The sequence below is a fragment of the Apium graveolens genome, chromosome 10 (genome assembly GCF_009905375.1).
Source record: "Apium graveolens cultivar Ventura chromosome 10, ASM990537v1, whole genome shotgun sequence".
NCBI lineage: Eukaryota > Viridiplantae > Streptophyta > Magnoliopsida > Apiales > Apiaceae > Apium > Apium graveolens.
Genome location: NC_133656.1, coordinates 236,117,155 through 236,189,243, shown reverse-complemented (window position 1 = coordinate 236,189,243; position 72,089 = coordinate 236,117,155). Strand labels below are relative to the sequence as shown.

The 72,089-nt window shown below is 36.4% G+C and overlaps 6 protein-coding genes and 1 pseudogene across 7 annotated transcripts in view; 2 read left to right on the top strand and 5 right to left on the bottom strand.

The window, feature by feature from the left end:
• Positions 1–2,076, top strand: part of LOC141693535 (branched-chain-amino-acid aminotransferase 2, chloroplastic-like) — a 5,207-nt gene extending 3,131 nt beyond the window's left edge. The window contains exon 11 of the transcript XR_012563140.1: positions 1,934–2,076. The gene's annotated coding sequence lies outside the window, so the exon portion shown is untranslated. The remainder of the gene's footprint in view (positions 1–1,933) is intronic.
• Positions 2,077–21,298: 19,222 nt separating this feature from the next.
• On the bottom strand, positions 21,299–29,423 carry LOC141690033 (CSC1-like protein RXW8). 2 transcript variants are annotated; one of them, XM_074494608.1, is made up of 12 exons: positions 29,154–29,423; positions 27,514–27,825; positions 26,912–27,058; positions 26,706–26,769; positions 26,251–26,451; positions 25,258–25,434; positions 24,296–24,597; positions 23,726–24,002; positions 22,899–23,177; positions 22,064–22,297; positions 21,761–21,996; positions 21,299–21,683 (listed from the first exon to the last, which is right to left on the bottom strand). In XM_074494608.1, the coding sequence occupies exons 2-12, from the start codon at positions 27,792–27,794 to the stop codon at positions 21,653–21,655; spliced, it is 2,229 nt and encodes a 742-aa protein (XP_074350709.1). In that variant the 5' UTR covers positions 27,795–27,825; positions 29,154–29,423; the 3' UTR covers positions 21,299–21,652. The 2 variants fall into 2 exon arrangements, with proteins under 2 accessions (XP_074350709.1, XP_074350710.1); XM_074494609.1 differs by having other exon boundaries at positions 21,299–21,680; positions 29,154–29,420.
• A 1,483-nt stretch (positions 29,424–30,906) lies between these two features.
• Positions 30,907–33,152, top strand: LOC141693642 (uncharacterized). The gene is made up of 3 exons (XM_074498797.1): positions 30,907–31,079; positions 31,920–32,433; positions 32,565–33,152. The coding sequence occupies exons 1-3, from the start codon at positions 30,975–30,977 to the stop codon at positions 32,621–32,623; spliced, it is 678 nt and encodes a 225-aa protein (XP_074354898.1). The 5' UTR covers positions 30,907–30,974; the 3' UTR covers positions 32,624–33,152.
• A 158-nt stretch (positions 33,153–33,310) lies between these two features.
• On the bottom strand, positions 33,311–37,453 carry LOC141692562 (1-aminocyclopropane-1-carboxylate synthase 8-like). Its single transcript, XM_074497442.1, has 4 exons — positions 35,232–37,453; positions 34,867–35,022; positions 34,569–34,729; positions 33,311–34,461 (listed from the first exon to the last, which is right to left on the bottom strand). The coding sequence occupies exons 1-4, from the start codon at positions 35,379–35,381 to the stop codon at positions 33,477–33,479; spliced, it is 1,452 nt and encodes a 483-aa protein (XP_074353543.1). The 5' UTR covers positions 35,382–37,453; the 3' UTR covers positions 33,311–33,476.
• A 17,944-nt stretch (positions 37,454–55,397) lies between these two features.
• LOC141692433 (polyubiquitin-like) lies at positions 55,398–57,378 on the bottom strand (annotated as a pseudogene).
• Positions 57,379–61,651: 4,273 nt separating this feature from the next.
• LOC141693641 (putative xyloglucan glycosyltransferase 12) lies at positions 61,652–64,526 on the bottom strand. The gene is made up of 5 exons (XM_074498796.1): positions 63,603–64,526; positions 63,203–63,511; positions 62,826–63,116; positions 62,621–62,734; positions 61,652–62,525 (listed from the first exon to the last, which is right to left on the bottom strand). The coding sequence occupies exons 1-5, from the start codon at positions 64,311–64,313 to the stop codon at positions 61,911–61,913; spliced, it is 2,040 nt and encodes a 679-aa protein (XP_074354897.1). The 5' UTR covers positions 64,314–64,526; the 3' UTR covers positions 61,652–61,910.
• Positions 64,527–69,520: 4,994 nt separating this feature from the next.
• Positions 69,521–72,089, bottom strand: part of LOC141692576 (uncharacterized) — a 3,130-nt gene continuing 561 nt past the window's right edge. The window contains exons 2-4 of the mRNA XM_074497458.1: positions 71,103–71,298; positions 70,918–71,004; positions 69,521–69,914 (exon numbers count right to left, since the gene is read on the bottom strand). Of these exons, the coding sequence (XP_074353559.1) occupies positions 69,762–69,914; positions 70,918–71,004; positions 71,103–71,298 (436 nt within the window). The 3' untranslated portion in view covers positions 69,521–69,761. The remainder of the gene's footprint in view (positions 69,915–70,917; positions 71,005–71,102; positions 71,299–72,089) is intronic.

Genomic DNA, 72,089 nt, shown 5'->3' with positions numbered 1-72,089 from the left:
TCTCTCGAATACCACCTAGTTGTGTGTGTGTTTATCAATAAAAGAATTCGTTTCTTTATATATATATATATACAAATATAAGGACTGGACAGGTTCTAATAATGTTAGGAAACATAATAAATAGAATAAATATTAAATCAGTTACGAATCTGAATAATTAGTGTGTGCATCAGTTATGGATTTCAAATGGAGGATTTGGTGGGAATAATAATATTTTAGCTTTAATCTAGGGATTGTGAGTTGAGATTGGGGTTATAAATAGGGAAGCCATTTATATGTTTGAGTGAGGAAGAAATAAGATTGACTTATGAGTGTTTGTGGAGAGTGGGTGGTCTCTCGAATACCACCTACTTGTGTGTGTGTTTATCGATAAAAGAATTCGTTTCTTTATATATATATATATATACAAATATAAGGACTGGACAGGTTCTAATAATGTTAGGAAACATAATAAATAGAATAAATATTAAATCAGTTACGAATCTGAATAATTAGTGTGTGCATCAGTTATGGATTTCAAATGGAGGATTTGGTGGGAATAATAATATTTTAGCTTTAATCTAGGGATTGTGAGTTGAGATTGGGGTTATAAATAGGGAAGCCATTTATATGTTTGAGTGAGGAAGAAATAAGATTGACTTATGAGTGTTTGTGGAGAGTGGGTGGTCTCTCGAATACCACCTACTTGTGTGTGTGTTTATCGATAAAAGAATTCGTTTCTTTATATATATATATATCCAACGAGCGGGCCTGGACGGGTCCTAACAGTGGTATCAGAGCACGTCTGTTCTTGGGGCAACGACAAGTGCAAAACTAGTTGAAAATCGAATCGACGACTTCCAGGGGATTTTTTTTTTTGAAAAGATGCAAGCAAAATTTTTGAAGTTGAATATTGAAAAGTTTCAAAAAGACATTTTTTTCCTCAAAGAAGGTATGGTTGCCATACTTGCAAAAATGGACAACTATAGTCGCAAGACTACTGGACCATTTTCGTCTGCTCGTGAGGATTCGCAAGGCTTGGAACAAGCCAAGAAGTCGGTCTACGAAACTGAGGAGAAGCTGAAGGGAGTAAAAGCGAATGATAGAGAGCTTAAATCAGATTTTCAAAAAAATGATTTTGGAAAACTTCAAGAAGATGAAAGGTCTCATCAGCAACCACCAGTATCGGAGGTTTTTGGGCAGACTCCATTAAATTCTAATAGTTGCAACAACAAACAAGAGACTTGTTTGTTTGATGTCTCATCGCCTCCAAACTCATCCATGGACTCTTTATCACAAAGACTTGATATATTCGAAGGCTTAAAACTTGAAGGTGGGTCGTTGAAGGCTGAAAGTTATTTTGACAGTTATTTTGAATTAGTAAACCTCTCAACGCCAACTAAGAAGGTATGGTCGGTTATAGTATACTTGAGAAATGATCTTTTGTTCTTGGACTATTGCGGGGAATGTCAGCGGCCTTCTTGTAACTGGGAGGAATTTAGAAAATTATTGGCGGAGAGGCAGGGGTTCTGGATTAGAAAGAAAAGGAAAAAGAAAGAATGAAACAATTTTCTCATTTGAACCTTGAGGACAAGGTTCAAGTTTGGGCGGCGGGTAATGTTAGGAAACATAATAAATAGAATAAATATTAAATCAGTTACGAATCTGAATAATTAGTGTGTGCATCAGTTATGGATTTCAAATGGAGGATTTGGTGGGAATAATAATATTTTAGCTTTAATCTAGGGATTGTGAGTTGAGATTGGGGTTATAAATAGGGAAGCCATTTATATGTTTGAGTGAGGAAGAAATAAGATTGACTTATGAGTGTTTGTGGAGAGTGGGTGGTCTCTCGAATACCACCTACTTGTGTGTGTGTTTATCGATAAAAGAATTCGTTTCTTTATATATATATATATCCAACGAGCGGGCCTGGACGGGTCCTAACATTATACTTTATCAAAAATCTCACTATATACAAGCACTTGTTTTCAGTATCTGAATACACAAGGGGATTAACTAGCCATATAGTTTTTGATTCTTACGACTATCATGATTGTGAATGAAGATACTACCAGCTCAACTTGAGGATCTCTGTCATAAACAGATGATTTAGCAAACGATAAACTGAATGTCTGAATGTGTTTATGTTACTGTCTGCTATTGATCAGTCCCTTCTCATATAATTCGGTATTAGCTGAAAGGCTTCAACTATCAACTTGAACTGCAGGATCCAGGTGTTTTATATAGTTTTAACATGTGAACTGCAGGATCCAGGTGTTTTAAATATAGTTTTAACATGTAGACTACAGTTATTGTTTGTAAGAGTTCCCAGCCAGTTATATGAGATTGAATAACAGACCTGAATAACTATCCAGGGGACTGTACAAACGTGATCACGCAGATAATTATACTTGGTTAGCCTTGGGGACTAATAAGCACACATGAAGAATTCACATTTACTGATCTCCATGTATGATATGCTCTCGACTTCTGCAAGGTAAGGTTGTTATTGCTTGCAAATTGTTATATCCTTGAAAATATCGTATTTGCTAGTTTGCAAAAACTTCGTGAAATTAACTAATATTCATAAGGGTGTTGTTACTCAAAACCAACTCCAAATTCAACTGAATGAATACTTACCACCAGTTTTCTGATATAAACATTGTGCCCTATCTGTTTCCTTCAATACCAGAACACTAGTTCAGTTACATACTATGCAACAAATTATGCTGATCCTATGGACAAAACTAGAAAAGAACTTAAATTATGTTTCTTCAGAGAACTAGTGAAATCCCCATTACTCCCCTAGCAATAACATATAATGAATAGAACTGCTTTTTCCTATGATCAAACAGTTTATCAAACAATATCTCAAAACTTAAGCAACAAAAAAATATGAAAAATATATTCAGTAAAAGCGCCAAACTAGTTGCATTATCTCGTGCATTGTATTAATGTCAGAGCCTGCTAAGAGTAAGATTTATGCAAACAAATAACTTCACGGAGTACAATAAAAATCATAAAAAATCTTACTAACAAAATTTCCTATATATTCATCTCCAGGCTCCAGCTGCTAATTAGAATTATCAAGACACATCTTCTTAGACTGGTTCAAGTCCTCCTCAGATTCACATTTTCTTTTAAGCTGACGGCTACTACTGTCTAGAGTTGGCTCCTCTCTGGGATCAGAACCCATAGATTTGTTGATCCAATCGATTTCCCAGTCACTTAAGCTAATCTCACCAGATTCAGCAAAACTGACACTCCCACCTAGATCATCAAAATTAGGAACCTCACAAAAATCACTGACAGCCCCACCTAGATCATTATAATTGAGACCCTCCCAAAAATCACCCAAATCTAGACCATCATCGCTAAATTGAGCAACAGCAGACCCTTCAGCAATAGGCCCAACACCACACTCTAACACATTCAAATTTTCTGTTATTACGCTCCTACTTCCCTCCACATTATTGAAGCCAACAAGTCCAACATCACTCTCTAACACACTCAAATTTTCTGTTAATACACTGCTAGTTCCCTCCACATTATCGTATCCAACAGATCCAGCACCACTCTCCTCCAACACACTCAAATTCACGCTGCTAGTACCCTGCACATTATTGTTGCTGTTTTCTAGATCATCAAAATTGAGACCCTCACAAAAATCATTGACACCCCCACCCAGATCATCAAAATTGAGACCCTCACAAAAATCACCCAAATCTAGACCATCATCGCTAAATTGAGCAAAAGCAGACCCTTCAGCAACAGGTCCAATACCACACTCTAACACACTCAAATTTTCTGCAGGTACGCTGCAAGTACCCTCCACATTGTTGTAGCCAACAGGTCCAACTCCCTCTCTAACAAACACAAATTGCTGCTAGTTCCCTCCACATTATCGTAGCCAACAGGTCCAGCACCACTCTCCAACACACTCAAATTACCCTCCACATTATTGCTGCTGTTTTCACCCTTCTCCTGGACAGGTTCACTGCAACTTCTCGAAACTTGACAACCAAGTTTAGCACCGGACTTAACATTAATCTGGCACTCCTTAGAATGATCATATATAATTTTGCAAAGAACAGTAGTACCACCAGAATTCATGATCAAACCAGAATTAAGCCCACTCAAGCTGTACTCATACATCTTATACTGCCCAACTTTGCTGACATCAAAACCAGCTTCATCAACATCATTAATTTCAAACACCAGGTACCTCTTCTCACCAATCACATTCCCATCACAATCAACAATCTCATCCTGCTTTCCCTTCCCAGCCCAAGTCCCACAACCAGCCCTTTTCGACGTATTTTTCCACGTACCACTCTTTGATCTTGACAATTTCGATAACTTGGCAAACACGAAAACACACATCTCAGTTTTCTTAAGGCCAGGAGAGCGAAACCAATCGTCGGAATCGAAAACGGACCAGGGATTCGAACACGGGCCATAGACTTGTCTGTGTTTGATAAAATTGCATGGGAGTTGTTGTTGAGTTGCCATAATCTCAGGCTTAAGATAAAAATCAATAAGCTCTTCATCAAAAGGGTTAAATCTGAACCCCACAGCTTCCATCATCATCTACTTAATTACTGATCAAAACCCTTAAAAGCCTTCTTGAAATAAAAATAAAAACAGAGTAAAGATAAAATAATAGATTGAAATTATAATGTTGAACGAGAGTAGAATTTTTGAAGGGTTGGTGTCTATATATAGGTTACTAGTAATGCTGAATCTAAATCTAAATTAGAATTGGAAATTGATTTTATTAATTCTGAATCTGAATCAAAATTGGAAATTAATTAATGTGTTATTACAGTGTATCATGTTTTACAGCTGTAAGATCCGTACTAACCCGTTGATGCACAATGTAACAAAATTTCTAAAATGTAAAATTATTCAAATATTTTTAGATATTCAAATATTTTTTTTTAAATTAAAAAAATTACCAGATAGACATTATCAACGAGAGTATGTATCACAAATTCACAATTGGTACTTAATAGACATTAGACATATATTTATTAGCTTAATTTGGGTGACAACGAGTTAAATATGTGTAAATACCAGTGTTCTAAAAAACACAAATCGGTACTAAGCGGCGGGTAGACCTTCTAGCGCTTAAGCGGTTAAACGAATGCGTAATCAAAATTTAAAGCGGGTCTATAAGTGGACAAATAATATTCATTTAAAATTTAAAATATAATAATAATATGTTTTACTAAAATAATGAAAATAAATAAAGTATCAAGAATATAAACATAGATTTTTCTTAAAAAGTTATTTATTTTTAATTTTTTAATCAAGATCATTGTTTTATTAAAATAAATATTAATATTTACAAATAAAAATTTGACAAGTCAAAATTGGTTTGACCGCTTAATGGTCGTTTAATCCGTTTAATAACCGCTTAATCTGTTTACAAGACCGCTTAATTTTTAAAAACACTTAATCATCCGATATATATAAAATCGAAATATTTTATGTTCCGATTCCGCTTAAACGACCGCTTAATGCGCTTTTTAGAACACTGAGCATTATCAGATTCGATTCGAATTTATAAATATTTGTTTGGTCAGTTCGGATTAAATATTTCACATTTTGCACATATTCAACTTGAATTTCAATATATTTGTATCTGATTTAATTTGACTCGATTGAGTATTACTCATTTTTGTATATTCAGGTTTGAATTTGTTCATGAGAATATTAAAAAAGTAAGAATACTCAATTAATTATTTACAAAACTAAAATATGGTCATTCTCTAAAATATTATTTCTACACATATGTATTATTAATACTAGTCTAAAATATGTGTGATCCGATTGTTTTAAATGTTTATTATTTTATTATTTTATTATTTTAATTTTAATTATAGTCGTTAAAAAAATAAGTAATATGTTATTTTTTAGCGCGATATCATTATGTCGATCAAAGAATTATTTTTTAGTCTAATTTTTTTTTATCTCGGTTCAATAGTATAATTGTTTTGACACCGTCGGTAGTATTCATTATTTTATTTTAGCCCGAAGATTGTCTATATGTACTCAAATACCGTCTCATACTCGCCTATTGTATATATTTTTTTTTCTTATATATTTTTTTAATGATAATATTAAATGAGAGGTTATATATAACTTTATTTTAGGGGTTTCATAATTTTTAACGATAATATTATATAAGATAATTATGTCAAAATAATAAATTAATTAAGTGAGGGCATTTAAGTAATTTTAGCAAGTAGCGACCGACTATTAAACTTTTAATGTTTAGTCTAGATTTCGTGCGATGCACGATTATTCTAAATAATTGTCATTTTAATATTAAAATTTTATTAATTATATTTGTTAAAAATGTAAGTGTTATGGATAAAAAATTAAGGTTGTTATTTGCTGTATTTATTACTAAGATTAGGGAGTTCAAGGCCTTTAATGGCTGCTCTCGTGTTTCGTAGCTCAACTCTGCCTTTACGAGATGCCTACGTATCTCTGTGAATTAGAGAATCAAGCCAAAAAACGTAGTTCTGATTTGTGGGGTGAGGCCCATTATATAGATGTTGGGATTCCTTGAATTGGACTTGGTATATGAGACTTGGTGGGCAAGTCTCATAATTAGAATGGACTTTGGAGTCCTAGGTAGTAGGAAACTGATTCCTTATCCTTTTAGATGGCCTTGAGGCTAATCTATAAGGATTTATATCCTTATCGGGACTCTTCTCAATAGCTGATTTTTCCCTTATTAATTAATTACGAAATTAATTAATAATCAGGGCTTTTGGGCCTTCTTTATTCCATCAGGCCTGATATGGTCCATCAGGCTTAACCTTTCTGGTCTGAGTATCATATATCTTTTTATTGGGCCTAGCAGCCCACACCTTGCAGTATTTAATTATACTATCATAATTTATTTATCCCTATCATTTGCCCCCCAACTTTTGGGAAACATTGATTAGGTTTCGCAGAAGTTAAGTCTGTTTATTCCCTTACAGGGTTTCGTTTTCGCGTAAAGTGTGGAGCGACCTACACATTTACAATGAATTTTCCTTTTATTCAGGAATTATCTTAATTTTCAGGAATTTTTCCCTTATTTCTGGGATTTTTCCCTAATTTCCAGGATTTTTCCCTAATTTTCTGGATTTTTCCCTAATTTTCTGGGATTTTTCCTTAATTTCTGGATTTTCCTTAATTTTCTGGGATTTTTCCTTTAATTTCTGGATTTTTCCCTAATTTTCTGGGATTTTTCCTTAATTTTCTGGATTTTTCCCTAATTTTCTGAGATTTTTCCTTAATTTTCCAGGATTTATCCTTAATTTTCTGGATTTTTCCCTCATTTTCCGGGATTTATCCTTAATTTTCTGGATTTTTCCCTAATTTCTGGGATTTATCCCTATTTTTCTGGATTTTTCCCTTAATTTCTGGGATTTATCCTTATTTTTCTGGCTTAAAATCGATCAGGATGTATACAAAATCGATCAGGATGTATACAAAATCGATCAGGATTCCTGACCGATTTCGATCAGGATCCTGATCGAATTAGCTCAGGAACTTACATTATGGTCGACAGGATTCCTGATCGATTTCGATCAGGACTCTGATCGAATTGGCCTTCAAAGTGACACCCTAGTCGACTGATACATGGGCTTAATCGATCAGGATTCCTGATCGATTTCGATCAGGATTCTGATCGAATTAAGTGGCTTTCTACCATTCTGATCGAATAGAATATCGATCAGGATTCTCTTCTGTGTCGATCAGGACTCTGATCGATCTTAGGGGATTTCTTCCCTCCTGTTCGAATGAGATATCGATCAGGATCCTTTTTTGCGTCGATCAGGACTCTGATCGAACTTAAGGTATTTCTTCCCTCCTGTTCGAATGAGATATCGATCAGGACTCTCTTCTGCGTCGATCAGGACTCTGATCGAACTTAGGGGATTTCTTCCCTCCCGTTCGAATGAGATATCGATCAGGACTCTCTTCTGCGTCGATCAGGACTCTGATCGAACCAATTTTAAAACTCTGGTCGATTTTTGACCTTTCAAATTCCACAGGAGTTTCTAGATTATTCCTGATATTTCTGGTTGATGGGCTTTTAGGTTGGGCCTGGCTAAATGGGCCTAGAAACGCCTCGTATCCCGAGCTTTTCGCCTATATAAGTGTAGTGTGAAGTGAGAATCCTCATTTCACCTCACATCTCTCATTTTCTCTCATAAACCTCTCTAGAGTTCTCTCCCTTTGAGAAGGCGATTTCCGGCGACCTCAGCCACAGCAGCTCCACATTTCTCAGGTTTTTCTGGGTTTCAAGCCTTCAACCGAAGCATATCAATGGCGGATCGTGACTTGGCTCGTTTGCAGAAGATGAATGTCTCTAAGAGAGGTACAAACATTCAAATTCAATCTCCATATACTTCCCTACTTGATATGATTAACTCGAGGGGTGATGAATATCCCTGTCTATCTGAGTTAGATTCGTATAATCATGGTAACACCTTTCATGAGTTAGATGGTAGGATAGAGTCTATGAACACCCTGTACAGACTTCCACCCCACCTTAGGATTACTCCAGCCGCCCCTGGGGATAGGACTTGTAATTGGGAGGGGGATACTTTGTTTATCTATCGAGGAGCCCTGACCGCGGGTCTCAGGTTCCCATTCCATGAATTTATTCCTCGCTTACTTGCAGATGTACAAATTAACCCTTGTCAACTCCCTCCTAACGCTTGGAGGAACATTATCTGTTTTATGGTCCTTTGTCTTAGAAACAATTTTCCTCTTTCCGTAGCTGTCTTTAGGAAAGTTTTCCAATTCTACAATAGCGCCATGAGTCAACCAGGTTGGGTTTTAATTCGTCAACGGCCCAAAATCCCTCATATCTTCGATAGTAATTCCATAGTTGAGAATAACCCTAAATGGAGGGACGAGTTTGTGAGGCTGACCTGGGCTGGGGGTGATTGGGCCACACTCTTCCGTAGGCCCTTTTGCAAAGTGTCAGATGGGAGTCCAGGTAACATCAGATTATCTGATGAGGAGGAGGTGGCCTACCAAGCCTTAATTTCGGATGATGGGAAAACAGACACCTGGACCCTTTTAGAGGAGTTTTCCTTGAAGAAAGTTGGTCTCTCTCAGGCCAGTGATAAGGGTAAATTTATAACTGGATAACCATTTTTCCTTCCCTTTAATTGTAACATTTTATCTCTCCTGCAATTTAATATTCTTTCTATCTTTCTTTTTCAGCTTGCAAGGCCATCAATAATGTCAACAGGCCCAAGGAAGGGGAGTCAGGCCGCCAGAAGAGGGCCAAGCTAAACAAGGACCCCAGGAGCAAACCTGACGGTCCTTCTTTTCTTAAGCCCCACGTCCCGGTGGTCGAGTTGGGGGACGATGTGGATCCTCCACTTAAGGCACATTCCTTCAGGCCTAACTGGGGCTTCAGGAGGAGCGATACGGTGGTTGGATCCACCAAACATGCTAAGGATTGGTCGTACCATTCCATCACTCCCCATGACTTTACTGACATTGTTACGGGGAGTGATATCGAGACTATTGAGCTTCTGGGTTCTCAAGCCCAAGCTGCGGTAACTTTCTTTTTTCTCTTTTTCTTTGAATCCCAACTTTCTCGTATTTCAACGAACTTGTGCTAACTCATACATATTTCTTTGCAGAGTAATACCTACTTCCAGGCGGCCCTCCACCAGGCTAGGTCCTGGAAGGGTAACTCAGATGGGTTTGAGAAGGAGATGAAGAAATGGGAAGAGAGAGCCAAGGTCCTGGAGAAGAAGCTGGACACGAAGAAAGAGGAGCTGGCTAAGGCTCATTCCGAGCTGGTGAAACTTAGGAGCGATAAGGATAAGCTCATTGATGACTACATGGATTCTGACAAGTTTAAGAATCTCATGGAGATTCATGATGAGGGTCTTTATTCCCTACAGTTTACTCAGGGATGGGATGCGGCCGTAAAGGCGGTTTTTGAGAAGCACATGGGCTTAGTCGACCCTAAGGACTTTATAAGTCCTGAGCAGGCTGAGTCGGAGGACAGCATAGACGCCCTCTTCAACTCCCCTCAGCCAGATGATCGCATCTTGGATCCTAACACTGCTTCTCCTCCCGCTTCTCCTGCGAAGGATGCTGAAGGCGCTGATAAGGAGCAAGAGAATGAAGGCTCCCGCATGGAGGAGTAGTTTTTCTATTCTGTAATTTTATCCTTAACTTATGTCTGGACTTTTGTTTGTATTAAAACTTATTACCCTCCGGGGCTATTTTATATGCTACTTTCCTTATTGCATTCTCTCCTTTATTTTTCCGATACTTTAATATTCAAACTTGGCTTAATGGGCCACACAAGTATTATCACAACTCAAACATCCATAGGTTGAAATAATTTCGAACTCTTCAATTTCAAGTCTGGTTTTCCAAAACCTTACATAATATGGGTTCGACCCTGATCTATAATAGCTAAAAAATAAAAATCCTATGCAAACAAAGCTTCAAGGTGCTTTTAAACCTACTTGTCACAATGACAAGTGAGAATCGTACTTCGACCATCTTACACGTAGTAAACCTTCAGGTTTTGTGCGTGCCAGGTTCTCGGGACTTCAAAACCATCTGTAGTCTCCAGCTTGTAGGTTCCTCTACCCTGAACGCTCTTGACTTTATACGGCCCTTCCCAATTTGGGGCAAGCTTTCCTTTCTGTCCGACACCAGAAGCCTCTATTTTTCTCAAGACTAGGTCACCTTGTTTGAAAAACCTCTATTTAACCCTTAGGTTATAGTAGAATGAAGCCTTTTTCTGATATTCTACTATCTTTGCATGTGCTTTATCTCGCACTTCATCGATTAAATCCAGGGCTAACCTCTGCCCTTCCTCATTTTCTTCTGCATTGAAAGCCTGAATCCTTGGAGAGGAATGTGATATCTCTACTGGAACTACTGCTTCTGCCCCATATGCCAGCATGAAGGGAGTTGCTCCTGTCGTGACTCTACAGGTACTCCTGTAGGCCCATAATATTGGGAGTATTTCATCCACCCAATTATTTCTTGACTTCTCGATCCTCTTCTTTAGTCCATCCAGGATTATCCGATTTGCTACCTCTGCTTGCCAATTGGCTTGCGGGTGAGCCACAGAGGTGAATCGTAACTCAATTTCATTTTCTTCACAATACTTCTTGAATTCCTCATTGTTGAATTGTGTTCCATTGTCAGTGACGAGGATACGGGGAATTCCATATCGGCACATAATGTTTTCCCACAGGAATTGTGCAACCTGCTTAGTTGTGATTTTGGCCAAGGGTTTGGCTTCGATCCACTTGGTGAAATAATCAATGGCTACAATCAGAAACTTCCTTTGTGTCGTGGCCATAGGAAAAGGCCCTAGAATATCCATCCCCCACATAGCAAAGGGAATAGGCGAGTTGATAGAGGTCAGCATCTCGGGGGGTTGTCTAACAACTGGTGCATGCTTCTGACAGCGATCACACTTCTTCACATATTCTTTGGCATCAGCCATCATTTCTGGCCAATAGAAGCCTAAACGGGTTATCTTATGAGCCAAGGCCCTGCCCCCCAAGTGTTGCCCACAAATACCTTCATGCACTTCCTCAAGAGCCAAGCGTGCCTCGTCGGGCCTGAGACACCTCAAGTAAGGAACCACGAAAGATCTCTTATACAGAATTCCATCTATCAAGGAGTACCTTAGTGCTCGAATAGTTAACTTCCGTGCCTCAGTTGCATCGCTTGGCAACCAACCGGTCTGAATGTGAGCCTTGATGGGATCAATCCATGATGTCCCCAAGCCTATGGGAGCCACAAGCTTAACATCTATGCTTCGTGTCTTCAAAACACGGAAGTACACACTTCCTGAACTTTCTTCAATCTCAGATGAAGCAAACTTTGATAGCACATCTGCTTTAGCATTTTCTTCCCTTGGAATGTGTTCAACATGGCATTCATTAAATTGGGTCATCACAGCCCTTACTAGGCGAACATACTTAGCCATTGTATCATCCCTTGCCTCAAATTCTCCCTTTACCTGGGATATGATCAGCTTCGAGTCTCCACGGACCTTTAAGTTTTTGACTCTAAGTGTCCCAGCTAGACCAAGGCCAGCAATCAGGGCTTCATACTCTGCCTCATTATTTGTGGTTGGGAAGTCTAGCTTCATAGCATACTCAATTAAGAATCCATCAGGGCTTTGCAAAACCAACCCTGCTCCACTGGAATTTGTTTTTGATGCTTCATCAAAATAGAGAATCCAATATTCTTTCTCCTTATCATCCTTCTCCCTGTCCCCATTGTCGACTCCCTTGTCTTGAGGTATGGTATCTTCCTGCCCCCCGACTTCTTGGTTGGGTATGGTACATTCCACCACGAAGTCAGCTAGTGTCTGGGCTTTTATGGCCGTACGTGGCTTATACTTGAGATCGAACTCTCCCAACTCTATTGCCCACTTAATCAGTCTCCCACTTGCCTTGGGACTGTGAATGATATTTCTCAGTGGCTGATTTGTTAGCACTTCAATCTGGTGAGCTTGAAAATAAGGATGCAGCTTTCTTGAAGCCATTACCAAGGCTAAAGCGAATTTCTCAATAGTTGAATAATTCAACTCAGCACCATACAAAATTTTGCTGACATAGTATACGGGTTTCTGGACTTTCAGTTCCTCCTTAACCAACACCGCGCTCAAGGCGCTCTCTGAAACAGCCAAGTACAAGAATAAAATTTCACTCAGAACTGGCTTGGCCAACAACGGGGCCTGGTCCATATACTTCTTTAACTCTTCAAATGCCTTCTGGTTTTCCTCACTCCATACAAAGTCTTTGATGCTCTTTAGCGACTTGAAGAATGACAAACACTTGTCCCCCGACTTGGAGATGAATCGTCCTAGCGCAGCAACCCTTCCTGTAAGCTTCTGAACATCCTTAACAGTTTTTGGTGGTTCCATGTCCAGGATCGCCTTTATTTTATCCGGATTAGCCTCAATTCCCCTCTTTGAGACCATCAGTCCCAAGAATTTTCCAGATCCTACTCCGAAAGCACACTTCGTAGGATTCAACATCATCTTGTGGTACCTCAGGACCTCAAAAGCTTCCCTTAAATGGGCTATATGATCAGTCTTTACTAGACTCTTCACTAACATGTCATCAACATAGACTTCCATAGTCTTACCAATAAGATCCTTAAAAATTCTATTCACCAACCTTTGATAGGTGGCTCCTGCATTCTTGAGACCAAACGCCATAACAAGATAACAATAAACACCAAAGTCAGTGATAAATGATACCTTTGGAATGTCATCCTTATGCATTTTGATCTGGTTGTATCCGCTAAATCCATCCATGAAACTCAGCATCTCATGTTCAGCAGTGGCATCAATCAAAGTATCAATTCTAGGCAGCGGAAAACAGTCTTTGGGGCATGCATCATTCAGATCAGTGAAGTCTATACACATCCTCCACTTTCCATTAGCCTTCTTCACCATTACAGGGTTTGCTAACCACTCCGGAAATTGAATCTCCTCAATGAAACCAGCCTCTAAGAGCTTTTCTACTTCCTGTTTTATAGCCTCTTGTCTTTCCGGGGCAAAATTTCTTTTCTTTTGTTTCACTGTCTTCCGACTTGGATCCACGTTTAGCTTGTGAGTAATTAACTCCGGGTCTATGCCTGGCATATCAGCTGCTGACCATGCAAACACATCACTATTTTCTTGCAAAAATTTCACTAACTTCCCTCTAAGGGGCTCCTCTAATGTGGCTCCAATGAAAGTCATCCTCTCAGGATTCTCGGGGTCTAAAGGAACCGAAACCAATTCTTCTGCCGGCCTTCCTCTATTCTCATCATTTTCTCGAACATCCATATCTTCAATAGGAAGAACCTGCCCCCCGACTCCATCTGCCCTCAAAGAGGCCACATAACAGCTTCTAGCCATTTTTTGATCTCCTCTCTCTTCTCCAATCCCGTTTCGGGTGGGAAACTTCATGACTAAATGGTAGGAAGAGGGGACTGCCTTGAAGGCATGTATCTCTGTTCTCCCCATGATAGCATTATAAGTTGAACTAGCCTTTACCACCACGAAATCCAGCATCTGCGTTGCTTGCCTTGGTTCCGTACCTATGGTGGTCGGCAATTTGATTATCCCTTCCACAGGACATTCTACTCCAGCAAATCCATATATCGGCATGTCGGTTGGTGTCAACTGGGAGTCGTTATACCCCATTCTTAGAAAGGTGTCGTGGAGCAAGATATCCACAGAAGCACCATTATCCACAAGGACCCTCTTAATCGGGCTATTTCCTATTATCGGTGTTATGACCAGCGAGTCGTCATGGGAAAACTTCACACCCTCTAGGTCAGAATCATCAAAAGCCAATGTTACTTCTGTCCTGGCCCTCTTCGGGGCTTCTCCAACAATATGCATAACCTCCCTAGTATATGCCTTTCTGGAATTTTTGGACAATCCAGCAGCAGTTGGACCTCCAAAGATCGTGTTTATCACAGGTCCTCGAGGGCTTCGCGGTCCTCCAAAAATTGCATTTATAACCGGCCCTCTAGGTTGGGGATTCCGCCCCTGATCGTCTTGGTCCCTCCTACGATCTTCAAAGTTCTTCCTTCCATTATTATTTCTGTCCCCTCCATCTCCAGTATACTTGTTCAATCTTCCTTTTCGAATCAAAAACTCAATTTCATCTTTCAATTGCCTACACTCATCGGTGTCATGGCCAACATCTTTGTGAAACCTGCAATACTTGCCCTTATCTAGCTTGGCGGGATCAGCCTTCAAGGGCTTAGGCCAGCGAATATCTTTGTCTTTCTCAATCTCCATCAAAATCTGACTTCTAGGAGCATTCAGCTTAGCGTATTCAGTGAACTTTTGCCCAGGTCCTCCCCTCTTGGGGGTTGAATCAGGGTTTTGTTCGGTTCTAGGATATTTATCCTTTGCAATATATTCTAAATCAGTTTTCCGCTTCTTGCCTCCAGTGGGCTCATTACTTACTACGGTCTTCCTCATACTTTCTTCAACCTTGATATACTTCCCTGCCCTCTCTTGGAGCTGCAACATGCTTTCAGGGGGACGTTTGGCCAAGGACATCTTAAAAAACTCGTCCCTAGTTCCTTGTTGCAGTGCTATCATGGCTACCTTATCATCAAGGTCCGGGACTTTTAAAGCCTCCTTTGTGAAACGATTCAGATAATCTCTCAAGGATTCCTTAGCTCCCTGCACAAGACTCATAAGAGATGCTGAACTTTTCTCATGGACTCTTCCACTGATGAATTGCTTAATAAAAGCCTGACTTAATTCTCTGAACGATCCAATAAAATTTGGGGGCAGGCGACTGTACCATCTTTGAGCCATACCCGACAGGGTTTGAGGGAAGGCCCGACACTTTATAGCGTCATTCACGGGTTGCAGCAGCAGTGCATTAGAGAATGTCCTGACATGGTTAGCGGGGTCTCCGGTGCCATCATAGGCCTTGATAGTGGGCATCTTGAATTTCCTTGAGATATGGGCATTCATTATTTCTTCTGTGAATGGTGGAGTTGGATCATCAGGGTCTCCAAGGGGAAGGAGATTGCTTGGATCAGTTCTTGGAAAGACAACCCTTCTTCGTACTGGACCATCCAGGTCTATGACAGGAGGAGGATTTCTCCCCCTAGGAGGCATCTGGGGTCTGGTGGCCTGGTGAGCTTCCAAGTCACGCCTCAGCCTTTGGATATCAGCCTCATGAGCCCTTATCCTTTCCTGCACTTCCTGGGGATTCGCCCCTTGGGTGCTTCGAGGGCGTTGCCTTCCATCGGCCATCGGCTCCTTGCCTGGACGTCTCCTTCTTGGGGCCACTTCATCATCCGCAGATTCGGAATCTCTCTCAGTGTAAGGACCGGAAAATTCCCGATCCTCGGGGATAGGAGCTAAACCTCGTATATAAGGGGGTGATTGCCCCCGTGCTTCACTTCGCCCAGCATATCCACTTTCTCCAACCTCGGGGTAAAGGGACATCCCATAAGGGGGGTTAGTGGTAACAACAGTTGAATATTCATACCCGACGGGTCGAGAATTCACAGGTATATGTACTTGTTGAACTTGAGGATTCGTATCTTGAATAGTCGGGGGAGTCGTCCCTTGTGGCTGAGATTGAGTTGCCCCTATCTGGGTTTCCGCTTGAGTAGATGCATAAGTTGAGTGGAGAGGAATCTCTACGGTTGACGAAATCACCTGAGTTGTCCCTGATGGTGTTCCCTCCTCCAGAGCGCTAGTTGTTCTCCGTGTTCTCGCCATGGTTGTTGTTCGTTTCCCACAGACGGCGCCAAATATTATGGATAAAAAATTAAGGTTGTTATTTGCTGTATTTATTACTAAGATTAGGGAGCTCAAGGCCTTTAATGGCTGCTCTCGTGTTTCGTAGCTCAACTCTGCCTTTACGAGATGCCTACGTATCTCTGTGAATTAGAGAATCAAGCCAAAAAACGTAGTTCTGATTTGTGGGGTGAGGCCCCTTATATAGATGTTGGGAGTCCTTGAATTGGACTTGGTATAGGAGACTTGGTGGGCAAGTCTCATAATTAGAATGGACTTTGGAGTCCTAGATAGTAGGAAACTGATTCCTTATCCTTTTAGGTGGCCTTGAGGCTAATCTATAAGGATTTATATCCTTATCGGGACTCTTCTCAATAGCTGATTTTTCCCTTATTAATTAATTACGAAATTAATTAATAATCAGGGCTTTTGGGCCTTCTTTATTCCATCATGCCTGATCTGGTCCATGAGGCTTAACCTTTCTGGTCTGAGTATCATATATCTTTTTATTGGGCCTAGCAGCCCACACCTTGCAGTATTTAATTATACTATCATAATTTATTTATCCCTATCAGTAAGTATGTCAGAATAAGTAAGGGAGAATATATCTTTTATTATATTGTAATAAATATTTTATAATAATTAAGTTTTAAAAAAAATATAATTTAATAAACTCGCTCAAAAATATAGGTTTAATTTCAATTAGTAACAATTTCCTAGCAATATAGGCAAAATTTGCTTAGTTCAATATTCATTGTTGATTTGATTTATGATCATTAGTTTGAGAGTCGTGAACAAGAATCTTATCTAATTCACGATAAAATTCTCCTTTTCCCGTCCATTCTTTTGTAATATTATAGGAGATGATTATTTGAAAATAACAAATTAATTAAGTTGGGTAATTATGTAATTTCAGCGAATAATGACTCACTACAAAATTTTTAATATTTCATCTATTATAATATAGTATAGATTGATAGATAGATAAACAATATATATTAAAAAGAATTGTTCATAATATTTTTAAAGAAATATATGTTTTATTTGGAAAAAATAAAAGAGGCAATATCTTTTACTTAAAAAAGGTATAGATTAAAAAGAATTGTCTAAAATATGTGTAGAGAAAGAGTTGTTTTAGTTGGTAAAAATAAAAAATACAATGTATTTTAGTTATATATAGATTGATAGATAGATAATCAGTATATATTAAAAAGAATTGTACATAATATTTGTTGAGAAAGATTTATTTTATTTGGAGAAAATAAAAAAGATAACATGTTTAACTTAAGTAAAAGTATATATTAAAAAGAATTGTCTAAAATATTTATAGAGAAAGAGTTGTTTTACTCCATCATCATCTACTTAATTACTGATCAAAACCCTTAAAAAGCTTCTTGAAATAAAAAATAATAAAAACAGAGTAAAGATGAAATAAAATAGATTGAAAGAATAATGTTGAACGAGATGGATTTTTAGAAGGGTTGGTGTATATATATAGGTTACTAGTAATGCTGAATCTAAATCTTAATTAGAATTGGAAATTGATTTTATTACATTGTTCATGCTTTTATTACAGATGTCAAGACCCGTTAGATGCTTGAAATCTTAAAAATATGTACCCTAAATTAAATTAAAAATATGTACCCTAAATTAAATTAAAAATATGTCTAATACTATAACTTGATACGGAACGGCGAAGTGATTTACTTTTTTTTCTTTTTTTCTTTTTTTTATTAAAAAAATCTGGGAATCTAATAAAATAAAGACTGTAAAACAAATTAAATTTAGGGAATTTGACAAATATAACAATTTTGGATATTTATTTGCAACTCTACTATTTTCCTTAAAATCTTGCAAATTTACTATCCTTTTTAAACATACAAACAATTAAATTGCAAAAATACTATCTTCATCTTCCATTCCTTTTTTTAACTTCTCTCTCATTCTCTCTCTCACTTTCCTTGCCTCTCTCTCCTTCCCTGCTCTCTCATGCCATACTCTTTCTCCCCCTCCCCCCTTTCTCATCCCTCTCCGCTCCTTCGCTTTCTCCTCCGCCGAAGAAGCCGTCGCCGCAAACGTCGTCTTCGCATCAAAACCCCTCTCCACGCCCTTATTGTAATTATCTTTATTTCATTCATCACTCTGCCTCCTACTGTGTGTATGTGCGTCTGTATACATAATTTTATGTCTCTCTCTCGCCTCTTGTGATGAAACTTCAATTGACTATATATATATATATATACACGTGTGTGCGTGTGTGAATTTGAGAATTTTAGGTGGAATATGTGTGATTTTGTTTGACAATCAACTATGTTGAGCTGAGTTTGTTGTGTGAGTGATTTTCTCAAGCTGTTATCGCTTAAAGCTTGCATCCGATACCTTTACTATTTTTTACCAATATGTGTGCATATTTTAATTGTTCTTTATTTTAGTTTTGGTCGCGCAAAGATACTCATTTTTCATTAGTTGCAACTACTTGGGCAACTTATTTTGTAACTAAATGTAATTTTAAACAGATTTTTTCAAATTTGCATTTGTGATTGCATATATGGTTGCTAGCAGTTGCAGATATGGTTACAAATGTAACCTTCGTATTTTTACAAATATTTTTTGAAAGATAGTATTTTTGCAATTTATTTTAAAAAATGACAGTACTTTCACCAAAAAATTGTAAAATTTGGGTATTTATGAAAAAAGCCCATAAATTTATCCCATTCATTATAGTTCCTTCCATTTTTCTAAATAAGTAACTTTGTTTTGTATCAGGCGTTACACATTCACCGTAAATTTAAGATATTTGTAATTGGTTTTGTTATAAAAATTGGCCGATAATTTAAAAATAGTCAAGAAATTGATTACAAATATTTTAAAGATTTAATATATCGCGGATAAATTACCGATAAGATTTTCCAAAAATTAACAATAAATCACAAATTGGTAAGATAATCAATTGGTTACCATTTTCTAAATGTGTAATTATGGTAATTGGTGACAAATGACTGGAATATTTTTTAATTTATATATCAAAATTTTTACTTTTCATGAAATAAAAAATTATTATGCGGCGTAACTGTATTATTCTTTACCAAAAAATTTGAAATTAAGTTCCGAGATTCTCATAAACCTGAGTTACCTTTTATTTTTCTTTTGTTACATCGGGTCATCGTCTTATCAGTGTGGACTGTGGTTTACCATTTTCTTTTTATTTTGTATTTTTTAATGTTTTTAAAATTTTAAATCTGAATACTACATATGCTAGAAGTGGTCAATTTAGGAAGAATTCTCGGTTTCGAGATTTCCACCTCTTTATTTGAGTATTCGAGTATTCTCACCGTCATTTATTTAAATTTTCAATTTACTATTTCATCAGTCTATTTTTAGTTGTTACATTTGCAAAAAGAAAAATTGTACCTAAATAATTGTCCAACTCTTATTCCAGTAACATTATTTTATCAAGTATTTGCATAACTACCCCTATATTATATTCTTGTTTCCAATGTTTGATTTTTATAATTAATACATACATCGAACTAGACCTGTCAAATCGGATAATCGGATCGGATCTATTTCGGATCGGTTCCACGTTCGAATTATGATATAACTGAAGGCCATTCGGATCGGATCGGATGTGGTTCGGTTCGAGTTTAATTCGGATCAAAAGCGGATGAAATCTGGATAAAAATCGGACAAAATTCGGTACGGATAAAATTCGGTTCGGATATTTCAGATCATTATTTATTTATTTTTTCATGTTTTGAGACTTAAAAAAATATCTTTTTATTAAATGTAGTACTTTTAATATAATATAATGTACTTTTACATTAATTTATATTTAAATAATTAAATTATCACGAATATAAGATACATTTAAGTATGAATTTTGTTTATTTCGAATTATATTCGGTTTGGATATTATATGAATCAGTTTTGTTTGGTTCCAATTTATAATCGGATCTAGTGTTTCAGATCATTTTCGGTTCGGGTAATTTTCGGATATGTTTAATTTGGTTTTCGGATTATATATTTCAGATCTCGGATCGGATCTCGGATCCATAGATTTCGGTTCGGTTCTTCGGATCCAGACCCAATTTGCCAGGTCTACATCGAACGTATACAACTCGTATATAATGTATAAATGAAAATAATGGGTTAAAATGACAGTTAGATCACTCAACTCACGAGTACAATTTCTTTTCATCCGTGTATTTTGCAGTTATGGAATTCTAAAGTACAGGTCATCAAACTCATCAACAGGACCACTAAATAAATTCTTCAAATCATCGAATACTAAACTTCTCCAAATCAATATGCTTATAAACTTTCTTCATACAATTGAAAAGAAACATAAACAAAATGACCTCCATAGTATAATATGACATTAAACAAATTATCCATGTTAAATGTAATTAAATAATTAAAGAACCCTAATTTACACCCGTTAAGAGTATTCTAACAAAAGAGAAAAGAAACAAAACGGGTTCAACCTTAACTGTAAAAAGTTCACAATACGGTAATTACTTATGTTGTTTCTTCTCCGGTGGTCGCATTTTCATCTCACCATCAACCTCATCCACTTCATCATTTGCGCCAACGTCATCATTTTCAATCACAATTTCGTCTTCATCATTTGATTCTTGAATTGTACGAATTTCAACGCCTGATCGAGTTCGAACCATCTCCGAATTTTTACAAAAAAATGAATTTGGGTGTGTTATAATTAGGAATTTTGTTATCAGGTAAGTGGTTTTGGGGGGATTTTGTTAGAATAGGGTTTTTAGCTGGGTTGAGTTTTCTAACTAGGCTGAGTCATTTCACTAACGATCTGGCAGCATTAACGTTAGACGGACTTTCGTCTGTTGTCAACGCGACTTAACAGTCGTTAAATTTTTAACGTGTACGATGAATTAAATGAATATTTTCACTTCACATGTGATCTCATTGAAAACTTTTTGAGTATAATCTAACTCAAAGTTAGTAGTGAGTTAAGTAACATAACTATTTGACTCAAAGTTAGTAGTGAGCTGAGTAACATAACTGCCATTTAATTTAATATTTGTTTCCAATATCTCGTCGGTGTGTTCCCTTTCCTATCTACATGAATGGGTTACTAAATGATTCTCACACCAACCTAATACCAAAAGGTGGCCTTTTCTTTGCAACATGCTTGCAATGTTTCACATGAAATACTTCACTATATATGTGCTTGCACATATTCTTCCCCAGCTGTCCTAAGAAATCTCCTAGTCTAATGTATAGTTGCTTTTCTTGATTTGATGTATACACTCTATCACAATGAATTCTGCACATCATATTATAACCTACTGGACATCCGCTATTGATTCTTCAATTTCTGCATTGGTTCTTTCGTACCGAAATCTATTCGGTGATCGATTGGATTTCCTTCCTGCTGAATAAAAGGTATAGACGATCAGTATTTTAGTTGAGGCGACTTAAATGTTAACATGTACAGTGATTCATACAGACCTGGTTTTTGAATCCTCGTCGGCTTGCAGCCTGTCATGATCATTACTATCAGACCGCTTCACCTGTGCAACTAAAGGAGAGTTCAATTTCCCATTTTCACAGTCTTCTTTGTTTCCAGAGGTAGAGGAGCTCTTTGAATTAGTTTTGAACTGACAGTATGCGCCTGACTGCAACTGGTCATGGTACTCTTCCAACTTTCCAGAGAGCTCGTCTTGTTTATCCATTTCCATAAAAACCTGTATATCAATTATTATAGAGGGCCAAAGAGCATATTTGGATAGATGGATGGATTCTAGTTAATACCTGGGAAAAATTTCTTTTGAACACGGGTAAAAACCTTTGCCTACAGTATAAGTGGAACAAGAAAGTGCAAACGATCAGTGGGATGGTGAAACCAGAGGCAACTGCGGATTTTTTAAGTCCAAAGACTCCCAAAAGTATTACTTGCATCAACATCAAGGAGAAGATTATTGCACTATGTGCAATAGGCCAATAGAGTCCTCCTGTGTCATATTGCGTAACATAGACATTGATAAACTGAAAAAATGTAATTATGACTGTGTCAAGAGAAACTCGGATAAATAGTCTGGAAATGAACAATGCAAGGAGTACTAGACCTAGAATGTAACATGAGAGACAGAACCGTGTTTTCAAATCTCAGTTATAATGCAGTAGCCAGTAGCCCTCTTCTTCTATTTTATTATTTAATATCCAACAACAAAGTACTCAAATGTCCTGCTTAAAAAGTATTATGAAGGGAAACTAACAGCTATAACTCTAACCTAGTGAAATTCAAACCAGATGATGATAATCTGGATTCAAGTCCAAAGTAAGAATTAATCATAAAAGGCAGCGAAAAAGTCTGAACTGAATTTTTTAATACAGTTGCAGAACAAACGATATGTATTCAAATGGAGCATTTTTTCCTTTCGATGGTCATTCCAAAAATGGTTAATTATGTGTAAAATAAGCTACTACCATATATATCAGATCCATCAGAAAAATAGGTTTGAGCAACATACTGGAACAATATTACAAAGAAGTGACGTCAGAGCCACCACTACGGATTAGTGGCTTCAAAAAAAATATTTTTAGCATAATCTAATAATCATAGCATGGTGTTCTAAGGAATGCTTACCTGATTACGGTATATGAGATAAGCCATAAAAAAATAAATCAGCAAGAAAGGCAACATTAGAGGTGCCGTGACCGCAGAAGTAAAGCCAAGCAGTCCAAATAGTAGGGCCCGTGGAAGTTCTGTGTGGTATGGAAAAGTCTGTGACTCACAACTTAAAACATTCTTGCCTCTAAACAAGCCTTTATCCAACCAGTGCAACAAAAGGGCAAATGGCTGCACCAGTTCAAGTGCCAAACTCGTCCAACCAGATGTTAATATATAAGTCATAAAGAAGACAGCCTGCAAAATTGGGATCCAGAGTCAGTACTTAAAGAACATTGTAAAAGTTTGCACATGAACACTTGCATCCGAAATTCCTAATAAAAAAGTTATCTGGTAAGTGCTTCATCAACGGTCAAGTAATATGATCTTAGAGTATTATAATTGTTAGAGCATCCCGATCACAGCCACATGTTAGGAGATGCCTGTAACCATGTTAGGAGATTGGAAAGAAGAATTGAATAAGAAAACCAACGAAACACAGGCATGTATGGAAGGATGCAGCCCATCCCCAAAACCACATTTTTATTAAGCGGAAAAGAAATGTTGTCATGTAATGCCCCAAAACTTCAAAACAACATTCTTGTCAGTCATACTGCACCAAAACTAGAAAACCACAATCTTCTGGTGGAAAGGCAGATATTTTATATATTTCTGCACGATAGCTTTTCACTTCACAGTGCAACAAGTTCTCACAGTACTAACACAAAGTTATTATAACAAGAATGAGATAAATTTAAGAAAGTAAGAACATTCAGTTAAACTTTAATCAGCTAAAAAGTCATTACCATTGATGGTACTCCGTTGGCAAGTTGCGCAGGAATGTCTTTGAAACTTGTAATTTTATCAAACCTCTCTAAAACAGAACCTGACAAAATGTTAGCAAAAAAGACATTCCATACTATAAAGTATAGAACTTTGATGCAAGCACTCTTTTTTCTGAGACTACGTGCAACGGGACCCTCTATTGCTGAGGAAACTATCATTATTGGCGGAACACAGAAAAGGAATAACGTCAACATCGCACTTGGTAAATATCCCGTAACCATATCAAAGATGAAGTTCCTGCGAGCATAATTAAAAATGTAAGTAGCAAACAACCTGGTGTATGGCCAATATGATAATCAACTGGAGTTCTATATTGATCATAAATTTGTAACTGCATCCAATATCAGAAGTAAATATAAAAAATTATTACAAAATATGCTCCAGATCAATTGACTTGACTTCTTGGGATAAATTAATGAACACAGAATGGTCAAGATAAAGGGTATATACATATATATAGAAAGAGAGAGAACATCCAAATTTAATAAGTCAAGCTGCCAATATATTTCTTTGTTCGCACTATTGCGTACCTCTTTCCCCTCAACTTCCTCAAATATGAAAACTTTTTCTCAAGATTCTCCAAGTGGACAAGACCTTGTACTAATGACACGGGCAGGAGGAAGAAAATCAAGAAGGCAATATAAGCTATAAAAATTCCTAGCTTGCGGACCCAAAGCAGCCTGTACGGCACACAAATATTTGCCCACAAGACATCTTCTGGTTCAGGAGCCATCTCTGTAACCCACAGCATGGGATTTGTGTGCTCTAGTGTCTGAGCAGCAACCAAAGCTGCATAACGAGATCTAAAAAAAACCAAAGCAGCTGGACATTCCTGCATGGAAGAGTCAGATGAAAGACGTCATGCTAAGAATTAAAAAAGCCTCTTAAGAGTTCTCTCTCCAGATATTAATTATAATAATTAAACGGGGAACTCATTAATAGAAATAGTAGTTGTGAATTAGGAAAAATGTTAATACATCTCAAACTTTAGTTCTAGAATTAAAATTTGGTTGGCTTGTGAAAACTGCCCGCCTATATACATGTTTGGATAAACTTCACTTAATAAATTTCTAGTTTCAATATAACACTCTGTGAAACTTATGTTTCCGAAAACAGTTTAGACATCTACTACACTATAAAAGATAAGAATCCTTTCCACAATGACGTAATTTAAGACAACTTAATATATGATGAAAAAAACAATAATGATGTCAAGTGAGAGTTTGTTATTAGCAAGAGAGAAACGACTGGCCTTAATGGCTCCACCACTGGATAAAGAGACCAACAGTATAAGAATCTAGTTGTTTTAGAGATTCTACTAAGTACCAAACAAAACCACCATCAAGAAAATAAAGGGATAATATAATTGCAGAATACTTAGGTCAAAGACAATTAAAATCCATTTTTCATTGAATTTAAAAGCTTGAGAAATCATAGCATTTCCTATCGATGAGATAGATAAGAAAAAAAAAGTAGAAAAGAAATATGTTACCAATTTATTAAAATCATCAGCAAAATCATGTTTCTCTTCAGGAACTGTTGATTTCTCAGAAGGATTCCTGATAGATTTTTCAGTAACTCCACAAAGACCAAATCTTACTATACTTGATCCGCAATGTTTACTCATCCGACGGGTGTTAAGTGAATTGTACATCTTCTTGGCATCACTCTAAAAAGTAGTCAGGGTAAACAAGGGAACTGATCACTAACAGCAAGATTGAAACTTTAAAATATTACAAATTTAAAATGGGGTACGATTAAAATTTCCAAACAGCGAATTGGTAGTGATTCTTTAACAATCAGATTAGTATCCCATCATATTGACTTATAATAAGTGCATTTATAATAGTTATATACTATAATAAAACTGCATCCATGTTTGACATAGAGACGGCCACATAAGTACGCAGAGAATGGCTTATATTTAGACAGGGTATCTGTATCCAAAGAGCACAATTCAGAATGACCAAATGCCTTGAGATATCCACACATCCAGATTTGTATCCCAATATCTCCTAATATTAAAGTTGAATTGCAAAAAACTCTCTCCGTCTTTATGAAAAGCGATAGCTAGAATCCAAAAAAAAACACCAAAATGATATATAATTGGTTATTATTAATATTGCGCTTCACTGAGCACTACAAGTATTAACTTTATTGTGGGTTCCTGTACCAAATGTATAGATAAACCTCTATATCCCAGCCCATTTTCCCTTCTAAAGGATATACAAATACATATAATATCCACCTAGAGCAAATATTGGACATCTATTGTTAACCAAATAGGCAAACATACTTACTAGAATCTTTTGGTAGATGTTGACAGCTCTAGTTCATAATGCCACTAGATAATCATTATTATTTTAAGTATATATGTTGTGTGAGAGATTTCATAGAATAAAGTAAAATAAGGATGCCTGTAAAACAAAACAAAAGATATTGATTTGAACATATAAGGAGAGTTATTTATATTCTAGGTGCTCACCACAAGTTTTCTGCCTGGGAGATACAGAATTTGGTGTGATAAATAACTCGATGCATAGTAATCTGTAAAAAATTTGGTCACAGATTCATTGTAAGATTCTCCCGACCAAGGAATTGCACGAACAAGAACCGTAAATCGTCCTAAATTCTGCGGAGAACCAGTTATATATGCTAGCCTCATGTTTGTAAGACCCTTATTTTCCTACAAGGCAACAATTACATTAAAACTGGAAATAAATGACAGAAAAAAGATAGATTCACCGATATTCCTCAGTTTTTAGGTGACTGTATGAACGCTTAACAAAAAATCCTAAAGCAGGTGCCTGCAAATTTTTATGCCTATGTGAAACTCGAAATTAAATGCTCAAATAGTAAAAATTTGGTGGTCTACTTCATCTACATGTAGAAAGTCTACGCAATACATTTAATGAAAGGAGTAATTGTTTGCATCATTACCATGTAGAGAAGAGAACAGGCACAGAAGGATATGACGTATAATGCTAGACAATGAACCCATAGCCTGACAGAATGAAAGAAGTCAATAGGCTTGGCCGATCACGAACCAAAAGTGAAAAGAACACATTACTTATATAAGTTACATATAGAGTATCGAAAAAGATCTACTCCCTGTAATTGGCATCACATTTATTGGAAAATCGTACCATCTTGATCTATGTCCAACATTCCCTATGGTGAAGACTTTCAATGACTCTAAACCAATCTCCGTATGGTGCATTGCATGTCCGAAATAGTTAATGGGGAGCACAAGAAAAATGCATATAACTGCAGCAACGGAGAGGATTCTGATACTGCATAAAAATGATGAAGTGTCTATGTTGAGTACAATTGTAATAAAGCATATCTTGTTTCTAAGATTAAAGAACTAGAAACAGATTGTCGAACACCAGCTTATCTCACAATCTTTATATCTAGTTTTATAATACTCCTTATGTTCCAAATTACTGAAAACAGGATTTAGCCTGACCGAAAAAAAAGAAAAATATGTTTATCGCCGGATCAAAGCCACCTAAGCGACAGAGTAGTAGCTCATATTAAAAAAATGGAAAAGAAAAAGGAAAGTAAATTATCCCTAGCATGCTGCTGGAGGTCAGCATATTCTACCTAGATGAAAAACTTAGAAGCATTGCATAAATTTTCCAGCAGATAACAATAAATAAACCGAAAATTGCAATCAGGTCAGAAGTGCTGGACAAGACTAAATCGAAATTTAAAGATTTTTTTTTAATAAATCATGTATGGTCACCTGAAAACAACAACCCGAGAAAAAACAGCTGCATCCAAACCTCCAACTGCAAACACCTCTTCCTCAGTTGTTTGCCAAGCCTTAATTATCCAGCTGGCTGAAGGAACGAGTCTTTCAAACAAGGATGGATCCTCGCCAATTGATTTCCTCTGAGCAAGCCTTTGCCCAAAGTACACTCTTATGTTGCCTGGTTGTTTTCTCAAAACTGAATACAGTAAATATAGAACCGTGCAAATGGCTACATTAATTCCAGCAGAAGTCAATAAACCAGATACGTTCATCTCCTACCACTAACTTAAGGCGTTGCACTACCTGCAAATAGAACAAGTGAAATCAGTAATGTCCAGAATAATACATATCCCAGAAAACAAAGGATATCACAGGTGCAGAAGCTGCAAAAGAATAATGAGTGAGCTATAGAGGAATAAAAAGATCTAAATTATGATCATAGCAAATCTGAAATCATGTTGAGAGCCAGAAATATCGTTACTGACCATTAAGTAGATATGTTTAACATGGTTAACATTAGGGGTGCCCATGGGTTACGAAACCTGACCAAACCGACCCGATCTGATCCTAACCTAACCCGAAAAAATATAAACCAAACTTTAATTAGGTTAAAAATAATTACAAGTTACAACCAACTTAAATGGGATGGGTTATGATTTTGCCTGTAACCCGCCCATTAGAAACCTACCCGAATATTTTATTTAATTTTAATAAAACAATCTTAGTTGTCATTCTATTTAAGCTAGTATCATATTATATCACATATCACTTATGATTTGTAATAAGTGAGTGAAGCGATTTCAAATAGACAGCTCTTCTTAACAAGAACTAAGCTACTGACAAACAGGCTCGATTTTGAGCTCAGCTGGTCCCGATTTTTTTTGTGAAAGTACAAAACTACATGATCCCACCTCGCGCTCATTATCTAGTAGCTTATTCTAGCCGACCCAAACCAATCCAAACCGAAATAAATTCTAACCCGCCCAACCCGATAAAATTTAAACCAAACTTTAATTGTGTTAAAATTACTAAAACCGAATTAACTGGATTGAGTTTGGGTTGTAACCCGTGCAACCCGACCATCGGGCACCCCTATTTAACATACAGAAGCATAAGGCTAACGTTTTCTGGAAATGATCCGGGTAGCTCAAAGAACTAAGTGCCTAGACACGTGCCGGGTCAGGCTCCGACAAACCCACAACCCACTGCTAAGTTAATATAATAACCCATGACAAGCCTGCAATCCAATCCAATGCAAACCGGAACCAACAACCCATCTTAGGTGGGTCCAATAGAGTTAACAACATCGAGTTACATTACTCGACAACTTTATAAATTTCTCAAATACTCTTATTCCACTAGATGTTACATAATACTAAACCGATGCATAGACAGACTCCCATCAAACAGTAATCACTCTGCAACAGAAATTATACAGATACATAATGCAGCAAAATCAAACACAGAAATGAGAAAACACTAATCATAATGAATTACAGCTTAAATAAAAGAATTGTTCAATCATTAAAATGAGCATGGTTAATCAAGTGAAACAGAGATTTCAGACACACACACACTAAACACAAGAATCTAAGTAACAAAGAAGATACAAAATACAAAGAAGAAATCACCTGGATCAAATGCAACAGTTAACTAACTATTCCCTTTTTGTTCTCTGCTTGTTGTTATTCAAGTCTTTAATTACTTGAACAAGTAAAGTGAACTGATCTTTTATGGCCTTTTAATAATTTTAAACTTGTTAACGAAAGCCAACAAAGTGTTGGCCCGAAAGAGGTTACGAGTTCGATTTTTGATAACTCTCGACACTTGCGTACGAGATTAATTATATATAAAAAAATAACTTTGTCACAAAAAAAGCAAATAATAATAGATCCAATGTGTGTATGTGCGTGTACCACTAATACTGGCAACTGGCGTGTCAGAAGACTAGGAGAGCAACACGGAATATATTCAGATACTTTGATTAGATTTCTGTGTGTATCGAATTTTGGTAGGGCCGAGGAGTGCCACGTGGCAAACGTTAATGCTACTTGGTGGGACCCCCTTAAAGACTTGTTTGGGATATGTCGGTATTGCACACCTGTCACGTGTGGATGTGATGATTCTCGTTTTTTAAGTCGACTGTGGTACCTTTTAGCGAAAAACAATTTAAGAACTCGAACAAGTCAAAAGAATTTAATTTGGTTGATTGGGTCGCCCAGTTTAAAGTTTACAGTGATAAACGGGTCGGATAAGATCGGGTTTGAAAGAATTTTTGATTTCGTTTTGGATAACAATTCGGTATAATGATGATTCTTAAAAAATATCGGATTCAAATTTAAAAAATCAAATTCAAAAAAATTAAATTCAAATAAATTTAAACGGATCAGAACATATAAAATTGTCATCCCTAAATTCACCGTAGCAAAATTGACATCCTTAAAATTCACCATTTATGTAGCGCGCCGGTTTGTAGGGTATCGGAATGTCAAAAAAATCCAAAAAAAAAATGATATTCATCCCAAATAGTTGATTGATATTCAAGATAAACAAATATTATTCATATTCGAAATAAAATGAATATTATCAATATCTGAATTTGAATTATTTCATGCTGAAAATAAATAAATATAATATTTAAATAAATATATATTTATATATATTAAACTTTATTATATTAAATTATAGTGTTTGAGCTTATATATGTATGTATATGATATTTTTAATTTTCATTTTATGTAATTCTAAGTTATAAGCAACTTTGTCTGCATAAGATAGTTTAAACGGTAAGATTTTATATTCACACACGGTTTATTGAAAATATAATAATATGTATTATATATATATAATAAAAGTTATAAGAAATTTATTTTAATTTTGGCCAAGCACGCTTAATAAGGGAATTCAAAATTATGAAATGGAAATGTATAAATATTATGAAGTAAAATATATGAATTAAGTGTTAATAACTTGATGTATAAAATGTACATGATTTGATTTTTTAGATGAACAGGCTTAAATTGGGCAAAGCCCGACTCCGAATTTGGGCTTGGACCCCAATTAAAACAATCGGAAAATTCTTGCGAGTTACGTTTTCTTCTGAATGTAACTTAATTACGTAATATTTTTTTCTCGTAATCGAAAATTAACTGATCCTATTTAAAACATGACTTAAATATTTATTTTATAATATTAAAAAGAATTAAATTCACATTTGGATTTGAATTTCAATTCTGATTTGATTTTCACAAACCCAATCCAACTCATATAAAACAGTATAATTAGGATAAAGTCGGCAGCTAAAACATAATATCGACTGTAAAATCTTATCTCTATATATACACAGAAACAAGTCGTAGAGTTGCTATCTTATATTAACAGTATTATATCTGCAAAATCTCTTTACTATTATATTTAATTTTCGGTGAACATCTTCAAGTAAGAAGTTACAAATGGAGGGAGGTGAAAAGGCGGTACAAAACAAGGAGAAGGGTAAAAGTTTGGTAAAGGAGGCAGTTGCTTTGTTCGAGGAGAGACGTGCTGCCGACGTTCAATCGGTACGTTTTCTAATTTTAATATTTATGCATTGTTATCGTTACGATAATACAGTTTTTGATATGCATACATGGACACGTCTTTTATCGGGCTGTAACATGTTCATGATAGGTTACGGACCATCTTCCATATTCAATAAATATATGTACTAATCATGCATCGTAAGTTTGTAACAATTGATTGTTGATAATCAACTGTCAACTACTCCCCCGTCCTAATTTATTTGTTCACTTTAATTTTTGTATCTAATTTAAGGTGTATTGACCTGCATAATTCCGTTGATTATTTTTTAATTTTTATTGGAGAATAAATACTCAAATCTTAAATTTTTATTTACAGAAAAAAAATTTAAAAAATAATCAACGAAACTATGTGATCAATGCACCTTAAAATACGTGCAAAAGTCAAACTATACAGATTAATTGGGACGGATGGATTATAATTCTTTGCGAGGAGTAGAAATCTGCATTAAATAGAGATAGATCATATATGCATTACCGAAAAAAATAATATTAAATCTATGCACGAAAAATTATAATGGATAAATGGTTGTCACGATATGTTGTCAAGATATGTTGTCAAGGATTTATACATAATATTTGTGTATCGGGGTTATATTTCCGCGTCATTGGTAAATACGAATTGCTTTAGGGTAACAACTCTTTTCTTTCGACGACAAAATTAAAATTTCGATTATTGTGTGAATAATTTTTTAATTAATTTTTACATTATAATATGGTATATTTGAATTTGAGGGTTGTAAAGAGTGTGATGAGCAGAATGTGATTATCCCTACTTTAACAGGCAGGCCTTTATGTAAAAATTTGTTGTTCTGTTTGCAGATTAGTAAGCCAAGGGGTGAAGTTGATTACTTAACTACTAAGCTTGAGAAAGTGACACTAGAGCTAAACGAGACTAAACAAGAGTTAAACGAGACTAAACAAGAGCTAAACGAGACTAAACAAAACCTTCAAAAATCTGTTGAAGAAGGTATGGTAATGGCAACTTGTCTCTCCATTTTACACAAAGAGCTCGAGCAGACAAAGCGCGAGCTACAAGAGCTCAAAGAAAAGGATCTGTACTTCAGATATAAATCGAGTTCTGGACCATCTGAAGAAGATTGGGTTGAAAAAGATGTCAGGCATGTTGATGAAACAAAAATTGAAATGGGGCCAGATTTAGTCATTAAGAAGAAAGAACAGTTCGAGTTTCAGAAAAAACATGTTAACGATTCAAATGAACCGTCTATAACAAAATTTATCGTTCCAGAGGAAAACCCTATATTGGAGAGACGCCCTTCACTCAGGACAAAGAAAAAGAAGGCACTGCTAGCGGGAATTTTTTCTCGGAGAAAAGGTAACAATTGTTACAGGATACTGAATATGCAAATAAGTGTGTGTGTGTGTGTGTGTGTGTTTTGCGATTATTTACTTGCATTTTCTTAATTTAACTGATTTTAATTAGCTGAATTTAATTTCTACTGTCAGGAAGCAAGGAAGACTCGAATTTGGAAGAATTTGATTATGGAGAGCAATTTTGGAGTTAAAGAAGAAGACTCAGAATTGTTGGCTAACATGTTTCACCAGTTAATACTGATCTTCAATTTTAAGAGCATTGGACAATTCAGCTAGCAAACTATTAGAACATATAGATTTACCCATGTTTTTGTGATTATGTTATTTCTTAAAGTCTTGGATCTGTTTCTGTAAATACTTTTTATTTAGTTTTGGAGCAAGTAAATGGTTAAAAGTTACAACTGCTCAATCGACATCTGCTAAAAACACACTCTGTACACTGCCAGCAATGTGCATTTCCACAGTTAATTCCGCATCTGTTGTCATTTTGCTCATGCTGCTGCAGTTACTGTAAAAGCCTTATCAGCTGCTTCTGATTATTCTGATTTTGTTGAAGCTGCTGCAGAGACCAAGCATTGCAGAGGCATCAAGTCCCAGGTTCAGGCTTAGATTTTAGTTATTATTGTTCTAGTTCGTCGTATTTAGCAGTTTTTTTTTGTTATAATGACACAGGAAACTGGAGATTGTCGCAGTAATGTACAATTGGTCCAACCACATAAAGTGTTTATTATGCTATGTTTGACATATTTATTAGCTTTCATCATTTTCTTGATCCGAGAAAGTAGGCTCTAATTGCAACCTGTCCAAAGCCGAAGTTCCCAGCATATTATACCTCATTCCGGTTATTATAGTACAGTATAGATTAATCAAACCTTTGATATTATCATCAACCATACATAGTACATACAGTCACCATGCAATGCTGTACATAAACCAAACTAATTCTAGCAAGTATGTAGTATAAGGAATCCAGGCGGAGTCTGTACATACAGAGTTTATTTACATGTACAACCACAAGTTACAAAGTGAGATTATCACTGAGCTCTAACGGTACTTTGACTCGTGATCTTGATGATTACGCCACAAAGATAATGGATGAAGCAACCATTTGTTAAATGAACTTTTCTTGGAGCTGCACAATGCTTGCTGATAATTAATCCGATCTTCACAGATACCAACAGCAAATGTCTTGATCCGCTGCAGAGCCACGTTCAGTGTTTCAGTTGACATGTTCGCGAAACAAATTCTGAACCACCCTGGTTCAGTACAGTGACAAGATGAACCAGGAGAAATATTTAGTTTAACTTCAAATATAATCTTTTCCCAAAGTTCCATCTCTGCTTCAAATGTGTTTGAACGGAGCAAATGTCTCATATCTACCCAGCAAAATAATCCAGCATTGCTCTTCAAACACGAAATACCAGCATTTTCAAGTCCTGAAACCATCATTTCGTGCCTCTTTTTCAGCCTCTTTTGATTTTCCTTCATATATAATTTCCGAAAATTCTTCTCACTAAGAATGTTGGAAAGTAAGAACTGTGTTTGAGAAGAAACAAGTCCAAAACTGGACATTTTTGTGGCTGCAGATATAATTGCTTCATTCTCGGAATAAATCATGCCAACTCTAAATCCGGGGAGCCCTAAATCCTTGGACAAACTATAAACGATGTGGATTCGTTTAGAAATATCGTTACCTGCATGTACCTTTTTGTGATTCAATAGAGCTTGTGTAATACTTATGAAACTTGGAGAATCAAAAACTGTCCCGGAATATATCTCATCACTAACTATATGGATTTTCTTGGAAATGACAAAGTCAAGGAGATGGTTTAGCTCATCCTTGCTCATGGTTGTGCCTAAAGGATTTGAAGGATTAGTTATTAGAACTCCTTTCACCTTTAGTTTTTGTTTCTGCGCTCGTTGATAAGCTTCTTCTAGCGCATGCTTTGTGAGTCTGAAGTGATTTAAACTTGAACAATGAATCGAGACAAGTTCAACCTCGGTTCTCCATTTGACATCTCTATCAAACCTGGTTCAAATGGAAAAATTACTTGATAACAAAAAAATAGAATTAATAACTTCGAAAGACACATAAGTTGTGCCTCGAAACACACTCACATATACACGTAAAGTTACCCTGGATAGTAAGGTGTAGGAATAAGGAAAGCTTCTCCAGGTTCAGCTAGGCAGAACATGAGAGTCTCATTTGCAGCAGTTGCACCAGCAGTAAGAACAAGCTTGTTTGGATCGAATCTTACTTTGCTCCCTCTAATTTCTTCCATTAATTCCGCCAGTTCCTGTTTTAAATTATATCAGTAGAGATGCTAGTGATCAATATAATTAGCATATCTCTGTATTTAAGTTTACACATATGATGGGAATCACAACAGCTCGTGGCATGTACATTTCCCAAGCTAAGTTTATATGTACGCACTTTCTTAAAAGCTGGCAAGCCATGATAGTCCTGAAAGAGAGCCAATTCTCTAAATAGGGAGGATGATAATGGCAACGAAGATCCACCTCTATCTTCTTTGAAATGAGTGACACTGGCATTTTTCGCAAGCCAGGATTCCAGCAGGTCAATTGACAGCTGCATTATCAGATTAACATGCATGAGTTAAAGGCATTTGTAACACCGCATGTGAGGCATGTTACACAATAAACGCATAAATACATTTTATTCACCTGAAAAACTATATACTTCAGTCATGGATTAGGAATGAATGAATGCATTACGTAAGTCTGCATGCATGGTATAGTTTCATAATTAATCACAGGTATGCACAATCATACAAATACCTGATTCTCTGCAAGGCCCATCTGAATGATTCCTGAGGGATTATGAACTTCATGGTAGGAGTTCTTCTCGTACTCTTTCCATCCTAGGAAGTAAGGCGAGTCCTCTCCATGGAAATTAAAACTAGCTTTCCTGGATAACATTTGTTGCATTCTTTATATATGTCAGTGTGTGTGTGTGTAGCTAGCTAGCTAGGGTGTAGCGGAGAAGAGAGAGGTACGAGTTTATTGAAGTCATAGGATGTGTGGCATATTACACGTATATATAGCTAGAGAACTGTAAGCTATGATGTCACCTGCAGACAGTAATATATGGACGGTGCTCACTGTTTTTGACCCAAACAGTGACTCTGGTCTGTGCCCTTTTAGCACCGCGCCAAGGCTGAACATATTTGCATAAGGATTTGATTTTACTCTGTGCATGTGTACTTCTATTGTTGTAACTCTTCATGGTTAGCTCTCTAGATTGATTACCACATAATTAATCAGGATTTGCTGACATGCATCACGCATTTATGTTATGCATGCTATCCCATGTCTCATGGTTCCTCGTATCCCCCAAGCACAAACATAAGATCTAATATTGCTCCCTCCATCTATCTTACACATTTGGTTTCTCTATTTGATTATATATCTGTCATATGGTTGCATAGGAGGTGTCCCTAAAGCTACATTTACCCCCAGACCATTCTCCCTTGTAACGGTAAAATAATACATAAACATCGATTACCCAGAAAGTGATCCAACCTTCCAGGATTGAAATTTAAGGCCTCATCAACTTCCAGAAGTAAAAAGTCTTCTACTCCAGACATGTGCTTGTATACAGTCAGACAATTCCCAGGCAATTTCTGAATACTTTTCACTTCTCAAGTTCTCTACAAATGACTAAGAAAAACAGTTGCATCTGGAGCAAGTCAATAAATTAAAGAAAACTCTGCAACCTCCCATGTTAGAATTGAAACATACTCCCTGCATTATGCACCCCACATATCACATGTTTGTGTACTAAACAAAGAGAGGCCGGTCCACGCCACCACCCAGTTGTTATCGAGTTACAGTTACCTTTTCTGCTATTTCTGGGGTAATTGCACTAATTTCCTACTTGTACAAGACCAAAAAACTACCTATCTATTTAAAATGGAACCAATTATTGGAACTTGTCGTGAACTCAATGAAAACAATGGTGGTGGTATCCTCTGCATATAAGAAGTTCATTCTATTCAAAACTTTGCACTTCTATGTAATAATCCAGAAAGATCGTCTTTCTTGTCCGTGATCATTAAGTAAAAATCATCCAACAATGGAACTAAATCTCATCAATTATGTTACATTCACGACACTAAAGATTATCAACTACAATGATTCTATTCAAAAAGTAGATAATATAAACATTTTATTGTAATATTTTCCTATCCTCCCCCTTATCTTCGAGATGTTTTCAGCCCTAAACAGAAGTGACATTATGCTCAACTGACGACCCCTAAAGTCTGTCAGAGTGTCCTTAATCTAACCAACGAGCTGGACTGATAAAGATTCTGTCCTAACTTTCACAAATACAGATGAGGTGTCAAGAGGGTAGAAGTGTGGGCATATATCTTACAAGAGGGAGGGCTTAGAGCTGGGGAACAAGAGGGTAGAAGTGTGGGCATATATCTTACAAGAGGGAGGGCTTAGAGCTGGGGAAGCCTGCGGGACTCATGCTAGTCACCATCTTATCAATTCAGAAATGATAATCAAGATGATGCAGAGTCCAGACTCCAGAGGCTTGTCTCAGAAAGCAAAGGCACCCTGATTCACAATACATTACCCCAAAGAATTGGCCAACATGCCATTCTATTACACATAAAAGCAATTATAAGAGACCCAAAATAGCTAACCAATTATCCTTTTACTATTTTTGGCCCAAAGCAAGAGTCCTTTCTAAAAGAGGGGATAAATTGACACAGATAATGAATTACAGTTTCCTAGTCGTTTCATTTTGAGGACCTTCATTTTGAAATGAGGATAAATTATCAGCTATCCTAAAGCGTCAAGTAGTAGGAGTGATTAATTCGATCTTATTATTTATTTAACACTCACTCTCACTCAAAATCTTTAACAAGTCTTGGGTCCTTTCAACTGGAGCATCAACTTGATATTTCGGACATTCTTTTACCAACGAAATTCATCACAAATATGAATGTACACTCATAATTGAGGCCGGATCTTTGTTTGATAGAAGGAAGAAAAACATGCTCAAGTTTCTCAAAACTTAAAAAAAACATGCATTAAAATTACAGATCCGAAGACATATTATATAGGAGGGTTTTTCACCCTAATGACTGTTTAGAAAAAGTCGCAAGTGTTGCTTCGATTAAAACGTCTATTATGTCAAATTTTAAACAAACATATGCAAGATGATATTATAAACAAACATGCTATGTAACAAAAAATGAACAATGAGTGAAGAATGAGACTGGGAACATTAAACATCCTAGTCTGTTCCAGAAAGAACCATGCCGGATTATGATTGTATAAATGGAGGCCAACACAAGAGACCGGTGCCAATGATATGCTTTCAGAGAACAAATTATATGTAGATAAGCATTCTACCTCATGATCCATCATAAAAAGTAATCAAGTAGTAATGATGATCTAAAGAACAAACACTTACATAACAACATGAATTTGAACTTTTGAAGAATCAACTTTTAAGTCTGCATACCTGGATAAGCAACAATTGCACATATAAAGGTGCATGAAATGAGGAATTTTGTTGGTAAAATAGATTAAAAGCAGCAAACTAGGTTTACATGACACCAAACACGCTTACTATCAATTTCTGGAAGGAAATTATTTTGTTTAACCTAATTATTATTATCATTATACTTATTTTTTTATCACATAAACCCGCAGCAGCTACACTTCGGGTGCGCACCGGGTAAATCCTAGTGGAATTCGAACATGTAATCAAGAGAATAATTATCCACGTTTTAACCAATACCTGGAATGAGTTTATTAGCATATTTTCAAAGTCCCCACTATACAAGCAAAAATCTATATTATTATATATCACATATTTCGATCATAAAGTTATTTATTATTTATTTACAGATTACATTAATATTTTTACGTCAGATAATAATTTATTTTTAATTAATTTTTATCACATGCAACCACTATTTATCAAGAACTAGCGGTAACCCGATGAGAATCACTATTTATTATCACTTGTCATTACCCTTTTGTGCTCTTAGAGATAAACTAGAAAGATCCTGTTCCCTGACAATCATCTGTCAGAGAACTCTTAACCAACGCATTATGTCCTAGCCGTTGGATCGGATTTTTAAAAAAAATTAACTTGGTCCGCGCTTTTTTTCCGCGGAAAGGAGGGCTTCCGCGTTTAATAAACACAGAAGGCAAAGTCGATCCGCGCTTTTTAATAGCAGATGGCCTAGGAAACAGATTTAACGTTGAAATGACTCGTTTAGCGGTTTAAACCTAAATATATACAGACGGACGATTTAGGGGCGATTAACATTGATTCTTGTTCTTCCTCACTTTTCCTTCGATTTCCCAGCGATTTCTCTCGATTATAGGTTCAATTTCTGCGTGTTTTCAGATTCTAGGGTTCGACTATTATATCTATGATTTTCAAGCGTTCGAGTTTAATTGTATGTATGATTATGTGTATATATTCGATTATGTTATGTGTATATATTGACTGGCTGTGTTATGTGTATATATTGACTGACTGTGTTATGATTGTATGTACGATTTCTGATCTTTGAATTTCGAGCGTGGATTTTGTTGAATTTACAGCGATTACGTGTATATATCGACTGTATTATGATTGTATATGTGATCGTGTATGTATGACAGCGTTCTAGTATATGTACTTATGTTGATCGTGTATATATTTTGAATTTATATGTACTGATGTTGATCGTGTGTATATTTTGAATGTTGCGAGTGGATATTGTGGTATGAATAAGGAAACATTATTTCTTTATGTTCGTGTATACGTTTTGTTCATGGATTATATTGCGAGTTTGATAAAAAAGTGTATTGATGTTCGTAGTTTGATATTTGTGAGTGGATTTTGTGAGTGGATGTTGCGAGTATAGAGTTTTTGTATCGCGGTATTGAATTTGTGGAATTAGTGTTTGATATTATTTGAGATTTCTAGAATTAGAGTTTTTACTTATGTATTGATTGTGATTTTGAATTTGTATTAATAGTTATGCTTATATGATTGGAATAACTTATACATACATGAACTGTTTTCATGTTTATTGAACTGCTTTCATGTTCATTGTTTCAAGATAAATAACATATTGTCGGGTCCAATTAGTCATACTGTTATCTTTGATAACGAGTATTATGTGAGTTCGGAGGTTTGGGAGGGGCATGAGCGTGGTCCTTTGGAGTGTTATTATGGGAACAAGAGTATGCGTCGTTGGATTTTGTCTGATGCTCAGAAGGACTTGTTGCATAGCCTTGGTTTTGGTGTGTTTTCAAATCCGGTTGTGGTGTTGCAGAATGATGCTAGGCTAGTCACGACACTTGTGGAGAGGTGGCGCTCGGAGACGAACACCTTCTTCATGAGACAGGGGGAAATGATATTGACTATGGAGGATGTTGGCTATATCTTGAGTTTACCAATTGATGGACGTCCGATAGTTGGTGACGTTCTTGATAGTGGTGTGGGGTACTTTATGAACAATTGGTTTGAGGAGTTGGATGAAGAGGAGGTGAAGTTGACATATGGCATAGGCGGCATAAAGTACACATGGTTGTATCAGAGATATGTGAGGGCTGATCCGGGTCCTGATCCAATGAGGATTGCTATCCACACACAGGAATACTTGCTCATGGTTGTTGGTTCTGTTCTGTTTCCTACCAATAGTAGGAATGTGGTGCACCCGAGGTACATTGAACACCTCCGCTTGCTTAGGGGTTTGCATACGTGGTCCTGGGGTTCTGCGGTTCTTTCATATTTATACAAGGGGCTGGAGCATTAGCACAGCAGGGGGCGAAGATGATTTCTTGTTGTACATGGTTGTTGGAGTTGTGGGCATATGAGCGGTTCTTGATTGTGAGACCTCTTCCCGATCCTACCAGGGATTCATATCCAGTTGTTGAGTTCTGGGCTATGCCGGTTGATGAGGTAGTTGCTGATGAGGAGGAGGAGGCGGATGAGGAGCCTAAGGGAAAGAAGGGGAAAAGGGGAAAGGAGGTGAAGGAGGTGAAAGGGAAGCATGTGAAGGGAAAAGAGGTTAGGGGGAAGAAGGGGATGAAGGTGAAGGAGGTTAGGGGTAGGGGTAAGGGTAGGGGAAAGGGAGGGAAGGGTAAGGAGCAGGGTGATGATGTTCTTGATGATGTTATGGATGAGGATGTTCCTGGGGGTGGAATTGTTGTTGCGGCTAAGAGGAAATGAGGGATTGGTAGGCGAGATAGTAGATTGGCGCCTCATCATAGTTTGCCATATTATAGAGGCGAGTTTGATGGAGTTGTAGCTGATATTGTGGCGTGGACGCCATATGCCCACTTTCACGAGGCGGGGGAGGATTCAGATGGGGACCATGACATATCTTCTGTGGATTGAGAGGCTCATTTCTTTGGTCTTGCCAGGGTTCCAATGCTATGTTATGATATTGTTGAGTATCAGCATTCTGATAGGGTGATGAGACAGTTCGGGTTGAGACAGGATATCCCACGGTCACCGGTTAACATGACAGAGTATAGGAAGCCTATGATCCCATACCAACGCATCACATGAGGGAAATGATGGAGAGGGTAGCGGGAAAGAGTAGAAGTTGAACTTCCGTAGTTTAGTTGTGTAGTTTAGTTGAACTTCCGTAGTTTAGTTGATATTATGTAGTTTAATTGAACTTGTTTCCTTACATTCAAACATCGTCACGCACCTTTTATCTGGTTTAATTACAAGTGACACTTGTTTTGTTTATATCGGTCATTTTTCTACCGTGTCCCTTTCCCGTCCCCTTTTTATATTTTTTGTTTCTTTTTTTATTGATTTGTGTATATAATGGCCCCCTTCAACTTGTGTGTTAAAGGGTTTGGACAACCTTCAAATTTTTAGGTTTTGAAAATTTTTAGCGATTTGTGCCATATTTGGAGGGTGCCTAATTTTGGCGATTTTTTTTTGGAATTTGACAGGCTTGCTGTTGTTATACTCTTGATATAACACTGGATTGTTGTTGGGATCCTGTAAAACAGGTGTGAATGTGCCATTACAAATGGCACATTTTAAAAAAAATATTCTGCCTTCCGCGAAAAATAAGCACCGAAGGGTTACTGCTTTCCGCGGTTATTTTACGCGGAAAGGACAAAAAGATTTTGAAAATTTTAGCCCCTTTTTTCTTTGAAAACTGTAAAAAAATGATGTATTTCAACTCTATTAACTGCATTATGGAATAAAATATTGATTACAAAATCGTTACTTATGACTTTCAAATTTTAAGCATTACTTTACTATAATGACGAGCTTATGGTCATTTTTCCAACTTTGCATATAAATTCCCATACATGCAAGCATAAAATATTACAAAATAAAAGTGTATTCCACTTCATAACACATAAATAAAGTTGTGTTTCAACATAATAAGTTTTCAAGTAATGGATCAATGACAAATTAGAAATTACATAATCGTCGCAATTCAAATCCAAATAAGTGCATAACTTGTCTAGTTGGACAACATTATATCAAAATACAACAAAATACTTAAACAAAGGGAATTCTCGTACGAGCTACCCTAAATAACTAAATATCTCTAAAAAGTTAGAGAAGCCACCCGATAGTCTATGCGTTGAGACCCGGGGGGGGGGGGGCGTCGGCCCTCACAATGCATGTAACCCAATAGAGCACAACAACACAACCTTCGCGGAGCACACCTTCAGTGACTTCGACATGGGTCTCATGATCCTTTCATATGATGACGGGAATGGTGCTCGACCCATCATATAGAATGAATTTGCACTATGGTGCACGCCTACAAGCTCATTCACCACGTAGGTGGGACACCCAACCCTTGACGTGATCAATGCGTACTTGGTCCCGAGTGGCACCCTCACGAGGCTTCAACTTACGTATATTCGCGATCCTATCACATTTCACAATTTTACCGCCATCCTATTCAGATAGTCTCCGTGAGTCATCGTGGGACTCCTTACCCAAGTTCAAAACGGGGAGAAATTAAGGCGGCACATTGCTCCACACTCTTACAAACTTGCAAGGAAGGGTTAACCAATGGAATGCTTCGGCCCAAACCCTTGTACGATATGCCTCTTCTTCGGGAGGGTGCAACTCCGGGTCTTCTTCCTCCACTTGGGGAGGTGCTTCGTTAAACCGTGCTAGTTCATCGCTCCATTCAAGAGCGATTACATCCAACTCGCTAAATATTGGTGACATACAATCCTCCAATTCGGAGTCCGAGTCCAAGAATATGTTGCTAACATGAGACACTGACTCGTCATCCGAAGTATTGGTCATTTCACCTACATATAACAAGAAATGCATGTTAGTAAAATGAGGTAGAACTACTAAAATCAATATAAGTGTAAAGCACGGAAAAACAATATATAAGAGAGTGTTATATAAAATTTGAATTATAATTGGCCACTTTGACTTTTTCTCAATTTTTCCATTTTCACTAAACATTTTCTAGCATCATGTCCCTCAATGTTGCAATGTCCGCATTTTCTTTTTTTCCTTGCAAGTTGCTCAACGGGAATTTTAATTCGGTGCTCTTTTTTGCGCCCTTTGGTTTTCGAAACAACGGGGTCAAGAATAGTTTCATGCAACTTCTCTCCACTTTCTTGAGTTATTTTGGGATCAAATTCACTTCTAACACCTTCCACCCCATCAACGGACATTTTCTCAATAATTTCGGTCCCTCGATTAATAACTCTCAGGGCATACTCATAACGTTCCTACGATGCCGTGCAGCTACGACTAAACCCCATAGTGTGCAAAGTCATGTGATTAAATCTTTCTGTTGGAGTCAAATCATGGGATGGGGCATCATCTCCGGGCATGTGATATGGCAACACACCATCAACTCTATTGGCATCCTTAGTCCACCTCCGTTTCATAAAATATTCCGGTAATTCGGCCACACACCTCTTTGTCAACACGACAATAATATGACGACACGATATTCTCGAATGCGCAAACATTATACATATGCAAGAACCCCTTAATGACAACTTGTTGAAGGTAACAAGATCAGTGGTTCTCTTAGACTCAACCATTAATGGTCGATAACATTTGTAGTACGTATCCTCCACATCTTTTAAGGAACGATCTCTATCCTTCTCCACAAAGTACTTTGAGGCCTCAACCAATTGGTCTTGAAATCTTTTAAACATCTCTTTGGTATAAATGGAAGCGACATGGTGCTCCAAAGCGGTCTTCATTCGCATGCAACAAATTTTGTGACGTGTATTATAATCCTCTTCTTTCTCACGCATGAATTGTCTTTCTAAAGATTTTGTGCACCCTGAACAAATTCTTTCAACCCCGTGTAAGACCCTACATAAGCTTCAAAAAAGACATTCATTCCTTCACTTCTCGATGTTGTTTTTTGACCCGCGGAAAAAAATGTTATGTGTATAAGCATCGATCCACTTATGCTTCAAATTATATAAGCCTTACAACCATGTATTACCTTCTAACTTATATTTCAAGATCAATGCTTTCCACCTATCCTTAAAAATTTCTTCGGTCAACGAGTGATATATGTAATTGTTGAAGTCACCTTTAAATTCATCCTTTGCATAGTAGGTTGAGAGCTTTTCCGGAAATTTGTTACTAATGTTCCACGAACACAACAAATGTGTCGTATTTGGTAGTTGAGATTGAATTGCCCCCACCATGGCTTGATCTTGATCAGTGATAATGGCCAAAGGTTCCTTCTACGGCCTCTAACCAAGTACCCAAAATCCACTCAAATGTAGTCTTCAATTCATCACGCATTAGTGCAAATACAAAGAGAACCGATTGATAGTGATGATTCACCCCGGTGAAAGGACAAACGGCATAACATACCTATTTGTTCGATATGTTGTATCAAATGCAACCACATCACCAAAATTTTTGTAGGCCAACAACGACTGAGGGTCAACCCATAAAAGGCACTTCAATCTTCCTTCTTCATCAATTAGAGTCCGAATTAAAAAAAATCCTCCACTTTCCTCTTCTAACCGATGTAACAAATCCAATCCCGCTTGAGCATCATTCACACCCAAATTATCTTTTCTAAAATCACGCATGATATTTCTTAAGTGTTAGGCATGAAACCCTACTTGCTCCTCTCCTCCGTGCATTTTTTCAAATATATTCATTTGTTCTCTAGGTGCAATACCCAAAATATGGAAACTCTTAATTAACTTCTTTTGAGCGGCGATTATATGTCGCTCCCTTTTAATCAAACCCATCTTAGAAGGTGACACAATTTCCCAACACTTTCCTCTTCTAACCGATGTAACAAATCCAATCCCGCTTGAGCATCATTCACACCCAAATTATCTTTTCTAAAATCACGCACGATATTTCTCAAGTGTTGGGCATGAAACCCTACTTGCTCCTCTCCTCCGTGCATTTTTCCAAATATATTCATTTGTTCTCTAGGTGCAATACCCGAAACATGGAAACTCTTAATTAAATTCTTTTGAGCGGCGATTATATGTCGCTCCCTTTTAATCAAACTCATCTTAGAAGGCGACACAATTTCGTGATTGTGATTTAACTCCAACGATGTTATCTCCCAATGCCTTGTTTTAACCTATTAATCACATAAATCATGAATTTACATCAACTTCTAGGAATTTTTTCTCTACGCCTTTTCTTCTTCGCACTACCGACACTTCCTATCAAAACTTCTTCATCCTTTACGGGTTCTTTATCGCGGTTTTCTCCCGCTAAATTACAAACATAAGTACGGGCATATATTGTTTTGTCTACACGCCTTTGTGTTTTTTGGATCTTAATTGCAAACCCATTTTTCAAAGCGTAAGCCCTAATTACATTTTCGGCGGCTACTAAATTAGGGAAATTTTGACTCAAGAAAGGAATTATAATATTTTCTTCTCCAACAATACTCTTATCCCTTGTCTCATTACTATCATGCATAAACTCACTATTTTCATGCAAATCTTCATTTTTAAATCTTTGTTCACTAACAAAAATGTCTTCATCACAATCATCAACAAGGTTAACATAATCTACATTATCATTACGTAAACAACTACCACTAACATCAACAACTTCACTATTTACAACATTATAAATCACTTTATCACTTCTTTTCAAAGCTTTTTTACCTTCAAACCTAGCAAACAACTTATACATAATTAAAACAAGAAAAAACAAGAAATTTAGCTTAACAAATGGAAATTAGTGAGCAAGGATGAACAAAACCAATAAATTCCCCAAATTTGCTCTCAAATTTGACAAAAGTTGCACAAAAAGGAAAGTGTGATCGTTTTAGGGTTATAAACTGCAAGTATAGTGCTTCCGCTATTAAAAAGCGCGGATCAACTTTGCCTTCCGCGGTTATTAAGCGCGGAAGCCCTCATTTTCGCGGAAAAAAATGCGGACCGGGCTAATTTTTTTTTTAAATCCTGGCAGTTGGATCCACGATCCAACGACTAGGACATAATGTGTTGGTTAAGAGTTCCCTGACACATGATTGTCAGGGAACAAGACCCAACTAGAAATTATTCATCTGCACCAACAAGGACTCACATAGATTTTCCAACATATAATGGCTGGATTGCCTCTTTAAAAAACATCGATATCTTTTCTGGACATTAATAACTGCAAGTAATCTGCAACAAGAGAAAATTGTCAATGGAAGGAACAAAGAAATTAAGGAACGGTCAAGGAAATATGATATCAGCCATCATAAACTGGCCATGAGCCCAACCATTAACATCACAAACCGGGCCTTGGTTTTTTCTTCTTTAAGAATCAGAAAGGATTGAACAAGTGATGCAGCGGGTACGTGACAAAAAGAAAAGCTAGATCGAGATTCGTTAATTCTGCCTAAGAATACTGAAAATCGACAATTGTGAGGAAAACCTCGTTTATTATAAATCAATCAAAAACTGAGAAATTACAATGTCTCATGATGCCTATAAATACTGGAAAGAAACTTGTGCGAAAAGGAAAAAGAAACCTCATGGAAAACGACATCTAACAACTATTAAAAATTGCAAAAAAGACCCAAAACTTCTAAAATCGCAGTTTTAGCCCTCCAGATGACTTCGGACGCCAAAATTTATCGTACATCATGGCGAAGTGATGACTTTGACTCATAACACCGACTCTGCATGAAAAATGCTAGGCTTTTATAAAAATCGAACACTTCCGTTGTAACTTTGATTTAGCCATTTTCTGTAAAACGGCTTCCTCGAATCGCACCACATCATTCCCTCCAGGGTAGAGAAGATTCATCCTCGAATCTGAAACCCCATCATCATCATCAGAAGAGGAATCACCAACAAACGGGACCAGATGCTTGACATTGAACACATCAGAGGTGCAAATATGGCTTGGCAGACACAAACGGTAAGCATTCTGATTGATCTTTTCCAAAATCTTGACTGGACCAATTTTCTTAGAAGCGAGTTTGCTATATTCATGAGCAGGAAAGCGATCCTTAGTGAGAACAACCCACACGTAATTACCCACATCAAACTCCACAGCTCGGCGACACGAATCAGCGTTGGTCTTGTACTTGGCAGTAGTAGCAACTAAATGATCATGAGTATCCTTATGAACCTGAGCAAGCTGCTCAATAAACTCCTCTGCAGTAGTATGGGGACACACTTTACTTGGCAGAGCAAGTAAATCAATAGGACTCCTTGGAGACAGTCCATAAACCACACGAAAAGGACTGAAACTTGTAGACCGATTGACAGCATGATTGTGAGAAAATTCCGCCTGAGGCAATTTCAGATCCCACGACTTAGGATAGTCACCAACAAAACTACGCAACAAGTTACCCAAAGAGCGGTTAACAACTTCAGTTTGACCGTCCGTTTGCGGATGATAAGCACTACTAAAATTCAGTTGCGTATTAACCATACGCCATAAGCTACGCCAAAAATGACTCACAAAACGAGTATCGCGATCAGAAACAATCGAAGACGGAAGCCCGTGTAAACGATAGATATTGTGAAAGTAGAGTTGCGCAACAACAACTGCATCGAAAGTCTTCTTACAAGGAATGAAATGAACCATCTTGGAAAAGCGATCAACAACCACGTAAATAGAATCAGAATCGCATTGGGTACGAGGCAAACCAAGGACAAAATCCATACTTACGTCAGACCATGGTTGTGTCGGGATGGGCCGGGAAGATACAATCCCGCATTCGTGGCAGCTCCCTTGGACAACTGACAAACACGACAGCGAGCCACAAAGCGCCCAACCTCCTTGCGCATTGTAGGCCATAAATAGGGAGTTTGAAGGAGATGTAGAGTGCGATCACGCCCCACATGACCTTCATTGTGTAGTTCTTGAATGATTTTCAAGCGCAAGCTGCAGTCGGGGATACATAGTTGCAGTCCTTGGAAAAAAAACCCACCCTCCAACACATACTCCGTCAGATCACCTTGCTGAAGTCGATCAAGGACCTGTGAGAAGAAAGGAACATCGACATACATCTCCAAGAATGTATCAAAACCAGGAACATGAACTCGCATTTTAGTTAGCAAACTGCTACGGTGACTTAGCGCATCTGCCACGCGATTGGAAATACCGGCTTTATGCTTAATCACGAAAGTGAACTGCTGCAAATAAGAAGTCCACGAAGCATGACGATGGGAGAGTTTATCTTGACTGCCAAGATGTTTAAGAGAATCATGATCCGTATATAAAAGGAACTTCCTGTGGAAGAGATAAAGACACCAGTGCTTAATGGCTTGAATAATCGCATAGAATTCAATGTCATAGGTACTAAAGCGTAGTTTTGCACCAGAAATTTTCTCACTGAAATAAGCCATAGGACGGCCAGATTGACTCAAAAAAGCCCTGATTCCTATTTTAGAGGGGTCACAGTGGAGTTCAAAGGATAGTGTAAAATCTGGGAGTATCAAATCGGGAGACCAGTGAAATTTAGTTTCTCGCATGCAATCTGTGAGAGGGGCCATAATGCCACTGAAGTGCGGTATAAAACACCGGTAGAAAGATGCTAACCCATGAAATCTACGAACTTCAGTGATAGAAGTAGGTCGGGGCCATTGTTTGACGGCCAGCACCTTACTGGGGTCGACTCAAAGTCTTTCTCGAGAAACCACATAACCAAGGAACTGAATCGAAGAAGTGAGGAAAGCACACTTCGCCGTGGTCGCATAAAAATTATGATGACGTAAAACCAGCAACACCTCACGTAGATGAGTGAGTTGTATCTCAGCATTGTCACTATAGGTTACTATGTCATCGGAATAAACAACGACAAACTTGCCAATGAACGGACGGAGAGCTTGGTTCATCACGCGCATAAAAGTACTAGGAGCATTGGATAAACCGAAAGGCATAACAAGCCACTCATATAAGCCTTCACGTGTCTTAAAAGATGTTTTCCACTCATCACTGAAGCGAATGCGAATCTGGTGGTAACCACTCTTTAAATCTATTCTGCTAAACACCGTAGCACCCCCCAATTGATCAAGAAATCATCCAACCGAGGGATAGGGAACCGATAACGCACTGTGATCTTGTTAATGGCTCGGATATCGACACACATATGCCAGGATCCATCTTTTTTTGGCGTGAGTAGTGCAGGGACGACATAAGGACTAAGACTTTCGCGAATATGGCCTTTAGCAAGCAGTTCCTCAACCTGACAGCGCAACTCCTCATGTTCTTTGGGGCTCATATGATAGTGAGGGCAATTAGGAAGGGCAACACCGGGAACAAAATCGATGTGATGCTGAATATCACGTAACGGTGGTAATCCCGACGGTAGTGATTCGGGAAAGACATCCGCAAACTCCGCGAGAAGGGGTTGGATCGGAGTTGGGACAGCGATGGCAGTATCCTGAGTGACCAGAGAGTAGAAAAGCACAAATACTACCCCAGATTCTTTCATAACATCCTGAAAAGGACCTCGAGATAAAAGAGTCGTAAGAGAAGGCGCCTGTGTGGTGGGGGCTGCAACCCATTTGGGTTTGTTCGGTATCAAAACAATTTTTGTACCAAAAAGGTAAATGAATAGGTTTTAGCATGACCGTCATGGTAAAATGAGTTATCATATTGCCAAGGGAGACCAAGCAAAAGATGACATGCATCCATAGGAACCACATCACAATATACAACATCACGATAAGTAGAACCAATGGAAAAGTTAATAAGCACACGTCTAGAAACAGTAACATCCATACCTTGACTGAGCCATGAGAGACGATAGGGCTTTGGATGTGGTTCAGTAGAAAGATTAAGCTTGATAACCGCAATCTCTGCAATGACATTCTCACAACTTTCAGCGTCAACGATGAATGTGCATATCTTCCCCCCGATGGTGCATGTGGAGTGAACCAGATTGTTGTGTAACCACTCGGTGTCTAGTGCCAATGTCACCAGAGACATACTCCTCTGCTTCGTCGTCACCATAATCATCATAAGTTGGAGTTGTATCTGCTAGAAGAGCAGGTTCATAATCTGTGGCCTCATTAAAAATACCTCGATTGGAAGATTTCAGGTTCTGACAATTGACAATGCGTTGGCCAACTTCGCCACAGTTGAAGCACCATTAACCCCTTGTCCGTCCTTGAGATTGTGCTGCAGGAGCACGAGTAGGCTGAGATGTTGGCTGAATCAGATCACGACCAACTTGTGATGACGAACCGATAATGCTTGTGGAGGCAGCAGGCTGTCGGTAGCCACCTGTGCCACGTCTTGCTAACTGCTTCTCGGCTTGCTTTGCGCGTTGTCGGGCTTCTGTGACTGTGAAATTATAACGACTCGTATATCTTATTATTTAAATGTGTAATTGTTAAATAATTAATAAATAAAATATGTGTATTGGTAGTGTTAGCAGTGTATTGTGTGTTACTATTTTTATGTGTGACTGTGGATGCATAGGGATTAATTGTGTAATAAATATTGAGTGGTATTGTTCTGTTCCACTTTAAAGAGTGGATTTAATTGTAGATTTATTTCCATAATTATCTGGATGATCTCAAAAATTGGTTTTATAATTTTATAATTTCAATAATTATTTTTAGGACTTTATAAAATTGAGAAATTAATATTTCATTAATTATTTATTTTTAAATGATTTTCTGGGTGTGTTTAATGGTAAAATCCATATTTAATTATGGAAATCTTCAAAAAAATTATGAAACTTATATTTTATTAAGTTCGTATTATTCTTAGAATTTAAAAATTATTTTGGAAATTTTCAGGATTAATTTCACCCGCGCGTCGATTCGTTTAATTGATAAAAGCGGGTATAAAGTGCATTTCAGAAATCTTTTTAAAATTTTAAAAAATTTATGTTCTTATAAACTTCAGGATTTTTAGAAAATTTTAAGACTATTTTAGTAATTTTATGAATTTGTTTTATGCACACCTTGGTTCGATAAATTGTGAAGTGCGGTGCAGAATTAGGTCATCGGGTGTTAATGGTACACGTGTCTTGTTTATAATTAGCATCAACCACGTGTTGGATGGTTAAGACTTTTGCAGATTAGATAAATAAAATATGAGATAATAACAATCAAAATTAGAAACAGTTATACATATTGGTGTATATCCAATTTCTTGTGCCCATATCTCTGTTCCTCCATCTCTCTCGATATGCAGTCTTTCCTCTCTATTTTTCTTTGGTTTCGCCGCCGCCTACTTCCGGCTAAACGCCGGCTGTCCCTTTGTTTGCGATTCCTTTCCCAACCTCTGTTTGGCTGGAATACACACAAGTATATATATATATATATATATATATGTGTGTGTGTGTGTGTGTATGTATCAGCCGCGAGGGGGGGGGTGCGGATTGGTCGTGATTCCTTCTTGCCACCTTATTTCTACTTTCCGGCCGCCGCTATTTTCATTTATGGCCAAAAGTCGGGGTGTGTGTGAGTGGTAGGCCTGTGTGGATTTTGTGTATACATCCGTGTGCGTGCGTTGTGTTGTGGGTGGTTTAAATTCCCGTGTTTCTCTGTGTGTCCTGCTTTTCCACTTCCGGTTGCCGCCGGTCTCGATCGGCGAGGTAACCTGTTGATTGTGGTGCGTGTCCCCAGCGTGGTAACCTGTGTTTCAGTGATGTTTTGATTCAGTTATTTTATAGAGAAATATTGTTTTCCTGTTAAATTAACTAGTTGATTGATGTTGTGAAATTGATGAAATTAATTCGGTAATTATTGCATTATTTATTCGAATTATTAGATGGTAATAATTCGGAATTCTTATCGGTGAAATCCGTGATTGGAAACCCAATTTGGGTACCTCCGAATTTTATCGCCGTCCGTGATGAATTTTGATGAGCGGGCGGTGGACTGTGATGACGTTGTTCTGAGTCCTATAAACAAATAAATAAATATAAACTACGAGTATAAATATAAGATGTAATAATAATAATTAGTTGGTTAAATCGGTGGTATTGATGAAATGAATTGTTGAATTGATTGGTTGTGATTTGACGTCGAGTTGTTCGACGGGTAGGCCGATAAACAGAGGAGGTGCTGCCCGAATTTTTGGAAATTTAATTCAGAATTTCGGGACATACCCTGTAATCATCGGAATGTCGAACGAGTATAAATGAGTATATCCATATATTCTGTGCGAAACTTGATTATACGATGTGATGAACTATTTTTTCCAAATCGATAACGCTGATTTCGTAAAATTTCGAGTATACGTATTTTCTGTAAACGAACATCAAACAGATTTCTTGAGAACATAAACCCTGATTATTGGATCTGTTATTGTATTGTAATAATATATATAATTATGAGTCAGGATCTGATATCGAGTGGGTAGATGTGTTATTGAGGATATGTCAAGCATACCTAGACGTCTAACGTAGGGTATTTCGGCTCTGTAGGTATTAGTCAAAGGACTCCAAAAGTGATATCGAACTAAAGAAAATCTAGTGATCAGTCGACAAGCGCAGCAAGGTTCCTAAGCGAAGGACCTGGGCGATGAAGTCGGATCCAGGATAGTCAAATAGTAAAGCGATAAAGCTGAGTGTCCCGAATCGGTTCAAGGTCAATCAGAGATAGTTGTATCGCTCTGCAAGGCAAGTACCCCTGACCATTCTTTTATGGTTCAGTGTATATGAATAGCTAAATATTTTATTCTCGTAATGGAACAGAAATATTTTAAGTTACGTATCCTCTGTAGTTATAAAATCATTGTTTTCGAATTATTTTGGGGAAAAGTAACTTCGAAAGGTACCTGTCTCAAATGAAATGATTTGCGAAACAGATTTTATATGTGTGCTGGCTAAATAAATGATTTTGAAAATGAGATAGGTACAAGTGTTTTTGAAAACTAGATAAAACGGTCAGATGTGGGATACATTGGGGCCAGAGTAGGCCTATTGAGGTGGCATAAGAGGCTAATTCGGTTGCGCGCATTATAAAACCGATTAGTCCAGCAGGTCAGAGATCTAGCTAGTCTCTGAGTTCCGGAACAGGTAAATGGGATGGCAGTTAGAGCCGTCTGGTGTTGATAGCCTGATCAGCTGTCTTCACATATCCGCTATGTATCTGATTGGGATTTGTGAATTATATGAAAGCATGATTGATTGATACAGCGGTTTTATAAAATGGTTAGCATGCTAAAATTGGACTCTAGTATTACGCAGCACACTATAATGTTGTTTTCACAAAGCATGCTAATTAGTGATATCCAGTTACTTTGATTATCATTATGAAATATTGATATTATGATTACAGCTCTGTTCCCATTATTGTTACATTACTGTTTTAATCTTTTATTCATATAGTGGTACTGCTGAGCAAGCAATTGTTCACCCTTGCAGAATATTTCATATGTATTGCAGATGCCTAGGAGATTCTTGTGCGGTAGTCAGGGCAGAGTTCCAGTTCCTTTCGTGTCGGACTTCTCTGAGGTAGTTGTGTTCAGACCAGATGAGGTCTGTTGAGTTGCTGCATTCAATTAGTGGTCAGGATTGTGTAAGGTAATTCGGGTTGTGTTAGTTGAGTAACCTAAGTCATACTTAAATCTGGAAAAGGTCTTGGTAAAGGGTCGTAGTTATATTCTATTAGTGAATTGTTTATCTTGTAGTTGTTGTTGATGACGTCAACTCCTGACCCCGGGGTTGAGGCCGTCACAAAAATGGTCGAACATATTGAGCACATCCTGTAATTGGAGGCGTAATCCGCCAATGTAACGCGAAATCAGCTGTTAAAGGGACTCGTTGATATCAACACGGGCCATATATGAATATAATTCGGTGGAGTAATCATCCACAGAACGGGGACCTTGAAGAAGATTCTGGAACTTGGTGTACAGCTCTCTGTCGAAATTATAGGGCAAAAATGTTGCACGAATATGTTTCTTGAACTTAACCCAGTTCGTAATCTTATCCTTACCATGACGATCACGCGTTTATTTCAGCTGTTGCCACCAGGCCTACGCACGACCATGCAAGAGGATGGTGACCAGAGACACACGACGATCGTTGAGGACTTCCTTAAAGTCCAGAATTTCTTCAACCTGTGATAACCAATCTACAAACTCTTCAGGTTTCAGACTGCCATCGAAAGTAGGATCTCCACCTTAAAGCCCTGTTCCCATCTAGGGCACGTTGGTGAGCAATTCCGGGAGCCGCCGAATTAATTTTCTTCCATGACAGTAACATCATCTTCTTCCTGACGACGTATGTGGACAGATTCATCCATTCTTTGCGTCAACAATTCAATCTGCCGCCTCAATTCATCGTTGTCACGGCGAAAGTCAGCGTTTTCACAACGAAGCTCATCAATATCGGCAACCTCAACACGTCTACGGGGCGACATGGTGCAGGATCGGCTGGAACGTGATACCAACTGATGCAGAGGGTACGTGACAGAAAGAAAAGTTAGATCGAGATTCGTTAATTCTACCTAAGAATACTAAAAATTGACAATTGTGAGAAAAATCTCATTTATTATAAATCAATCAAAACTAAGAATTATAAAATCTCATGACGCCTGTAAATACTGGAAAGAAACTTGTGCGAAAAGGAAAAGGAAACCTAATGAAAAACGACTTTTAACAACTATTAAAAATTGCAAAAAAGACCCATAACTTCTAAAATCGCAGTTTTAGCCCTCCAGATGACTTCGGATCGCCAAAATCCATCGTACATCATAGCAAAGCGATGATTTTGACTCATAACACCGACTCTGCATGAAAAACGCTAGACTTTTGTCGAAATCAGACACTTCCGCTGTAACTTTGATTTAGCCATTTTCTGTAAAACGACTTCCTCGAATCGCACCGCTTCAACAAGTATGTAGGCCAATTCACTTTAAAAACATTTTTTTTTAAGAAATGAATTTCTCATATGTTCTCCCTCATGCAAAGGGGAAAAAGTTAGAAGACCTAAATAATAAAGATTATGACACTAATAACAAAAAGCTAACCGTCATTACAAGAAAAATGACTAAATACAACCTGTCTAAAACCGGTCGTATTTAATTAAAGTCATAATCAAACATTTCGTATACTATTGATTCAACTGATTTCGGTTGAATTTAGACAGGTCGAATTTACCCTTATTTTCTTGCAGTGAGTCGTACATGACCATCAAGCTTATTCTTACTTGAATTTGTCTTGAAAGCAACACAACATCCAGTAATTTTCATGCTCTACCTAGCATCCACTTATTCTCCATCCACAAACCTGCCTGTTTCTAAACAAACAAGATTCATTTCACAAACTAAAGATTCCTACTGTCATTTAGAACAGTGGCTGGTGCAGGTCAGAACATCATTTAGAAACATTTCATACACTCCTTTTCTTAATAAAGAATAATAATATTGAACAGCGAATACATCACAAGAAAAAAAGAGAGATTTTAAACAAATAACATGCAGTAGTACTGTAGTTACCATCCACAAACACAAATGCCCGAGTAAACTCGATGTCATCTTACATAAAAAACATATAAAGAAATACTTAAATACCAAGAACGAACAATTCGTTGTCTTTTAACCACCACGGAGACGAAGAACAAGGTGAAGGGTAGATTCTTTCTGAATGTTGTAGTCGGCCAAAGTCCTTCCATCCTCCAACTGCTTTCCTGCAAAGATCAATCTGTGCTGATCTGGTGGGATCCCCTCTTTGTCCTGGATCTTCGCCTTCACATTATCAATCCTGTCCAGGCTTTCAAATTCAAGAGTAATGGTTTTACCAGTCAAAGTCTTGACAAAGATCTACATCCCACCTCTGAGACGGAGCACTAAGTGGAAGGTAGGATCCTTCTGGATATTGTAGTCTGCAAGTGTACGACCATCCTCAAGCTGCTTGCCAGCAAAATCAGCCTCTGCTAGTCTGGTGGGATACCTTCTTTGTCCTGAATTTTTGCTTTAACATTATCAATGGTGTCTGAGCTCTCTACCTCCAGGGTGATAGTCTTCCCTGTCAAAGTCTTCACAAATATCTACATTCCACCTCTCAGCCTTAGCATCAAATGAAGGGCCGACTCCTTCTGAATGTTGTAGTCAGCTAAAGTCCTTCCATCCTCCAACTGCTTACCAGCAAAGATCAATCTCTGCTGATCTGGAGGAATTCCCTCCTTGTCTTGGATTTTCTCCTTCACATTATCTATCGTATCAGAGCTCTCTACTTCCAAGGTGATTGTCTTTCCAGTAAGGTCTTGACAAAGATTTGCATGCCACCACGTAGGTAGAGTAACCAGTGAAAGGTTGATTCCTTCTGAATGTTGTAGTCAGCAAAGGTGTGACCATCTTCGAGCAGCTTTCTGGCGAAAATGAGCCTCTGATAGTCTGGAGTGATACCTTCCTTGTCCTGGATTTTAGCTTTGACACTATTAATAGTATCAGAGCTTTCAACTTCTAGGGTGATGGTCTTGTCAGTAAGGGTCATTACAAAGATTTGCATGCCACCACGTAGCCGCAGAACCAAATGTAGGGTGGACTCCTTCTGGATGTTGTAAATTGTAATTAGCTAAGGTACGATCATCCTCAGGCTGCTTGCCAACAAGAATAAGCCTCTGTAGGGATGACAATGGGGTCGGATCGGATCGGGTATTGCAGAATCTATAACCAAATCCGAAAATTTTATCCATATCCGAACCCGACCCGAACCCGAAAAATACCCGAAAATGAATACCCGAACCCGATCCATCGGATTTGGGTATACCCGAAACCCGAAATTTTTTAAATTGGATATTCATACCCGAACCCGAACCCGAAACCCGAACCCGAATACGAAATCTGAAAATTTGCAAGTGATTGGGATCGAACACACGATTTATAGAGAAAAAGTTTTAACGTGTTATCTTCAACCACTACACCACATAATTAATTGTGTTATTTTATGTATAGCTAATATATAAAAAATCAACTCAATTGATACCCAGTTTTTTAGATTTATTACTAAAAGATGTTTTGTTAACCTTATAAATATTTTCACCCGTTTAAATGATTGAATAATCATATTTAATTAAACTTTATAATTAGTTAATTTTTAACATAAATATAAAAATATATGTTCTAAAAATCATATAATAATATGTATAATGTATATTATTAATATATATTATAATATTATAATATTATAATGTGTAATATATAAAATTTTAATATTATATATATATATATATAATAATTCGGGTTTTTTTTCGGATTTCGGGTTCGGATAGAGTTTCGGATTTCGGATCGGGTTTCAGATCGGTATACCTAATATCCAAATCCAAATCCAAAAATTTTCGGGTTTAAAAATTAAATCCATATCCAAATCCAAAAAATCGGGTTCGGTAAATCCAAAATTTCGGATTTCGGATCGGGTATTCGTCGAATTGGATTATTTTGCCATCCCTGAGCCTCTGCTCATCCGAGGGATACCTTCCTTTTCTTGAATCTTAGCTTTGACATTGTCGACAGCGTCAGAGCTTTCAACCTCAAGGGTGATGGTCTTGCCGGTAAGAGTTTTCACAAAGATCTGCATATGTTATTGATGCAACACCAATCGAAACATGACAAAGTTCAAGCAACCTTGGTCATAGGAAAACATGTACAAATATTAGTGCTATGTGTACAAAATTTTGTACAAAAAAAATGGTACAAAAAATGACATTACAATTGATGTGGGGTGTTTTAATTGATGTTGTTGATATAAATACATATGTTCATTCCGATTAAAATCCAGCACATTTTATTATGTACAAAATTTTGTACGCTATTATGTACACGATTATGTACACCAAGCATTTTCCAAAAAACCTAAATACAGGTATGCACACAAGGAACATCAATATAAATCATTGATCATCCTACTATGTGGATTGACTCGATTCAAGCTTTATTTACCAATTCTATTTTAAATTGTTGGACACTCATGGACTTCAATAAATTACAATTTACTTACCTTAATTTTAATTGAATAATCCATGTAATCGTTATTTAGATTGTCTATTAATTTCATTTATTCAGTTTAAACTATATCAACAGATGTAACTTCCGATCTCAATTCCTTCTATTATCACACATTAAAACCGATTTCAGAAACTTGTTAACTAGTTTATAAATGCTAACACTTGATCCTAAAAATGTATATGCACAAGGAACATCAATGTAGATCATTGCTATAAACTAATAAGTTTCAACCGGTAATCTTATATCCTCTTCTATTATTCGAGTTTCGATTTGATGTATATGCACAATTCTATAAATTATATCAACATTGGTAACTTCCGATCACAATTCCTTCTATTATCTCACAACAATAAGATATACTATACTTAAAATTCTAATTAAAAAATTAGATATACTATTAATTTATAAAACAAAACTGTAAGTATGAAGAATTAAATAAATTAAATACATACATTCAAAATCGAAAATCATACATTGAACGTTGAAGACCAGATAATTATTTGAATTTTTGGGTTTCAGATTTTTTTAAAACGAGATTATAAAATGATGAGAAATAGAGGGCACCCCGTTAGGGCTGCATCAAACTAGCAAACTCATATATTTCAAAATATATTTATATCACATATATATTAATATAAAAGAGATATTCTAGTTTTCCAAAATATCAAAATTATATCTATTATGCAATAGGCAATATAATCAAAGAAGACTTGACATAAATGAGTTGGCTACCGGTTACAAATATTTTTACCCTGACCCAATTCAACCCGATTCATTAATATATCATCCATAATTTTATATAATTTTTTAAGTTTGACATGTACTTACACCTGTTCTCGTATGTTATCATGTAACTACTATAATATTTTAATTTTTTAAGTTCGATATGTATCATATGTTTTCACGTAACTACTACAATATCTTAAATGATTTGTGTATTTTTTTTTCCATTTCCAATATCATTTTAAGATTTCTAAGTAATATGATGGAATTTTATTTGTTGAATTTATATTTGCAGATTCATTTTCGTTTACAGATGTACGGTTAATTTATTTGGGGATGCATGTGATTTATGATATGACATACATTACTAAAACTATGATGTTAATCAAATTTTAATATTAGCACTATAATTATAAGTTATATACATTTTATTTTTATTTAAATTTTCAAAATGAGCGATAATAAATAGTATTAAAACTTTTTTTATCGGATCATTCAGCCCATCCAAATCGACCCAAATCGATGTACGACGGGTAAGTTTCAAATCGATTTAATTGGGTCGGGTTGTAAAATCGCTTCTAACCCGGCCAACCCGACCAATGTACAACCCTACACCACGTGTTTATGTAGACGTTTTGAGGGAGGTGGGGCCTCGTCGAAAAGTTTATAGACGGTTCGAATAGGACGTGGACGTGTAAATACTAAATATTATTTTCTTATTTTAATATTTGATATATTGACTTTTAATATTTTTAAGTATTTTGATCAAATATTTAAAATGATTTTTTTTTAAAAAAAATTGTGAATTAAAAATTTGATTGTATATTTTTATTTACAAAAGAGAAAAATTTAAAATATTAATTCTAACTATACAGTCAAAACATCTAAAATTATGTGTCAAAATTCAAAATATTAAATATTAAAAAATAAATGGAGTACTTCATAAAAATACTCTTTACTCCCCTTTTCATGCATAAGAATAAAAAATAAATATGTCGTATCATATTTAGTCATGCTTACGGGAAAAATTGTTAAAGTTGGCAGATAATCCAGGTTTCTTGCATAAATTATTAAGAATGTAATTGATCAAATTTTCGCTAATTTTTTATATTTAAAATAAATATTTTGTGTTTGTTTCCGAATTTTTTATGTGATTAGCATTTATTAACTTTGATTTATATTAACAAATTTTTTATTAGTTCACGCGGTACATGCTTGCTATAATTTTATTGTTATCAACTTAAATATAACATATTTCTTATTCAATATAATAAATATTGTATTATTTTAAGAAAAGAATATCACACCCATAACATTTTTTCTTCCATGTCCATGTGCTCTGGTTAATAGAAAAACTAGAAATAGCAAACTCTCTGCTTTCTTTTTTACTTACAAGATAGTTTTTCCGGAATCTGACGAATCATAAATTATTACGTATACAAATAGAGTTAAATATAAAACCATTTCTTTTAGTTGAGGTTGAAATTAAATAACATGTGGGTTCGTAGACACTGATTATATAATGTATCCAATATCAAATACACGTGACACGTAAAATATGCGAAATATTGAAAAATGTGATTGACGATGAAGTACATGTGACTATTGACTACATAATCGTCAATATTAATTAAGTTACTCATTAAACCCCTGTTATTATATTATATATATAATACAAATTGTAAAGTTGGAGGATAATCCAGATTTTATTCATAAATTAATAAGAATTTAATTGATCAAATTTTTGTTAATTTTTTGTATTTAAAAATATAAATTTTGTGTTTGTTTCCAAATTTTTCATGTAATTAGCATTCATTAACTTTTAATTTATTATAACATATTTTTTATTAGTGTTAAAGATCCAAAATTGGTTCAAAAAGAAATCCAAAATGATTTGTTATTTATGATGTGTCATTTTGGACTATATTGGAGTTATTGATGTAAATGCATGAGGTCATTCTTAAACAATCATAGAATGTCGTGAAATTTTGAAACGGTTTTGGAACCAATTTTGGATATATAAGATTTCTCATAATTTTTTAGTTATCAACTTAAATATAACATATAACATATTTGTTCAATATAATAAATATCATATTATTTTAAGAAAAAATACCACACGGATAACAATTTTATGCACCCTGGTTAATAAAAAAATCATAAAAAGAGTTTCTTCTTGTTAATAAAAAAACTAGAAAGAGCAAAATCTCTCCTTTCTTTTTTACTTCGAAAATAGTTTTCTCCGAAATCTGACAAATCATACATTATTACGTATATAACTAAAGTTAAATATAAAACCATTTCTTTTAGTTAAGGTTGAAATTAAATAACATGTCTCTTGACGGTGATTATATAATGTATCCAATATCAAATACATGTGACACGTAAAATATGCATGAAATATTGAAAAATGTGATTGACGATGAAGTATATGTGATTATTGACTACATAAATGTAAAATGTTTGATCTTCCATTTTTAACTTGTTGCACATTATACAGTAATGAAAATTTAAATAATTATCTATACTTAAATAGACATAATTGTATGAACAGATAATTTAATATGAAAAGGAATGTTTTTTTTACTCAAGATTTGTAAGTACCATATACAGGCCCAGAGAGCCAAATCTTAATTCAACGAGACAGAAGAGTGTTAGTGTTTTACTAGCAAGGAATAAAGTCCAGTACACAAGCCCATCAAACAGGCCCAGCACAAATAAACACAGTCATCTCATCCACAATAGTCGGCGTAGAAAAGGGACCGGTGTTTTAAAAATTCCCCATTAATTTTTAAAAAATATTTTGCCGATCTATTTTTTGAAATTCAATTAATATTTATAAATTAATTTTGAATTATATATTTCATAATAAATAAGGTAAATATGTTAAATATTATTAAAATATTTAAAATATATCATAAATTAATTTTGAATTATATATTTCATAATAAATAAGGTAAATATGTTAAATATTATTAAAATATTTAAAATATATCCGATTTTTGTTCCGATTAATCCCCGATTTATCGATTAATCCCCGATTTACCGATTAATCCCTAATCGATACCTAAACCGATTAGTACCGATTACCGATTTTTACAACCATGAGAGGGACTGGTAACTTGTACAAAAAATAATAACCTCAATTCCAACATTTTTTTGGACAAAATTCCAACATTTAATATCATGTTTTCCGGGGTTTAATGTTGGGTTAATTATCGAGCAGAGCACTTACTGCGTCCAAATGTATCAACTGAGTCACTGATTACAAAACGGACTTAAAGAATGGACAAAAAAATATATTAACCCCAGAGTGAAAGAATTGGGAGAATGTAGTAAGGAACGTTTACTAGCAACTACCTCTGCCCTCCCCTGCAATCACTATCCGACTTGCTCCCCTATCAAATCGAGACCCACGAGCAAGAACGATACGCCCTGGAAGAGCAAGAAGTAGAAATGCATTCCCTGAGCCGACAAGAGACTCCTTGCTGAAGCACTCAATAGAAGGAAAGCTAGTGCCAACTCTTTTGTATATAGCCTGTTGTGTTTTTTCCTCTTGGAAACCTTTTTCATTTCGTCTCTTGCTTCGTCTAGATCAGGCATTGAGTTACCCCTTTGAGGTACTGGTTGTTTCTCAGCTAAAGAGACAAGATCACTCTCAGAGGAACGACCCGATTTCTTGGTGACAACCCACTCGTAGGCACTCCCGAGTTGAAATAATCCAGATATCATAGCATTGAACTTGGTAACTGACATGGTGTTCTCGAATAACAGGTAAGGGACAATGAAAGGGAATGACTTTGGCGCTGGGAGTATGTTGAGAAATGACATAGTAGCTGGAATATAGCAGACTACCCATGCTGGGAGTGTAGCCTCTGGTACAAACATTGTCATGGGAAGAATGATGCAAAATAGGGTGAAGGAATAAAATGGAAGTATCAATTTTCTTAATAGGAAGAATAGAAAGATCATATTGAATTTCTTCCATATGCTAATCTGCATCAATCAATGAAATAACATATTACTTTGAGTTTAAGCACTCACATTCACTACAGTCGAGTTTTGGGATGGTGTTTAACAAAGTTGTGTACCTTTGATCGGATAATATCAGGCAAACATAGCCGAAACAAATGCATGGGACCTGAATGCCATCTATGCTGCTGTTTTCTGTAAGCTTCATATGATTCAGGCAATTCACATTGGCACTGCAGATGAAATTGAAACATTATTAATGTACAAGAAATATCTTATAAGCAAGTTTGATTCTTATAAATTCCATTTGGTAGGTTAAAATACCTCTACATCATTGAGGAAGATAAATTTCCATCCTTGGAGATGAGCTCGAACTGCAATGTCCATGTCCTCAACTGTTGTCCTCTCTAACCAGCCACCAGACTCCTCTAATGCCTTTATTCTCCAAACGCCAGCAGTCCCATTGAATCCAAAAAAATTGAGGAAAGTTCCATTAACCTGCTGCTCTACTTCAAAATGAAATGCTAAATTGATGTGCTGCAATCTTGTTAACAGGTTTTCGTCCTTGTTCACAAATGACCATCTCGCCTGAACCAGACCTAACTCCTCGTTACCCTACAAAAAATTATAGAACAATTCAATCCTACTAGGCACAGCCACACATGTAATGTTAATTTTGTAAAGCAAAAAATATCTAATACCTTAAAATGAGGAACTGTCTTCTTAAGAAATTCAGGGGTAGGCTGAAAATCAGCATCGAAGATAGCAACAAACTCATACTCTTTAACATAGCTGCAATTCATTGCAGACTTAAGATTACCAGCTTTATACCCTTCTCTAATAACTCTATGCCTATACAAAATGTTAGCACCTTCCTCTTGCCACTTGTGCACTTCCTCTTTGATCAACAGCTGAGTCGTAGGATCATCCGAATCATCCAGTACTTGAATCAATATATTCGATTTTGGCCAGTCCAAATTGCACACTGCAGCTATTGATTGCTGATAAACCTATCAACCAAAACCAAAATTAATACTAGAACTTTCTTTCCAAATTCAAATCTATCACATATTTATCGCTAACAAGAAATTCAAATTTCACCTCTTTTTCATTGCACATGGGAATTTGAACGAGAACCATCGGGAAGTATCCACCACCATTTCCAGATTCAAGATCATCACCTCCATCACTCAAAACAGGCTTTATATTCCTAAACTTAATCCAAAAACAACCTAAAGACAGAACAACTCTATCCACACTCTGAACAATAAACAAAACTACACAAGCATTTGCAAGAAACTGAAGAGGTGGAGCAAGATAATTCACCCTAATCGAAACCCAACTCAAATAAAGTAAATGAAACACACCCTTGACACCTATAGGCCTCATCAAAGTATATACACATGCAAGCATTTCGAACCCTAATAACAAAACAGACAAAAAAGCAAAAACTTTTAAGAAAATATATAATTTTGATTTTGTGTTGGAGGTTTTCGTGTCAGTTCTACCAGAGGAGATACGGTGGCGTATAGCTGAGGAGAGAGTGAGCAATGCAGCAGCTATTGAGGCTAAACAACCAGCAGCTTTGTGGGCTTTGAGGAGGAGGACCCAAGTGAGTTGTTTGGCGTTTTTGTTACGGTGAGTTTTGGATTCGGAGAAGTTATTAGAGATTAAAATGTCGTCGTCTGAGGTGGTCTCGAGTTCGTACATTGACCAGTTGTTTGGGTTCTCCATTTTTACTACCACTGGTGTTCCTCTGTGTGGTTCTTCAGTCCACCAACTAAAAGAAGGCGACATTTTAATAATGTGCATGGAGTGGAATGGTCTGCAATGGAGAGAGAGAGAGAGAGATGAGTAGAAAACAGGTTTGCAATGTGGAGAGAGATGGGAGCGAGAGAGAGAGAGAGAGAGATGTGTAGAAAATAGGTTTGAAAGGAGAGTGGGAGTGACGGGGGAGAGAGAGAGATTGAGAGAGAGATGATGATGAGTAAAAAACAGGGTAACGAATTGCAGAAAGAATGATAGAATGAAGCAGAGGAAGGTTGGTTAAATAACAAGAATTTAAAAAGATTTAAAAAAACAAGGAAAGATGGTACAGACAGAGACTTCTCAACTTTTTATTATGATTTCTTTATATCGTCTTTTACTGATTTCCTTTTCGTTTTAAGGATAATAATAATTCAGTTTGGCTCCTTGCCAAAAAATAAAACAGCAATCCTTTGGCATAGCATAGAAGGGTGCTAGTCTTTTTTTTTTTTTATCATAGAAGGATGTTTTTTAGTTTTTACTGAATCTGTAAAGTTAACTCCACTAATCAAACCTTCTACATAATACGGTAATACGGTGAACTCTACCACTGCACCACCTTGGTTGATCGTTGCAACTATCTTGACAGAGTACGGAGGTAACATCTGCTAAAGAATAGTATAACATATTTTAATTTACAGAAATTAGAACGTAAAGGAGCACCACATGCAACATTTGTTTCTATATAGTATAATATTTGTTAATGCCTATGCACTTTTGTGTTTGTTAAACTAATTAACTGTCCATAATTTCAGCAAATCAAATCTTTAATTTGGATGACGCATACGTGCTGCCGACCTTGTATCTTTCCCCAAGTCTACAATTACTCCAAAACAAAATGAAAATCTATACATTTCCAAAAGACACAAACATGTGAGATGCGTCCAAAGGTGCATGTGAGATGTGAGTCTCTGCTCTTCCCTTCAGCTTATTTTTTCACGTCTAATTACGAAGACGTAATAAAAAAACTATGTTAAATTCCATGCTTTTTCAGGGGAGAATTTTAGAAAATTATACAAGCTATTTTCAAATCGGGATTACTGAAACATACCGCTCTTATTAACCTAAGAAAGATGCTAGAGTTATCAAAAGCGTTCCCGAATGATGAGTTAACATCGTGCTGTCGGATACTCTCTCATAAATGATATGAACCCCTCGTGCACTAATATAAATCCACAAATAATTAAATGACATGAAACATTACTCTTAAGCTAATATATTAAAAAGAGACGTTCATCTTATCCTCCGCAAATGCCGCTCTAAGCGGAATACAAACTGTTAAGTAACTAGTCACACTAAAACCTTAAGCATTAAGGTGGTAAATGAAGGTCCGAGCAAGATCATGTACTCTTATGTTAAGTAATCAGTCCATCTAAACCTTAAACCTTAAGGTTGTGACTGGTTACTTAACATGGTATCAAAACTCGGTTTAGGGAGGAACTCGGTTTCAGGTCCTCCCACCCCCATTTATTTAATTTAAATATTGTTTGTTGATATTGATATTGGTATTGATTGTATTTATCGTTGTCAATTGTAGCGAAAAATATCGTACGATTGAGAGGAGTGTTAAAAAGTATATAATCATGTTCGGGTCTCTACCACTTTAAAATTTTAGTATGACTGGTTACTTAAAACAAACTAAATGTCCGTATGATTTTGCAAAAAGAAGATGAATGACACATCCACACGTTCACAAAGCCATGTATGTTCATACTAGAGGAAACACTCGTTCGACCAAGATAATGCTACAAAAACAATGTACTGAACTTTTGACTGTTGAACAAACTTCTTCTTTTTATTAGTGCTTCTCATTTAAATACTACAAAATCTTCTAAGCTTTTTGCACCGACAGAAAAATGCACCGATTCTTTTTGTCAGTATCACATACATATAGATTTAAAATTGAATATATAGTAAATTTTCTAAAGAACGTGTACAAAATTTCAAAAGAAATACACCAAAATATTATTTTTAGATGTTAAATGGCTCAAAATATTTTTTTGAGAATAATGACCTGAAATGTCATTAACGGCACTTAGTTTAGAGATTTGTATTTTTTTTTTCAAAAATAAAAACAGTACATCATGTACCGTGATGTACCGTTTTGACACTTTATTTTTTTAATTTTTTTTATAATGTGCAAAATATTAGTTGAAGTTGTGTTTTGGCTCAAAACGACACATCAAATAGCGTTTTGTACCAAAACATTACTTTATCTACCGTTTTGTGCATATAAAAAAATCAAAGTGCCAAAACGCTACACAAAGTATCGTTTTGGGTCTTTTGCATAAACGTTACACGAGGTACCGTTTTGAAGTGACATTTAGCGTCATTATTTTCAGAAGTGATATTTTGTACCATTTTTAATCCCAAAATGATATTTAAGGTCATCACCCAAACTTCAAACATGAGTGAATCATAAGCGTGAATATATTGATTATATAGAGCATCGTAGGCTATTTAACTTTGGCACACTTCGGACAGGGGTGTCAACAGTAAAATAATGTCATGCTGTTCAGAGTTTCACGAGGGACAACAGCACAAAACTGGTGTATGTGCGTATACAAAGTGACACAACTACTGCCATAATGCTACTCTGCAAATATGACTTGATAGCACTAAAAACTACATGAGAAAAAAATTAAATGTCTCAAGATCTCCGAGAGCATGAGCGGCACTATCAGACACTCGAATTTGATCCAATTCACAACCTAATTTGCAAAGACAAAGATTTTCCGACCAGCCTGAGTTTTATTAGAATTCATTCCCTTATAAGTTATAACTAGATATCTAAATTTTAAGGGACTTGACCTTAGTGTTTACAAATACAAACACGACCTAGACCCAGAATTGGGACAAGATCAGCACATACGTGTTGATTATAGAGAGCATCCTATGTTAAGTTTCACAGAAGTAGACAAGTGAGTCAATGTTTTCACGGGAATGGTGATTTGTTGATTTTCAAGTGAACCATCTCACGCATACAATAATATAAGCTGTGACTAGTTTAAACATTCTTCTTACAGCTCTGTCCTCTTCTTTCTAACAGAATTCAAAACATTCAGTGGCACACATACCAATTTCCATATCCTTTCTAAGTTTTAATTAAGTATTTATAATTTTTTGTTTATATCATACAAAAAATTATTAGTAAAAAAGATTTCCGGGCCAGAGAACCTGAAAACCAGACCCGTCCTTCGAGCAGGGCCAAAAATATTACAAAAGCACTGTACCTGAATATTGTGACTATGGGCGACAGATGGATGAATGCACTTTTCAAGCTTATATGATAGGTAATAATTTATTCTAACATGGTTAGAGTGCATAAGGCGGCAGGTAAAAGTTCTCCAAGAAGATGATACAAAAGAGCATTACTTTTTAGTGATATTTTTATAAAGATCTGGATTCTGGACAGCTACTCACTAAATGTATTTAGCAGAAGATCATGCTTAATTAAAAAAAAAATTAACGCGTTACTTTAAGATTTACTTTTAACAACTCATTAATCATTAGATAAGTAAGGGACAGATTAACAATGAATGCACTAACAAGTCTGATTAAATTAATTTAATCAAAAAGAAACAAAGTAAAAAAATTCCAGCCCAAACGAGGAATACGTATGGAAGTGATACTCACAGAAATGAGAAAACCAATGACAAATCTAATCAACTTCAATCCTGAATACTTAAGATTCTCTTAACTAATCATCTTCCTAGGAGTAAACTGTCTAAATTAAGAATAGGAATGTAGTTCAATGAAACATATACACATGAATATTGCAATAACTAAAGTGAGGTGACATGTAAAGTAGGTCTTTCATAGATCATATGTACTTCTGTCATTGATGTTATCTTACCAGGTCAAAAAAATAAACTACAATGATGATTTTGTTGCTGAATAACCATGGGGATTGGGCTAAGTCACTGCATCATTATAAAGTGGCGCACTCTTCTGGATTTCCGAATATTTCAACGGGAAGGCTAGTGCTGAATTCTAGTCTAGGTCATACTAATGATTACCCAAAGTATTAAGCAACAAATTTATCAACAGATAGTCTCCTAAATTAACTTCTTTCTGGAAAGTAGGTACACCAATCCATCTGCACTACATTCCTATCAAACTTCCTGTTCATCAAATATTGTGTGATACCTCCTAACCTATAAGCTTCTATCGTCTCCATCTTGAAACTAATAAAGTTCACATATCCATACATATTCTTACAGAAATAGGTAGTAGTTAACACACATTTTTTCGAGTTCGTCTTTCTATTAAAATTTAGGTATTTTTTATTTTCATGTCCCTGCAATTTTCAGATCAACTTCTAGCAATATTACAACAATAAAGCTAATAAGTTGCACCCCTCAGATGTCACATTGAACTTAAATATCCATTTTGGTTGCATTGAGCTTCCCATGTTTTATTACCAATCAAGTTCTGCATTTGTTTTCAGTTCCCATCTAATGATTAGCCATAAACAGAGTATGCAAGTCATATCCTATATATAAATCACATAAAAGCAAGCTAGCAAGAATTCCAATCTGAAGAAATTTGCTGAGAAACAAAATAAAATATATTTGGATATGTTATTACCAATAATTAATATCTGAAAACCTCAAATAAAAGAGGACCTGAGTGTCTTTCTTCTCTTAATAAAATGTTCCAGGTTCAAAAGTTTAAGAAGATCAGATAGCAAAACCAGAAAAACTGATCTTTGTCGCCAGTTAACTTGGTTATTAAAATTCAGAGAGAACAGCCTCCCAAATAAAAAAGAATTTTGCTAATAAATCTTACATAAACATGATAAAACTCAAAAGTAACTTGAGTGTGTAAACTCTGCAGATTATAAATATAATAACAGCATACACATGAATGGCCCCTTATAATTTTAAAGATAAAAGCCCTCTGTTTTCAACATACATGATCCTCGATAATAAATATATCAATTCTCCCTTATTTTCAATACAGTGAGATACACATATCCTACTTTAAACCCAACACCCTATCATGATATAAATAATTTCCCTGCATCGATAAAAGTGAAAATGACACAACTTCACATTTACGTAAAAAAAAAGTGCAGACTCAACTTCCCATTTTAGGAGCTCTCCTACGTTAAATTATAACTTAGGTCTATAGGTCACTCGCATATAAAGCCACACATGTATAAATATAAGAAGGAAAACGGAATACTGCCAGCCACACATGTATAAATATAAGAAAAATGGAATAACTATAATAGATGGACTAGGCTTCAATGTGTTACAAACATGAATATTGGTACAAACGAAAAACTACTCAAGGTACAGATAATAAATACCTTTGCATAAGCTCAGAAGGAGTGAAAGACACGAGTAAAAGATGCCTAACCTCTCAAGTTAGACACTGACTTGTTTGCCGAGTACAGATTCAACAGAATAGGAACACTCAGAAAAAACCAGCAACTGCATGAACACTTCATTGTTTCCTCTTCCTCTTTGAGCTTTTGTTTGTGCTAGCCTCTATATCTTGATCATTTGGCGAAGACTGATACTTAGCCCCAATAGCAGAACTCCAGATAGCCCTTTCTACATCAGACGGGGTAAATATTTCACCTTCTGCTGATAGTTCCTACAAATAGTTTTCCCAATTAAAGAAGTAGCAGCTCATCAAAATGAATGGAGACTAATTCAAAGAACTGTCTTTCAAAATTGTGATAATGAAACCATTACAAAATAACAAACTTGTGCTTGTAAAAATGATGATGCTAGTTCTAACTGGATAAAATTGGAGCCCAAAAAAATCAACGAACATTCTGATGTGCTTCATGATAGTAAGACTCTGGCTCTCCCTTTTTGATAAGATAAATTGGCACAAACAAGAAATTTTAGGGCTCCAATAATACTTGATTGATAAGATAAAATTGCCACAATCACATACTATTAGGGCTGCATCGCAGTCTACAAAGGAGAATGAAAAAGACAAAAATGTTGGTGAGTAAGATTTTAGATTATTAGAAAATGAAAGAGACTAAGATTGGGTTACAGGACCATAACATCTAAATAAGATTCTAGATTTGATGTCCCTTGAGGCACATCACCTTCTCATTAGAGTTATTTGCTATTTATTTCTCTTTCTCTTTCTTTTTCGTCCTGTCTCCGACCACAGCACAATGTCTTCAAGATTCCACCAGATGGTAGGATTATTAAAAAAAATGAAAACCCCGTGAAAGAACCTCAGGTTAGAGAATTAACAATGTTCTTCCACATAAAATCCAAATTGAAAAAGTAAAGGATTAATAAGTATATTTGGAAAATATTATCAAACAAATTGAACTCTTATAATTATGAATAGAACAGCTTAAGAATAGGTCAGCATGTACTAATGCAATTCACTTATACTCCTTTGGGATAGAAGGAATTGAATGAGGTCAGAATAAATGAAATCTGTACTATTATACTCCCTTCAATTTAACAAACCTAAACTATATCTTAATCCCACCAATCTATTGATGAATTCTCTTTTCTCCCTCCTTCCCATCTCCTTCACAAATCTTATCATATAAAATTTGCTTTTAATCTTTCTTTTTTGGGTATCTCTTCTTATTTATTTTAAACATGAAACCTTAACTAACCTTCGATTTTTCCTGTAATTTCTCCACAAACACAAGATACTGCTTTAGAGTATAATCTTTTGAGTTTCCAAGCGCTGCCTCCATAGCCTACAAATAGCACATATTAAACAAATAGATAAAAATATAGGACATCTCATCACTTTAGGTACATAACAACTTGCATAAACCCTCAACATGAAATTCACCTCATCTGACATGAACGGCGCAACATCAGGAGCATAAGCTGCCAGAACAGCAGAGGCAGTAGCTGGACCTACACCTTTCAATTTAGAAAGCTCCGATATCGCTTTAGAGATATCAGGCAATGACTGAAAAGCCTTTTGAGACGAAGATTTCACTAGTTCCTCATCTAAGGATGACACAAAGTCCAATAACCGTGGCCTGTAAGTTCAAATTAGTCACTAATTAATCACAACACACATTACAATGGCCTATATACAACAAGCACTTTCAAGCATCAATATAAAACATATTAGATTAACAAAAAACAATATATTTAAAATACCTCTGTATTCACTTGATGTACAAAATTGAAAACACAACCACAACTGGAGTTGCGAAATGTAAGAATCAAAATTATTATAAAATATGAGCTCGCATATGCATCACTACAATTATAAGTATACTAATAAACTACTCTCCGGACAATTAACATTGTGCATCGAAAACAAACATGGATTTTATCAACTAGAGATGCAATTAAAAACCATTAATTAAGCTAGCTGAGATACAATTAAATCATATATCATTTACAGAGAGATATGGAGAGAGAGGGAGAGGGAGAGAGAGAGGGAGAGAGGGGGGAGAGATAGAGAGAGGGGGAGAGAGAGAGGGAGAAAGAGAGAGAGAGAGAGAGAGAGAGAGAGAGAGAGAGAGAGAGAGAGAGAGAGGGAGAGGGAGAGAGGGGGGAGGGAGAAAAAGAGAGGGGGGAGGGAGAGAGAGAGGGGGGGAGAGAGAGGGAGGATGAGAGAGAGAGAGGGGTGAGAGAGGGAGAGAGGGAGGGAGAGAGAGAGAGAGAGGGAGAGGTACCTCCATTAATTAACATTTTGCATCGAAAACAAACATGGATTTTATCAACTAGAGATGCAATTAAAAACCATTAATTAAGCTAGCTGAGATACAATTAAATCATATATCATTTACAGAGAGATATGGAGAGAGAGGGAGAGGGA

Excerpts from the sequence above, each read along its gene's own strand:
- LOC141690033 (XM_074494608.1), bottom strand. The coding sequence starts at position 27,794 with ATGAACGTATCTGGTTTATTGACTTCTGCTGGAATTAATGTAGCCATT. Across the intron at positions 27,059-27,513 it reads TCTCGGGTTGTTGTTTTCAG|TATCAGAATCCTCTCCGTTG; the intron begins GTGACCATACAT and ends ATTTTTATGCAG. Across the intron at positions 21,684-21,760 it reads GACGAGGATTCAAAAACCAG|CAGGAAGGAAATCCAATCGA; the intron begins GTCTGTATGAAT and ends CCTTTTATTCAG.
- LOC141693642 (XM_074498797.1), top strand. The coding sequence starts at position 30,975 with ATGGAGGGAGGTGAAAAGGCGGTACAAAACAAGGAGAAGGGTAAAAGT. Across the intron at positions 31,080-31,919 it reads GTGCTGCCGACGTTCAATCG|ATTAGTAAGCCAAGGGGTGA; the intron begins GTACGTTTTCTA and ends TTCTGTTTGCAG. Across the intron at positions 32,434-32,564 it reads AATTTTTTCTCGGAGAAAAG|GAAGCAAGGAAGACTCGAAT; the intron begins GTAACAATTGTT and ends TTCTACTGTCAG.
- LOC141692562 (XM_074497442.1), bottom strand. The coding sequence starts at position 35,381 with ATGCAACAAATGTTATCCAGGAAAGCTAGTTTTAATTTCCATGGAGAG. Across the intron at positions 35,023-35,231 it reads TGGGCCTTGCAGAGAATCAG|CTGTCAATTGACCTGCTGGA; the intron begins GTATTTGTATGA and ends CTGATAATGCAG. Across the intron at positions 34,730-34,866 it reads GCTTGCCAGCTTTTAAGAAA|GAACTGGCGGAATTAATGGA; the intron begins GTGCGTACATAT and ends AATTTAAAACAG.
- LOC141693641 (XM_074498796.1), bottom strand. The coding sequence starts at position 64,313 with ATGCACATTATTAAAATGTCGCCTTCTTTTAGTTGGTGGACTGAAGAA. Across the intron at positions 63,117-63,202 it reads AGACAGTTCCTCATTTTAAG|GGTAACGAGGAGTTAGGTCT; the intron begins GTATTAGATATT and ends AATTTTTTGTAG. Across the intron at positions 62,526-62,620 it reads CTGATATTATCCGATCAAAG|ATTAGCATATGGAAGAAATT; the intron begins GTACACAACTTT and ends TGATTGATGCAG.